Here is a 72,089-nt window from a genome sequence, read left to right as displayed (position 1 = left end):
ATTAAGTGCCCTTCTAGAATTCCATATGTACTCTGTGCAGAATTGGATTTCTAAATGCTACCTGACTGTAGCTTGTTACAAGAGTACCTCCCAGGTGTTCCAGTGATAGTGCTGATGGCACATCCCTCAATGCTGGAGGCCAGAGGTTCCCCACGGGATGTTTCATAGAAGATCATAGAAGTCAGCTCAGCTTCTTTGTGGTCAAACCACAAAATGCTAAGGTTTCCTTAAACTCTCAGAATTCCAAAGGGTGTGGGCCCACCCTGAAAAAGAATGCTGAGCTCTGTAAAACCCTCAAGGGAGGAACAAATTCTACTTATGGAAACTTGGGCATGAGTTGAACTCCTTACATGTTCATTATGGGGAATTGGAGATTTTAGGTGCAGGAGTTATCTATGCCAGTATGGGTGAGACTTTACTGTGCATAGGAATAAACTTGTTAAAATGCAGATTCTAGTTTCCTGGGTCTGGGGTGGGACCTGAGATGCTACATTTCCCAAGCTCCTTGGTGATGGTAATGGTGATGCTTCTGGTCTGTGGACCGCACTTTGAGTAGCAAGGGTCTACAGTATGGCACCTCTCCCCATCGTCCCTGTTCTCCTTCTCCAAGCTGAGCAGAGAGATTCATTTCCTTGGGGATAGTTTTATCAGGAAGAAGGGAACATGAAGAATCTTCTGAGTAAAGTATCTTAAGAAGCTTTATTGCAACATGCTTTGGATGTGAAAAAGTGTTATAAAGACAACAACAAAAAATGTGGGGAAGGTTTGTAGTCAAATACACTTTGGAAGTGTTGGGTTTAAAAATTAAATAGGCTTCTGTGTTTCATGACTTTCCAGACCTTTAATTACCTAATGTGCATTGTGACTCTCACAGGGAAACTTTTCTTAAATTCATTTGACCAAAGAATACTACTTTTTGAGGACCCTCTTAAGAGCATAATGTTCACTGAGGCTGACTGTTTCAGACATTGACTTGGGTGGGCACATGAGAGAAGGAACTCTTCCCTAACATATTGTGTAATTGTGAATTTGCTCCCATTCTAAATAGGTTAAGAGTAATTCTGAAATAAATTGAACTTTAGAAATAAGAAAGAGTTGAGCTGTGGGATGGACTGACTGTGGAGTTACATGCATGTAGAATCCTGGGCACATATGACTTTGGAGGAAGAAAACTGATATAAATGGATGAAAAATAAGTAAAGAAAATGAAACTATTGGAACAGGGATATAGGGCAGGGAGAAGTCACCTAGAACATGCTTGCATGTGGAGAGCAGTCAATTAGGGAGCTTAGTCTATGAGGCTAGCAGGTGTGGAGTGAGGAAAGACTCGGGAAATAGGAGCCAGGCCCATTCCAGGGGATGGCGGGCAATTGTCAGTGTTTTGGATGCCCAGTGACCGAATCCCTTTCCTTTTGAGGAGGAATTCCTGAGCTGATAAGGCAGAGTCTTCTCTCATAGAAAAGTTGAACGTGGCAGACCTGTGTTTCCTCAGCCTACTTTGCAGCGAGTTTATGGGCACATTAACCTGGGTGCCACCAGTCAGAAGTGCCTTTCCTAGATTTTTTTTATGTTTTATTTTTATTATTCATTTATTTAGTTTGTTGAGATGGAGTTTCACTCTTGTTGCCCAGGCTGGAGTGCAATGGCATGATCTTGGCTCACCACAACCTCTGCCTCCTGAGTTCAAGCGATTCTCTTGCCTTGGCCTCCCAAGTAGCTGGGATTACAGGCATGTGCCACCACATCCAGCTAATTTTTTGTATTTTTAGTAGAAACGGGGTTTCTCCATGTTGGCCAGGATGGTCTCGATCTTCCGATCTCAGGTGATCTGCCTGCCTCAGCCTCCCAAAGTGCTGGGATTACAGGCGTGAGCCACCACGCCCAGCCCCTTTCCTAGACTTTGAAGCAGAGCCAAAACAGACACTACAGACAGACCTCCATTCTGGTGAGGGCAAGACACCAGTGACTATGCTTAGTTTCCAGAGGCAACAAGGACTGTGGTTCCATAGCCAGCATCCAGCATCCAGGGCCGACCACACACAGTACCTGGAGCTGGCCTGTGCCCAGTAGCAATTGCAGCAGCGTCTTTTGTGGCCTAGCTCTGTGGCCTGATGTGGGGCATCATTCTTGAGGGAGAGTCCTTGTACTTGGTTCTGCATCATTCTGGAAACTCTGAGCAGTCTATTTACTTTTGAGGACTTCCATTTCATCTTAGACGAAAGAGTTGGTTCCTGTTTCTTGCAGCTTAGAACCCTTACAGACACAGAGGGTAATGAAACCTCTCAACTCAGCTTCAGAGAGCTCCAGAAAGCATTTTCAATCTTGAATTAAAATTGTAGGGCAGACTTTGGCGTTTATGAAGGAAGGTCTGAGCGGCCTGAGAGTCAAGGTTCCCTGAGAACCATGGTGAGCCAATTCAGGTAATAAAGGAAGTAAAGCAACTAATATTACTGCATGAGCACTCACAAAATGCCAACTAGATGTTCTTATCTATATGTTTCTCATAACAATCTTGTGAAATAAACATGATTATCCTCGTTTTGTAATAGGGGAAGCCGAGACACAGGGTGTGTAATCAGTTGTCCAAATAGTAGCTGTTGGAGCTGGCATTCCAACTAAGGTCTGTCTGACTCCAATTACTGCTACATCAGGCTGCCTCCCAATGGTTTGGTCTATATGTGGGGCACCTTCCATGTGTCAGACATGTGGATAATCGTCATGCATACATGCCTTTGTGGAAGTTAAGATCTGCTGCAGGAGATAGAAGCTAACATGTCGCTACAAACTATGAAGGAGTGGTATAATGGGAATATATAGTAGAGAAACCTGCCCTAAATATGAGTGTGTGTGAAAGGAATTGGTTTCTCTGAAGGGATGCTCTTTGAGCTGAGTTTTGAGGGCTGAGTAAGAGAAAACTACTTTGGATGGGAGAAAGACAGAAGAGCTTTCCTAGCAGGGAGAACTAAGTACAAGATCAGACATACCCCATGCTTGGTTTGTACCCTGAGAGCTCCCTCAAGTACAGCATGCTGGCTTTGTGATTTAAATGGTCATCTGCTCTATTAAAGACAGATACAGAAGAGTAATGAAAGGAAAAGGCTCAGAGTTCCAAAGTCACAGAAGATGGAGGATAAACCTTGTTCTTGGGTAAAATGGTTCTGGAGCCACCTGTCTGCCCCAAGTCTTATCCTATCTTGGGAAACGAGCCCCCTCCTGATTTCTTTTTCTTTCTTTTTTTTTTTTTTTTATTATACTTGTGCCATGTTGGTGTGCTGCACCCATCAACTCGTCAGCACCCATCAACTCGTCATTTACATCAGGTATAACTCTCAGTGCAATCCCTCCCCCCTCCCCCCTCCCCATGATAGGCCCTGGTGTATGATGTTCCCCTTCCCGAGTCCAAGTGATCTCATTGTTCAGTTCCCACCTATGAGTGAGAACATGCAGTGTTTGGTTTTCTGTTCTTACGATAGTTTGCTGAGAATGATGGGGGGTCAGCTGCATCCATGTCCCTGCAAAGGACACAAACTCATCCTTTTTTATGGCTGCATAGTATTCCATGGTGTATATATGCCACATTTTCTTAATCCAGTCTGTCACTGATGGACATTTGGGTTGATTCCAAGTCTTTGCTATTGTGAATAGTGCCGCAATAAACATACGTGTGCATGTGTCTTTATAGCAGCATGATTTATAATCCTTTGGGTATATACCCAGTAATGGGATGGCTGGGTCATATGGTACTTCTAGTTCTAGATCCTTGAGGAATCGCCATACTGTTTTCCATAATGGTTGAACTAGTTTACAGTCCCACCAACAGTGTAAAAGTGTTCCTATTTCTCCACATCCTCTCCAGCACCTGTTGTTTCCTGACTTTTGAATGATTGCCATTCTAACTGGTGTGAGATGGTATCTCATTGTGGTTTTGATTTGCATTTCTCTGATGGCTAGTGACGATGAGCATTTTTTCATGTGTCTGTTGTCTGTATGAATGTCTTCTTTTGAGAATTGTCTGTTCATATCCTTTGCCCACTTTTTGATGGGGTTGTTTGTTTTTTTCTTGTAAATTTGTTTGAGTTCTTTGTAGGTTCTGGATATTAGCCCTTTGTCAGATGAGTAGATTGCAAAAATTTTCTTCCATTCTGTCGGTTGCCTGTTCATTCTGATGGTAGTTTCTTTTGCTGTGCAGAAGCTCTTTAGTTTAATTAGATCCCATTTGTCAATTTTGGCTTTTGTTGCCATTGCTTTTGGCGTTTTAGACATGAAGTCCTTGCCCAAGCCTATGTCCTGAATGGTATTACCTAGGTTTTCTTCTAGGGTTTTTATGGTATTAGGTCTAACATTTAAGTCTCTAATCCATCTTGAATTAATTTTTGTATAAGGAGTAAGGAAAGGATCCAGTTTCAGCTTTCTACTTATGGCTAGCCAATTTTCCCAGCACCATTTATTAAATAGGGAATCCTTTCCCCATTTTTTGTTTTTCTCAGGTTTGTCAAAGATCAGATGGCTGTAGATGTGTGGTATTATTTCTGAGGACTCTGCTCTGTTCCATTGGTCTATATCTCTGTTTTGGTACCAGTACCATGCTGTTTTGGTTACTGTAGCCTTGTAGTATAGTTTGAAGTCAGGTAGCGTGATGCCTCCAGCTTTGTTCTTTTGACTTAGGATTGTCTTGGCAATGCGGGCTCTTTTTCAGTTCCATATGAACTTTAAAGCAGTTTTTTCCAATTCTGTGAAGAAAGTCATTGGTAGCTTAATGGGGATGGCATTGAATCTATAAATTACCTTGGGCAGTATGGCCATTTTCACAATATTGATTCTTCCTATCCATGAGCATGGTATGTTCTTCCATTTGTTTGTGTCCTCTTTTATTTCACTGAGCAGTGGTTTGTAGTTCTCCTTGAAGAGGTCCTTTACATCCCTTGTAAGTTGGATTCCTAGGTATTTTATTCTCTTTGAAGCAATTGTGAATGGAAGTTCATTCATGATTTAGCTCGCTGTTTGTCTGTTACTGGTGTATAAGAATGCTTGTGATTTTTGCACATTAATTTTGTATCCTGAGACTTTGCTGAAGTTTCTTATCAGCTTAGGGAGATTTTGGGCTGAGACAATGGGGTTTTCTAAATATACAATCATGTCATCTGCAAACAGGGACAATTTGACTTCTTCTTTTCCTGACTGAATACGCTTGATTTCTTTCTCTTGCCTGATTGCCCTAGCCAGAACTTCCAACACTATGTTGAATAGGAGTGGTGAGAGAGGGCATCCCTGTCTTGTGCCAGTTTTCAAAGGGAATTTTTCCAGTTTTTGCCCATTCAGTATGATATTGGCTGTGGGTTTGTTATAAATAGCTCTTATGATTTTGAGATACGTTCCATCAATACCAAATTTTTTGAGAGTTTTTAGCATGAAGGGCTGTTGAATTTTTCAAAGGCCTTTTCTGCATCTATTGAGATAATCATGTGGTTTTTGTCTTTGGTTCTGTTTATATGCTGGATTACATTTATTGATTTGCATATGTTGAACCAGCCTTGCATCCCAGGGATGAAGCCCACTTGATCATGGTGGATAAGCTTTTTGATGTGATGCTGGATTTGGTTTGCCAGTATTTTATTGAGGATTTTTGCATCAATGTTCATCAGGGATATTGGTCTAAAATTCTCTTTGTTTGTTTTGTCTCTGCCAGGCTTTGGTATCAGGATGATTTTGGTCTCATAAAATGAGTTAGGGAGGATTCCCTCTTTTTCTATTGATTGGAATAGTTTCAGAAGGAATGGTACCAGCTCCTCCTTGTACCTCTGGTAGAATTCAGCTGTGAATCCATCTGGTCCTGGACTGTTTTTCGTTGGTAGGCTATTAATTATTGCCTCAATTTCAGAGCCTGCTATTGGTCTATTCAGGAATTCCGCTTCTTCCTGGTTTAGTCTTGGGAGAGTGTAAGTGTCCAGGAAATTATCCATTTCTTCTAGATTTTCTAGTTTATTTGCGTAGAGGTGTTTATAGTATTCTCTGATGGTAGTTTGTATTTCTGTGGGGTCGGTGGTGATATCCCCTTTATCATTTTTTATTGCGTCTATTTGATTCTTGTCTCTTTTCTTCTTTATTAGTCTTGCTAGTGGTCTATCAATTTTGTTGATCTTTTCAAAAAACCAACTCCTGGATTCATTGATTTTTTGGAGGGTTTTTTGTGTCTCTATCTCCTTCAGTTCTGCTCTGATCTTAGTTATTTCTTGCCTTCTGCTAGCTTTTGAATGTGTTTGCTCTTGCTTTTCTAGTTCCTGTAATTGTGATGTTAGAGTGTCAATTTTAGATCTTTCCAGCTTCCTCTTGTGGGCATTTAGTGCTATAAATTTCCCTCTACACACTGCTTTAAATGTGTCCCAGAGATTCTGGTATGTTGTATCTTTGTTCTCATTGGTCAAAGAACATCTTTATTTCTGCCTTCATTTCGTTATGTACCCAGTAGTCATTCAGGAGCAGGTTATTCAGTTTCCATGTAGTTGAGCGGTTTTGATTGAGTTTCTTAGTCCTGAGTTCTAGTTTGATTGCACTGTGGTCTGAGAGACAGTTTGTTATAATTTCTGTTCTTGTATATTTGCTGAGGAGTGCTTTACTTCCAATTATGTGGTCAATTTTGGAACAAGTGTGATGTGGTGCTAAGTAGAATGTATATTTTGTTGATTTGGGGTGGAGAGTTCTGTAGATGTCTATTATGTCTGCTTGCTGCAGAGATGAGTTCAATTCCTGGATATCCTTATTAACTTTCTGTCTTGTTGATCTGTCTAATGTTGACAGTTGGGTGTTGAAGTCTCCCATTATTAGTGTATGGGAGTCTAAGTCTCTTTGTAAGTCTCTAAGGACTTGCTTTATGAATCTGGGTGCTCCTGTATTGGGTGCATATATATTTAGGATAGCTAGCTCTTCCTGTTGAATTGATCCCTTTACCATTATGTAATGGCCTTCTTTGTCTCTTTTGATCTTTGATAGTTTAAAGTCTGTTTTAACAGAGACTAGGATTGCAACCCCTGCATTTTTTTGTTTTCCATTTGCTTGGTAGATCTTCCTCCATCCCTTTATTTTGAGCCTATATGTGTCTCTGCATGTGAGATGGGTCTCCTGAATACAGCAAACTGATCGGTCTTGACTCTTTATCCAATTTGCCAGTCTGTGTCTTTTAATTGGAGCATTTAGTCCATTTACATTTAAGGTTAATATTGTTATGTGTGAACTTGATCCTGTCATTATGGTATTAGCTGGTTATTTTGCTCATTAGTTGATGCAGTGTCTTCCTAGCATCGATGGACTTTACATTTTGGCATGTTTTTGCAATGGCTGGTACCTGTTGTTCCTTTCCATGTTTAGTGCTTCCTTCAGGAGCTCTTGTAAGGCAGGCCTGGTGGTGACAAAATCTCTAAGCATTTGCTTATCTGTAAAGGATTTTATTTCTCCTTCACTTATGAAACTTAGTTTGGCTGGATATGAAATTCTGGGTTTAAAATTCTTTTCTTTAAGAATGTTGAATATTGGCCCCCACTCTCTTCTGGCTTGTAGAGTTTCTGCCGAGAGATCTGCTGTCAGTCTGATGGGCTTCCCTTTGTGGGTAACCTGACCTTTCTCTCTGGCTGCCCTTAAGATTTTTTCCTTCATTTCAACTTGGGTGAATCTGGCAATTATGTGTCTTGGAGTTGCTCTTCTCGAAGAGTATCTTTGTGGCCTTCTCTGTATTTCCTGGATTTGAATGTTGGCCTGCCCTACTAGGTTGGGGAAGTTCTCCTGGATGATATCCTGAAGAGTGTTTTCCAACTTGGTTCCATTTTCCCCCTCACTTTCAGGCACGCGAATCAGACGTAGATTTGGTCTTTTTACATAATCCCATACTTCTTGCAGGCTTTGTTCATTTCTTTTTCTTCTTTTTTCTTTAGATTTCTCTTCTCGCTTCATTTCATTCATTTGATTCTCAATCGCTGATACTCTTTCTTCCAGTTGATCAAGTCGGTTACTGATGCTTGTGCATTTGTCATGTATTTCTCGTGTCATGGTTTTCATCTCTGTCAATTCGTTTATGGCCTTCTTTGCATTAATTATTCTAGTTATCAATTCTTCCACTCTTTTTTCAAGATTTTTAGTTTCTTTGCGCTGGGTACATAATTCCTCCTTTAGCTCTGAGAAGTTTGATGGACTGGAGCCTTCTCTCATCTCGTCAAAGTCATTCTCCATCCAGCTTTGATCCGTTGCTGGCGATGAGCTGCATTCCTTTGCAGGGGGCGATGCGCTCTTATTTTTTGAATTTCCAGCTTTTCTGCCCTGCCTTTTCCCCATCTTTGTGGTTTTATCTGCCTCTGGTCTTTGATGATGGTGGTGTACTGATGGGGTTTTGGTGTGGGTGTCCTTCCTGTTTGTTAGTTTTCCTTCTAACAGTCAGGATCCTCAGCTGTAGGTCTGTTGGAGATTGCTTGAGGTCCACTCCAGACCCTGTTTGCCTGGGTATCAGCAGCAGAGGCTGCAGAAGATAGAATATTTCTGAACAGCGAGTGTACCTGTCTGATTCTTGCTTTGGAAGCTTCCTCTCAGGGGTGTACTCCACCGTGTGAGGTGTGGGGTGTCGGTCTGCCCCTAGTGGAGGATGTCTCCCAGTTAGGCTACTCAGGGGTCAGGGACCCACTTGAGCAGGCAGTCTGTCTGTTCTCAGATCTCAACCTCCATGTTGGGAGATCCACTGCTCTCTTCAAAGCTGTCAGACAGAGTCATTTGCATCTGCAGAGGTTTCAGCTGCTTTTTTTTTGTTGTTGTTGTTGTTTAGCTGTGCTCTGTCCCCAGAGGTGGAGTCTACAGAAACAGGCAGGACTCCTTGAGCTGCTGTGAGCTCCACCCAGTTCGAGCTTCCCAGCCGCTTTGTTTATCTACTTAAGCCTCAGCAATGGCAGGCGCCCCTCCCGCAGCCTCACTGCTGCCTTGCCGCGAGATCGCAGACTGCTGTGCTAGCAATGAGGGAGTCTCCATGGGCGTGGGACCCTCCTGGCCAGGTGTGGGATATAATCTCCTGGTGTGCCCGTTTGCTAAGATCCTTGGTAGAGCGCAGTATTGGGGTGGGAGTTACCTGATTTTCCAGGTGTTGTGTGTCTCAGTTCCCCTGGCTAGGAAAAGGGATTCCCTTCCCCCTTGCGCTTCCCAGGTGAGGCGATGCCTCGCCCTGCTTCAGCTCTTGCTGGTTGGGCTGCAGCAGCTGACTAGCACCGACTGTCCCGCACTCCCTAGTGAGATGAACCCAGTACCTCAGTTGAAAATGCAGAAATCACCTGTCTTCTGTGTGGTTCGCGCTGGGAGTTGGAGACTGGAGCTGTTCCTATTCGGCCATCTTGCTCCGCCCCACCTCCTGATTTCTGAATAAAGAATGAGAAATCGGCTGGGTGTGGTGGCTCACACCTGTAATCCCAGCACTTTGGGAGGCCAAGGTGAGTGGATCACCTGAGGTCAGGAATTTGAGACCAGCCTGGTCAACATGGCAAAACCCTGTCTCTACTAAAAATACAAAAATTAGCCAGGTGTGATGGTGTGCTTCTGCAATCCCAGCTACTTGGAAGCTGAGGCAGTAGACTTGGTTGAACCCAGGAGGCAAAGATTGCAGTGAGCTGAGATCCCACCACTGCACTCCAGCCTGGGTGGCAGAGAAAGACTCTGTCAAAACAAAAAAACAAACAAACAAACAAACAAAACGAGAAATTGGGCTGAGGACAGCGTCACAGCAGTGTCAAACGTTTTGCTGGCTGCTGCAGGCACATGGCTACCAGTGAGGGAAGGGGGGCGCATAGCACACATGGAAGCCTGTCATCTATTTTATATGGGCTTAAGAGAGACTCAGGTGCAGCAGTCTGCTGGGTTCTATTTCTCTGGACATTGCCCTTTTTCTTTCTTGGTCTCCTTGGAGATGCACCTCATCAAGGTACATGTAGCAGGATGATGTTGTAAATATTATTCCTATTTTTATATAGAAATTTTAGGGGTAAAAATCCAAATATAAGGTCCAAATATATAGTTTTAAAAGCCAACATCCCCAATCTTTGTCTATTAAAATCCCATGTGACATTAAGGTCAAGCCTTAGAGTCACCCCCTCCAGGAAGTCTTCCTTGATTATGCCAAATAGAAGTGATGTCTCATCCTGTGGACTTCCTGACTCTACAGGGCACCACTGTTGGGGCATAGAGCATGTCTGCTTTGTATGGTAGTTATTTGGGTCTATGTCTTCTGTGTCTGCTTTGTATGGTAGTTATTTGGGTCTATGTCTTCTTATCTTCGCAGCTCTAGTGAAAGTTTAATGAGTAGTGGCACTATGTACCATATGGCATTGTAATGATCAAAGGGTTTTGTACATAGGAAATGCTTTCTGAAAAAAAATTGCTAACAGAATGGCAGCTGAAAATCAATTTTTTCGCCAGGTACAGTGGCTCATGCCTGTAGTCTCAGCAATTTGGGAGGCTGAGGCGAGAGAATTCCTTGAGCCCAGGAGTTCAAGACCAGCTCCTGGGCAACATGATGAAACCCCATCTCTACAAAAAATACAAAAATTAGCAAAATTAGTTGAGCATGGTAGTATGCACTTATAGTCCCAACTACTCAGGAGGCTGAAGTGGGAGGATCCCTGGAGCCTGGGAGGCAGAGGTTGCAGTGAGCTGAGATTACACCACTGCGCTTCAGCCTGGGCAACAAGCAAGGTCGTGTCTCAAAAAATAAAAATAAAAAGAAGAAAGACAACTAATTTTTAGTAAAAGCCTTCTTTTTTCATGATCATTTGAATGCCTACCATATTTATTTATATTGAGAATATTGTTATTACATTTTATTATTGAGGAGCTAAACCAGGCATTGAAAAGACAGGGCTTGGTATGTGTTATGGAGTGAATTGTATCTTCCCCCTCCAAATTCATATGTCCTAATCTCTGATACCTCAGAATGTGACTGCATTTGAAGAGAGAGTCTTTAAAGAGGTAATTATGATTAAATGGAGTCACTGGAATGGTCCCGCTAGGATTACCAATGTGACTGGTGTCTTCATAAGAAGAGAGTAGGACATAGACATGTACAGAGGGAAGAGCATGTGGAGACCCAGGGAGGAGGCGACGGCCACTACAAGCCAAGGAGAGAGGCCTCAGAAGTAGCCAACCCTGCCCACTCCTTGATCTTGGCCTTCTAGCCTCCAGAATCGTGAGACAATAAACTCCTGTTGTTAGCCTCCCAGACTGTGATACTGTGTTATGGCAGCCCTGGCAAACTAATAGAGTACCTATGATTTTGTTTATTGCGTGGGATAATCAAGGAAACGAGCCCTTTAATAAAGACTTTAAATATGCCTCTGCAATATAATGTGAGATAGGAAATCTGGATTCAAATCCTGATCCTGCTGCTTGCTCACTGTGCAATCTCAGACAAGTCACTTAACCTCACTGAACTTTGATTTTCTCAGTTGCACACGTGTGGAAAATGCTATATTTAACTTGTGGGGTTGTGGAGATAACTAAACAAAACAGCAGAGAGGTGCCCTCTTCCCTCACCCTCAAGGGTTACTCCTGTGGTGGATACTCACAGAATGGAGGGAAGGACCCTGGTGTCCTGTTTCCCAGCTCAGCACATGAAATTCTCTGGTTGCAACTTGAACAGCAACCTGAGAGATGAAACGTGAGCCAGCCCAGCACCCTACAGTTTGAGGCAGTGCGATATGGGTGCTTGCTTCAGAGCAAGGGCATCTCTGGTCCTGGATGTCCATTTGTAAGTTTACAGGCAGGGCAATTTGCCCATTTCCCAGTCATTTTCACAGCAGCTGGTGTCATAAATTACCACAATCACAAGTCCTCTCAAAGTGGGGCATTCCTGACATGGAATGAAGACCTACAGCCCCCGAGCATCTGATGAGATAGGATTTGTCAATAAGGGCAGTAGTCAGGCCCACGGGGGTTTGAGTACAAACTCTGGGGTCAGCAGCTGGGGCCACACCTTGGGAAACTGCCCACTTTACTTAGGTTGTTTGGAGTAAAGTAGCTCCGCAGTGGTTCTGAGGAGGAGGCTCCCGGCGCTCTCCCTAGGCGACATTCTGCTCCATGCCTGGATCTGGGCGTCCCACCCTCTCCCTGGGGTGCTGACAGGCAGAAACCCAGGCGTGTCAGGAAGAGCTCAGAGTTGGGCAAGCTGTGAGAACCGTTTCAGCTCAGGGAGAGAGGCCGGTTAAATTTTTGGTTTCAGAGGAGATACTTTCAGGGGGGTGAGAGAAAAGGGAAGAGGCCAAGATGCAAGGTCTGGCTGCCATTGGTCAGGGTCAGCCTGGGCTGTGGTGTTAAGGGGGTTTCGGCAGCCACTGTTGTTTCTGTTGCTCTGGCAACCAGAGGAGAAATACACAACGCCCAGTGCAGGTGCACAAGTGTTGAGTGCAGGCCCATTTCCTCCAATCGGCCCCAGCCAGCCCAGAGGCAGCGACCTCAGGGCTCCTCCCAGGATGGCTAGCTGAAAGTTTTGGTGTGTGGAGGCTGAAATGTGGAAACTAAATTTGGAGGGTGTTGACTACAGGGGCGGTGGGCAGCACCTGGTGGCACCCTCCCTCTGACGCAGGAAAGCCGGGCCTGGGGCTTGGATGGGTCACCTGGATCTCTTGCCTGTCCCCATTTGGCTTTCCTGCTTCTGGTGGCTGCAGCCCCAGCAGCTACATCCTGGATCCTGCTGAGGAAGCTTGGTGCTAGGTCAAACCCGTGACTTGCAGCTCCACCCTGGAGCTCTAGTGTGAATCTGCCGCTGCCTGGGAGGGTGTGAGGGTTCCTTTACTCTGGCGCCTCCCTTTGCTGAGCTTGCAGCGACCCCTGAGCCTCTCTGCTAGGCTCTCCCTCTGTAAGGGGCTGCGATTAACAGCCCTGGGGACTGGTAGACACAGGTTCAGATCTCTGTCCCTGACTGATTGACCTTCTTTGAGATTCTGGTTTCCTTACCCATGAAGTGGAAGTAGTCAAACCTGTCTCAGATTTGTGAGGAAGAAGTTTCTGTGAAAATACCTAAGACAGCACCTGACACATAGTAGGTGCTAAATAAATGGGGTCTTTACCTCTTGCCTAAGAGCCAGAATCCAAGAGGCCTTGATTTCTGATGCATTTGCACCCTCTGAGCTGACAGCTGGGCCTATTGCCTTGCCAGGAGTTTCAGGACCAAGGCCATCCCGCAAGCCCAGTCCATCAGCACGTCCTGAAGCTCTCCTCAATATATCCAGAAACTCTCCACTCCCACCTCCCTCACTGCTACCTTATCCCAGCTCCATCACCTCTTACCTGGATTACTGCAGCTGCCTCCAAACTAGGCTCCCTGCTTCTGTCGCTGACTGCTCAACCTCTTCCTACTCAGCAGGCAAAGTGATCCTGCTATGCCAGTAGACGGTGCCTGTCCTCTGCTCAGAGCTTGCCAGAGTCTGCCTTTCTCATTCTGGGCCCCTCTCCTATTACCTCATTTCCTACTGCTCCCCTTTACTCTTTCTACTCCTGGCCTCTTTGTTGCTTCTTTAGAGTAAGAAGCATGCTCCCAAACAGGACATTTGCAAGTGCTTTTTCCTCTCCTAGGTGTCCACTCTGTTGTCCTTATGGCTCATGCTTGCTTCCTTCAGCTTTCCACTCAGCCGTCCCCTTCTGAGCAAGGGCCTCCCTGACCACCCATCTAAAACATCACCCTCAATCCCCATCACTTCCTACCTCCCTTCTTGCTTTTTCTTCATATCCCCTATCATAACCGGAAATATACATTTATGTGTTTATTTTTGTCTTACTCTACCAAATGTAGGATTACCAACATTTCCTATCAAAGTGCAGGAAATGTGGTTTGTTCCTGTTGAGTCTTCACTGCCTAGCCAGTGTTCACCTGGCTCTTTCTTCCTGTTGAGTCTTCACTACCTAGAACAGTGCTTGGCATACAGCAAACACTAAACGAATTTAAGCTGAATAAATGAATGAATGGATGGGATAGGGGAAAGAATATATATACATGTATCTACATGTATTTAAATCTACATTAAGCTAAAGTTTTCATATATTTAGTTATATACATATATTTCTCTAGGGGTACCTCCTTTGAAGAGGATATATGGATACACACACACACACACACACACACACACACACACACACACACATATCCTGAGTTGTTGCTTCTGTCAGTACAGTACAGTCACTACTGTATTTGGGTGGCCTGTCCTAGCCCTTCTCTCAGATGATGATAACATTCCTGGGGCACTGGCCCAGGTGTGGGGGTTGGTGGGTGTGGGGTCTGTGCAGGCCCTTCGTGAGAGACCTGTGGAGAGCTGTATTTGTGTTTGTTGTGGTGGGTGACTGAGGTGGGCTTGTCAGGGGAGGAATAGGGACATCGAGGCTATTGGAGGAGGCAGGAAGATGGAAGGGAAGTCACTGAAATAATCTTAAGGCCGTGGGTTTGAAATTAGTATCTGCCCACGGAGAGGTAAATCAGAGGCATCCAACGGGGAGGAGAATAACTCTGATCAGGACGCGCTCACACAGGTTAGCGGCTTCCGGTCAGGCGCTCCCGGTGACACTCGCGTCCTTTATCCTCTCCCCCGGAATTTTCTTTAAAACACAGTGTAAAGATAAGGGTAAGAGTCACTTCAAGTAACATGAGAAAACTGTAAGGAAAGAGGAAAAATGAAAATGCTGCCAATGGCAGGAAACGGCACATTTTAATCTTCTCAAACTAAATGGACTCCACGTTGCATCTGGAATTGTGTGTGCTTGATAAACCTAATATGGAAGCCTTTTGCTAAACATCTGACAGGAATCAGCCTCTTCATGAAATGTGAAAAGATGCCTCCACCCAGTTGTTAAGAGGCTACATAAGAGAACAGAAAAAGTTTGCGCAGCTAACACAACACGGGGCTTGCCAAAATCATCCTGCCCTAATTCTCTTGTCAGCAGAGCCACTTTTCTGAAGAGCTAGTGACTCGTGACTTGGTTGCTGGATTCTGCCTGCCCCTCCTGCTGTGTATCCTCCACCCCACCCAAGACCCCTGTCCAGAGCACACCCTTTCTGTGTATTTTCACTTGTTGGGTATTCTTCAGGGCTTGAAGCCTCAGAAATTCCGTTGAGAACACAATGCTCTACGTTCAGGATGTGAATGGCTACAAATGTCGTATTGCTTATCTCGCTCTGTGCAACACCCAGCAGCTGCTGGCCTTTAACGAGGAGGCGGCACAGGGCTCAGAGAATCATCCTGTGTGTGCTTTGTTCGTGCATTTTGCAGCTGATTTAAGAGCAAGAAAGGAACAAACCCCATCTGATGTCTTTACTCCAGAGATCATCTCACATCCTTCCTAGGGCAGGAAGAGCAGGTGACTGGGACACCGGACATTTGGCAAGCTGGTGGCTTTCCTGCGTTGGCATGCTTTACCGGGGTTTTCGTGAAAAGACAATGACCTTTACAAAAAACAATGACCTTTGCAGAGATCTCCAAACCCTGGCAACTCAGCAGCAAGCTCAGTTCCAAAAGCGCTCCTATTGCCTTTCCCAGCAGAGTTGAATAATTGGAAAGTAAAGAAGGACTTTTTAAAAATCACCAAAGTTTTTGGCAAACTTTAGGAGCTCTTTCCCCCACCCTGTAATTAAAGCAGAAGTAAACAGTAAAAGAATATCAAATTGCAGCTCGCTTCAGGAATAGATGCCCAAATGGAGCTGCTGCTTGTCCTAACCTGTGCTTTGAGACAGAAGGACAACCTCTCTGGGGAGCACTCTAATGGGTCCCCAGATCTGACACAGCAAGATTAAGACCTGAAGATTTGGAGCTGAGAGAGGAGAAAGGGTGAGTCATCTGGGCATTATCCAAAGAAAGAAAAAATGTCTTCCTCTTTCAAAGTTGCCTTCTCTGCACTATCCCTGAACCCTTTCTTGTTGTTGGAGTTCATCTCCTGCGTGGTACTGTCTCACCTTGAAGGGGTTCGTAGGTCCAAGGGGCTCAAAGCAGTCCTGCTCCCTGCTACACAGTGTGTGTGAAGACTCTGTGTCAGACTGACTTGGTCTGTGTCTCACCCACTCATCAGCTGGGTAACCCCAGACAAATTACTGACCGTCTCCAATCTTCAGTTTTCTCAAGTCTACAAAGAGGAGAACAATAGTATTTACCTTACAGGGAAGACATGGGACTTAAATGAAACAGTGTAAAGTTCTTGAGGCATAAGAACCACTCAACCATTGATTTACATGTATCAATAGTTAATTTCTTTTTACTGTTGTCCCATTGTATGAACATATCACGATTTGTTTATTCATTCACCTGTTGATGGATGTTTGGATTGCTTCCAGTTTTTGGCTATTACAAATAAAGCTGCTACTATTTGTCTACAAGTGTGGTATAGACACATTTTCCCTTTTTTTTTCTTTTTTTTTGGGGGGACAGAGTCTGGCTGTGTTGCCCAGGCTGGAGTGTAGTGGCACAATCTTGGCTCAATATGACCTCTGCCTCCCTGGTTCAAGTGATTCTCCTGCCTCAGCCTCCCGAGAAGCTGGAATTACAGGCGCACACCACCATGCCTGGCTAATTTTTGTATTTTTAGTAGAGACAGGGTTTCTCCACGTTGGTCAGGCTAGTCTCAAACTCCTGACCTCATGATCCACCCGCCTCGGCCTTCCAAAGTGCTGGGATTACAGGCATAAGCCACCACACCTGGCCATTTTCCCTTTTTTCTTGGGTAAGTACTTAGGGGTAGAATGGCTAGCCCAGATGGTAGCTGTATGTGTAACTTTTAAGGAAACTGTCAAGCAATTTTCCGAAGTAGTCACATCATCTGGTTGTTTCCATGAGTGGCTTATAAGAGTTCCAGTTCCTTCACATCCTTATCAGCACTTGGTATGGTCAGTCTTTTTGTTTTATCCATTCACATCGGCAAGTAGTGGTAGGTGATTCACATTTACTGTAGCTTGTAGTGAAGATATTTAGGTGAACATTCTGTGCAACTATATCATTCATTCATTGCATAGTGCACAGGCCTCAAAGCTCAAAAATTATCTGAAGACAACCTGTTGTGAACTTAAATCTTTGATGGACAGTTGGGTGCATCTGACTCTGAAGATTGAGTGAATTTCAAGTAGGAGCAGTCTAACGATTCAGGGCCATAGACTGTTACAGGTAATTAGGCATGAGCCGGGCAGGAGAGGGTCCTCCCCCCACCCAGTAGAAATGTTGGGTGATGGTTTGGCAATTATTGCATTGCCTCTCTAAAAATATGTATTTGGCAGCTCCAGGGAGAGGCCATTTCCTGATGGTCCACACCTGTTAACATCAAAATGTTAATTGAATGCAGGCCCCAGGGAGAAGCAACTTCCTGGGCATGCGTGTTAAGAGACAAAAATGGTGAAGTATGATCTTCCGGGGGCACACTCCACCAGAAAAGGGAAGAAAGCCTCAGATGGGCATGTGTATGACTTCCTAAATACATTGTGCATGCTCAATTCCAAAGGGTAGGGAAAGCACTGGGCATGTGGAAAGCCCACCCTAAGGGAAGAATCATGGGAAAGAGGCGAGCCTATAAAGTCCTAGGATCAAGGTTAAAGGCCCCTCTTTTTTGCTGTCTTCTTTTGCTCTCTTTTCTTTCTTGGACCTTCAAGCGCCTGCTTGGGTCTCCTTCAAATGAATTTTCCTCTCTTTCCTGTTCTAAAGCTTCTTAAATAAACTTCTACTCCTGCCTGGAAACTTGCCTTGGTCTCTTCTTCTGCTGTATGCCACTCAGTCAAATTCTTTCTTCTGAGGCAGCAAGGACTGAAGTTGCTCTGGATCCGTATGGATTCACTGCTGGTAACTCGGGTCTCTTCCACTGGTAACAAGACCACTTAATTTTCTTCTCATTACTTCTACTAACGCCAAATAACTGCCGTGATTTTATTGATTCACCTACAAAGCCAATAATGAGCCCTGGTTCATATCACCTTTAGCTCCTGTTACTAACAATAACAAACATCATAAGATTGGCAACGCTATTAGTTTTGCCCTATGTTTATAATAACGAGGTTAGGGAAGGTATTCTTCACTACTTTTGGGGACTCAAAAGAGAGAATCCATAGGAGAAATTTAACTCTGGTTTTAGTTCTAGAAGTAGCTTTGCTTGTCCTGAGCAAATGGTTTGTTTTTCCTGATGAACACTGGAAATTGTGCTGTTTCTTTCTTCACGCTGGTAACCAGAGACCTTTAGAGCCAAATTTGCCTTCTACTCCATAGCAAGTTTATCAGACTTTATGTTATGTGTTTAGTAAACTAACCTATGCCTGCCTCCACATTACTTTCCTATTTTAATTTTCTATTTGCTTTACTTTCCATACTAGTTAAAAGATTTTGAATTTAAATGATTTTTTTAAACTATGTGTTTATAATCAGAATCCAAAAGGCATAATTTAAACTATCTCTCACTCTTGCTCCAAAAACATCTGTTCCCCTTTCCCAGGGGAAACTGCTTTTATCAGTTTGTACTGTGTCTTTGCAGAGAATCTAGGTGACTATAAGTATCCATGAGAATAGAAGTATAATGTATGTATGGGTGTGTGTAGTACATATTTGTAAGCAGTCTATTGAACAAGTTGAAGTCGGTAGGGTATACATAGAAAGCAACTTTATTCCCGCTCATTGTTGACTCTTGAAATACACTCTGTTGTTTCCTTGCCTGCCTGTGGATCAGTTCTGTGGCAGATACCTTGGCTTTTCTAGTTACTTTCAGATATAAATAGGTAGTCTAACTTTCCCTTAAAAAGTCTAGACTGCTGGTGAGGATATGGAGAAAAGGGAACACTTATACATTGTTGGTGGGAGTGTAAATTAGTTCAACCATTGTGGAAAGCAGTATGGCAATTCCTCAAAGAGCTAAAAGCAGGACGACCATTTGACCCAGCAATCCTATACGGGGTATATACCCAGAGGAATGGAAATCATTCTACCATAAAGACATATGCATGCAAATGTTCACTGCAGCACTTTTCATAGTAGCAAAGACATGGAATCAACCTAAATGCCCATCAGTGAAAGACTGGATAAAGAAAATGTGGTACATATAAACCATGAAATTCTATGTACCCATACAAAAGATAGAAATCAGGCTAGGCAAGGTGGGTCACGCCTGTAATCCCAGCACTTTGGGAGACTGTGACGTGTGGATCACTTGAGGTCAGGAGTTTGAGACCAGCCTGACCAACATGGTGAAACACCATCTCTACTAAAAATACAAAAATTAGCTGGGTGTGGTGGCAGCTGCCTTTCTTGGAGGTTGGTGGAAGGTGAGTAGAGGGGAAAATTGGGCAGGGAATGAGGGCTCTACTGAAAAGAATAGGCCATGTTATGTATCAAAATATTTTTCCATTGGGAAAATGGGGCAAGTATTGTCTGACTGAGTTCTTGCAGAAATTTCTATAAATACCCAGAGATTTAATGTTGTGCTTGAAAGGAACTACAGAAAAGCAACACACTATTTTAACTCATTGTTTAGCGTGAGCAGACTTTAAATTGCTCTAGAATGAGTTTTGTACTTTGACAGTTTTTTGGTGCACATATCATACACAAACAAAGCCAAAATGAAAAAGTGCAGAATCTGAAAAACTATATCATTTGGGTTTCTCCAGACTAAACAAATATTTCAAGTATGGCCAGATAAAAAGATTTTTCTAACCCTCCCTGTCCCTCACCCCACCTTCCTATGGGAGGACCAAATTTGCAACACAGTTCAAGAATGTTGAATTAAGAGCTTTGAATGGTTTCTATTCATGGTAAATCTCTTGGCTTTGGGCAGAGTGCAAGAACTCAACCATACCATTGGACAGGTTTGTTGGAATTCAGTCAGTGAGTGTTTCCTCTAGATTACAATTCTTTCCACAAAAATATTTTTCTAGGCAAGTAGTTCCATAATTTATTAGCTTCAAGAACCTACAAAGTCAAATGGAGATAAACTTTGATTGGGAGAAAATAAATAGTAGATTTTAGAAGATGCAGACCACAGCCATTTGGGAAAATATCCTTTGCCATCATTGCTATCAATGCAGTGTTAGTGCTCTGAAAACCAGAACCTCTATTCTCTTTCCTTGCCACCTCACAATCTTACCTCCTGCAAGCCAGTGCACCAGTGTGACATGTAATCACAATCACGTGATCATCTACTGCTATCAAATCTTTAGTGACTTCTTTTCAGTATTGGGTCAACTGAGTCCTCAAGATCTATTTTAATGCCTTGTCTTTAAGCAGTCTGAAAAACTGATGAAAGTATCTTCACATCAGAAGCCTTGACCTTACTGAAGTTATTATCAATTTCTTCTGTGGGTCTAGAAACAACACTGCACACTCTTTGTTTCTACTCTGCAGGCTAGTTTCCTGAGGTTGGCCTTCAGTTCCCCCAAGCTTCTTGGCAATGCCTCTTCTTGTTCAGAGATTGACTTAGCCACTGAAGTTCTAGGTTTCTAGCAAGCAGGCTGGACAGAGGATCTTTGTGGAATATCACCTCTCCAGCTGATTTCTTCCTGCCTGTCTTCCTTGTTCCCACTCTGTGTTTTCTATTTTCTTGCTTTTCTCTGCTTCTACCCTCTCCTTCTTCTGCCCCTCTAGACATCAATTAAGCATTTGTAGGTGCTAAGGAAAACCCAAAGATAAACAAGACAAAGTTCCTGCCATTGAGATGCTCAATATAAAGGAGACAGTTTTATAACAGATAATGATCATATAGAATGCTTTCACCATGTGGGTGTCATTGTGCATGCCCTGTTTCTTGTTTCTAAATCCTATGAACAACCATGCCCTGTCAGACTTCAAGGGTTCCTCAAATCTCCATCTTTGTCTTTTCCTCTTCTTACTCTACATGTTCTGTCTTGGAGGCATTATTCCATCAATTACTATAGCCTTCACTACATCCTCATATCTCCTAAGTCTCCCTGTCGACCCAGATTCCACCCTTCTCTGCCTCAGATCCATAAAGTCGGTACCCAACTCAGTGACTGAGACACAGGGGACAGACATCAGCATGGCCAAAGGAATGCAAGAAGGTGGTAAAGAGAAATGCTTTTTCAATGAGTTTCATATGGATTTCCAGCAATATAGCTGGAGGAATTCAGATTCTGTGTACCTCAGTTGGCTTACAAGTACAATGGTTAGTGAATACACTTAAGATTTGAACTTTAGGACTATGGCAGGTATTTGTCAAGAATGTTTTCTTTCTTACCTTGGTCCTCACAGGTAAACCTTGGGAAGAGTGAAGCTCTTTTTTTCAGGAGCCCAAAGATGGCAAGATTGCTTGGCTTTGGCCATGATCATGGCTATTGGATGAAAGGTTGCAGTGGCCCCCACTCTATAATCCAGAAGGGAAAGTTAATGGGTATCACCTCTTTTATTGTTTCACTCTTGCCAACTTCTCTGGAAAGACAAGTAACTTTTGGCTTGCTTTGCTTTGTGGGACATAGCTTTCTGAGCTGGAGAAGGCACTGCTTTTTAAATGATATGCTTAAGAATCCCTAATACCAAAGCCACTCATATATTTGGAAACTCTTACTTGAAGTCTGACTTGTAGACAGAATACTGTAACTTGATTTTTACCCTCACTATTCAGTTTCTACAAAACAAATATCATGGCTTCAGTAATGATCTTTCACGTTTTTCTAAATGTAATATCTCAACCAGCATGGCCATGTCAGCTTTATTCTAATCATTTTTAAGGTAATATACAAAACCCACCTTTAAAATGATTAATCTCTTGTGGTGGAATAATAGATGATCATATTTTCTTCTGTGTTTTCTGAACTCTTTAATTAATTTATAGCAATTTATCAATGGGAAAAATTTACAAAATGGTTTTTAAAAAATAAAAAGGGATCATTCATATTAAAAAATAAAAAGGGATCAAGAACAATGGCATGATACACAGTATGCCCTCACCTGCAAAAGGAATGAACAACACAGTGAGATTCAGTGGGTTTTTCTTATTTTTTTATTTTATTTCACAAAAGAGTCTTGTTATCAAAAATGACTACTGTCTCCTTCAAAGGACAAGTTTGAGAGAAAAGTTTGGGAGGCTTGTCACTTGTTTTTGTAATCCTCCATCACTTGCCACACTTTTTAAAAATATCACGCTTTTGAACTGCGTGTTTTACAATTGCCTCAGTGATGGCCAGTCATCCTTGTTAAGGGTGGTTTTGATTTTGATTGTAAGCTAGGCCAACATCTTTTTTAATTAAAGACAGTTGTAATTATAAAATAATGAGTTTCATTTTATCTGTTATTGTGTTACGTGCAGCTGTGAACTAGCTCTAGGGGCAATTGCAAAAGAGGAGTTTCTGTTGGATTAAGTACCTTCCTAGGTATTATTTTAAAGGAAATGATATTCACTTAGGGTTGGTGTGTGTTTTTAATCACTTTTAAAATAAACTCTTGAGTATTCTATGTACATTTGTTTAAGATTTTACTTTGTAACTCAAAACAATTTTTTGTGTTTGCCCTGAAAGCCTTAAATAGCAAAGTACCTAATTATAAAAATGGCATAAGTAAATAATTTTTTAAAAGTTGTTGATATTTCTTGGTGTAAGGTTACAAATATTTAAGGTAAGCGAGGATAACAGCATTCTTAGAAGTTGAGGATAACGAGACAGGGTACAAGGAACAGGAGAATGGGATTCACGCAAGTTGTACACATAACATGGCTTCTCTGCATTGGAGCCTGGAATTGCAGCAAAAAAACACTGGCTGCTGTATCTTTAGAAACAATGAATGCAATTCTTGGTGAACACCAACGAGCTGTGATTGTGCCTTTAGCACCTGGGTCTTATTCCCTTTTATAGAATAGAAAATGTGGAAAATATTTAGGAGAATTTCTCTGGAGAATGTGCTACCAGATGCTCTCAGCCAGCACAGACCCTGGAAATACATCAAGCCCCCTACCCACTCCATGTTCCCATGTGCATGGGAAACCTGTTTTCCTAACCTTCCTCCCTTCCTCCAAAGCTGGCTCTGACACCGCCCTCCGTTAGTCAACTACCGTACATCATTCCTTTGGTACTCCACAGAGAAGAAATGATTCCCATCAAATTATCGCAACTCCTTTGAAGGTGATTTGTCAGCCTTTTGTCTGTCAAGGTGAGCCTCCTCCCCAGCCCCCACCACACATTCTGTCAAGCAAGTCCATGAGAAAAAGGACAAGGGATTAAGCCAAGGCAAGGCTCTCCCACCTCCCCACTCATGCTCCTGTCCCTGTGTGAGGCACCTACCCCCGAATTTCTAGTTGAACCAGGAGTTTGGTTGTATGGTTGGGAGTTAGCTCCTCCTATGTTCCACTCAGGAGCCCAGGCTGCCAGCCCTGACCCAATTGTGGGGCAGATATGCTCTAGGGATAAAGTGGTTGTCCTCCATCTGTGGCTCCACAAATTCAACTCCACTCTGTGAAGTATATGGTGGATGCCTTCCAAGCTGTTAGATAAGTGAATTATTCAGTAATCTCAACAAAGAAGGATTAGCGGATATACTTCTCCAAACAGGACATAGTAGAATGTTGAAGGTTTTCTGGTGGGGATTCAGCGGAAGTGGAGTGGGGGTTTCTATCTGACTAGAAAAAGGAATTTCTAATACTATTTTGACTTTTTCAGTGTTTATTGACATACAATTTTTATATTATACAATGCAGAATTTGAAGTATACAGCTCAAATACTTTTTATGTATTTATATATTCATGTGACCATCACCCAGATCCAGACCTAAAACGTATTTCCATCATTGCTGAAAGTTAGCTCATGACCTTCTCCAGTCAATAACACCCCACTTTCCTAGCCCAGGATAACATTTATTCTTACTTCTATCTCCGATACTAGTTTTGCCTGTTCTTGAAATTCAAATATAATTTAAAAGTTGTCCTCCATAGTGGTTGATTTCTTTCAGTTAAAGGAATTTTTAAAAATTGTATCCATATTGTTATAGGCCAATGAGTTCATTTCTTTTTATTGCTGTATTGTATACCACAAATTGTAGGTAGTTCCATTGTATATACTACAATTTGCTTATCCATTCTCCTATTGATAAACATTTGCGCTATTTCTACCTTTTTAGTATTATAAATATAGTTTTCATGAGCATTGTTATACAAGTCTTTTGTGGGCATATGTATTCATGTATCATGATTATACAGCTAATAGTAGAATTGTCAGGTCAAGGAGTTGATGCTGTTTATTTAACTCACTTAATTAGAAATCATCAGACATGTTTCCAAAGTAATTGCAACGTTCTCATTCTCACCAGCAATGTATTTGATTTCCACTTGCTTCACATCCTTGACAATAGTTGATATTGTCCTTTTTCCTTGACCATTCTGCAGTGTGTATTGTGATATCTCGTGTGGTTTTAATGTGCATTACGATGATGACTAATAATGTCAAGCATTTTTTTATACCTTTATTGGCTACTTATATACTATTTTTTGTGAAGTGCTTATTTGGGCATTTTACCTGTATTCAAGTTGGGTTGCTTGTCTTTTTATTATTAATTTAAAAAATATATTCCTGATATGTATCATGGAGAACTTAAACTACCGAATTTCAGATATCATATCTGGAATAATATGATAGATTTCAGATAGAAACGTGATCGATATAATGGAATAGATAAACCTTTGTTAGATATTTTATTGCGCATGTTTTCTTAGTCAATGGCTTATCTTTTCATTCGTATCTTTTGATAAGCAGAAGTTGTGAATTTAAGTACTATTTATCAATTTTTCTTTTGTAATTAATGTTTTAGTATCTAAGAACTCTGCCTGTTTCAAGTTAGTGAAGATATTTTCATGTTTTCTTTTACAAGTTTTATTGTTTTAGCTTTCATGTTTATGTCTATTCAAATTAATTTTTGATGTGATGTGAAAAAGAGGTCAAGGTTCATTGTTTTCCATTTGAATATCCAGCTGTTCCCACAATCATTTATTTAGGTTAGTGCAAAAGTAATTGCAATTTTTGCCATTACTTTCCATCACAAAAACCACAATTACTTTTGCACCAACCTAATATAAAGACCTTCCTTTCTTCATTGATTTTTATTAGTGACTTTGTTGAAAATCAGTATCTGTATACAGTCATGCATCACTTGACAGGGATACGTCCTGAGAAATGTATTGTTAGGTGATTTCATCCTTGTGCGAACGTCATAGAGTGTACTTACACGAACCTAGCCTACCACACACCTAGGCTATATGGAACAGCCTATTGCTCCTAGGCCACAAACCTGTACAGCATGGTACTCTACTGAATACTATAGGCAATTATAACACAATGCTAAATATTTGTGCATCTAAACATAGAAAATATACAGTAAAAATACAGTATAAAGATAAAAAATGGCACACTTGTACAGGGCACTTACAGGAATGGAGCTTGCAGAACTGAAAGTTGCTGTGAGTGAGTCAGTGAGTGAGTGGCGAGTGAATGTGCAGGCCCAGCTCATTACTGTACATTATTATAGACTTTATAAACACTGTACACTTAGGCTATGCTAAATTTCTTTAAACAATTTCTATCAATACTAAATTAACCTTAGCTTACTGTAACTTTTTACTTTATAAACTTTTGAATTTTTAGAAACTTTTTGACTCTTTTGTGAAAACCCTTAGCTTAAAACACAACACATTGTATAGCTGTACAAAAATATTTTCTTTCTTTATATCCTTATTCTATAAGCTTTTTTTTTCTATTTTAAAAAAAGCCTTTTTTTTTTTTTTTTTTTTTTTTTTTTTTTGCTTTTTAAACTTTTTTGTTACAAACTAAGATCCGAACACACACATTAGCCTAGGCCTACACAGGGTCAGGATCATCAGTATCACTGTCTTCCACCTCCACATCTTGTCCCACTGGAAGGCCTTCTGGAGCAATAACATGCATGGAATTGTCATCTCCCATTATAACAATATCTTCTGGAATACCTCCTGAAGGGCCTGCCTGAGGCTATCTTACAGTTAACTTTTTTAAATAAGTAGGAGTACACTCTGAATTAAAGATTAAAAATTTAGTATAGTAAACACTTATACCTGTAACACGGTCATTTATTATCATTATCAAGTATTATAAAGGGTACATAATTGTATGTACTATACTTTTTTTTTCTTTTTAGAGATAGGATCTCACTCTGCTGCCCAGGCTGTAGTACAGGGGTGCAATCACAGTTCACTGCATCCTCTACCTGCTGGGCTCAAGTGATTCTCCCACCTCAGCCTCCTGAATAGCTGGGACCACAGGTGTGCATCAGCACACTTGGCTACTTTAAAAAATTTTTGTAGACAGGGTCTCACTATGTTTCCCCAGTTGCATTTGAACTCCTGGACTCAAGCAGTCCTCCTGTCTCAGCCTCCCAAAGTTCTGGGATTACAGGTGTGAACCACCTTGCCTGGCCTGTGCTATACTTTTGTAGGACTGGCAGTACAGTAGGTTTGTTTACACCAGCATCCCCACAAATCGGTGAGTGCTGCACTATGATGTTGCTAGGCAATAGGAATTTTTCAACTCCATTATAAACTTACGGGATCACTATCACATATCCAGTCTGTCATTGACCAAAATGTTTTTATGAGTGCATGACTGTATATGTGTTTCTATTTCTCTTTGATTTCTCTTTCTCTTTCTCTCTTCTTTTCCTCAGATCTTTTAGTCTATCTTGGTGACAACACCACAGCACCTTGATTACTATGGATTAGTTTGCAGTAAGTTTGGAAATCTGGTAGTTTAAATTCTCCAACTTTGTTTCTTTTATAAAGATTACTGTGGCCATTCTAGTTTTTATATTTCCATATAAATTTAGAAGCATCTGATGTAGTTTGGATATTTGTCCCTGCCCAAATCTCATGTTGAATTGTAATCCCCAGTGCTAGAGGTGGGGCTTGGTGGGAGGTGTTTGGATCATGGGGGTGAATTCCTCATGGCCTGATGCTTTCTTCATGATAGTGAATTCTCATGAGATCTAGTCATTTAAGAGTGTGTGGCACCTCCCTTCACTCTCACTGTCTCTCTCTCTCTTGCTCCTGCTTTTGCCATGTGATGTGCCTGTTCCCCCTTTGCCTTATGTCATTATTGGAAGCTTCCTGAGGCCTCCTCAGAGGCAGCTCTGCTATGCTTCCTGTATAGCTTGCAGAACTATCACCCAATTAAACCTCTTTTTAAAATAAATTACCCCATCTCAGGTATTTCTTTATAGCAATGCAAGAATGAATGACCTACTACAGAAAATTGGTACTGAGGAGTGGGGCATTGCTATAAAGATATCTGAAAATGTGTAAGCAGCCTTGGAACTGAGGTCGAAGAATTTGGATGTCTCAGCAGAAGACAGGAAGATGAGGAAAAGTTTGGAACTTCTTAGAGACTGGTTAAACAGTTGTGACCAAACTTCTGATAGTTATATCGACAGTGAAGTCCAGGGTGAGGAGGTCTCAGATGGAAATGAGGAACTTATTGGGAACTGGAGCAAAGGTCACACCTGTTATGCTTGAGTAAAGGGTTTGGCTGCATTCTGTTCATGCCCTAGGGGCCTATGGAAGTTTGAGCTTGAAAATGATGACCTAGGGTATCAGGTAGAGTAAATTTCTTGGTAGCAAGTGTTCAATATGTGGCCTGGCTGCTTCTTACAGCCTATGCCCGGATGTGGGAGTAAAGGAATGACTTAAAGTTGGAACTTATATTTAAATAGGAAACAGAGTGTATAAGGTTGGAAAATTTGTAGACTGGCCATATGGCAGAAAAAGAAAAAGCTTTTTTGAGGAGAGGGATTCAAGTAGGCTGTAGAACAACCACTTGCTAGAGAAATCTGCATTACTAAAAGAGAGCCAAGTGCTTCTAGCCAAGACAATGTGGAAAATAACCTCGAAAGCATTTCAGAGACCATGTGTCAGCCCCTCCCATCACAAGTCTGAAGGTGTAGGAGGGAAGAATGGTTTTGTGGTCCAGACCCAGGACCCCACTGCCCTGTGCAGCCTCAGGATATTGCTCCCTACATCCCAGCCACTCCAGCTTGAGCCTTGGCTCCAAGGGCCCCAGACACAGCTCAGGCTGCTGCTTCAGAGGGTGCAACCATACATTTTGGTGGCTTCCATGTGGTGTTAAGCCTGCAGGTGCACAGAATGCAAAAGTGAAGGAGGCTTGGGAGCTTCTGTCCAGATGTCAGAGGATGTATGGAAAAGCCTGGGTGTTCTGATCAGAAGCCTGTTGCAGGGGCAGAGCCCTCATAGAAAATCTCTACTAGGGCAATGCCAAGGGGGAATATGGGATTGGAGCCCCCACACAGGGTCCCCTCTGGGGTACTGCCTGGTGGAGCTGTGGGAAAGGGGCCACTGTCCTCTAGAACCAAGAATGATAAATCCACCAGTAACTTGCACACTCTACCTGGAAAAGCTGCAAACACTCAAGAACTGTGAGAACAGCTACCAGAGCTGAACCCTGCAGAGCCACAGGGATGGAGCTTCCCAAGGACTTGGGAGCTGACTTCTTGCACCAGTGTGCCCTGTACGTGAGACATGGAGTCAAAGGAGATTATTTTGGAGCTTTGAAATGTAACAACTCTCCCACTGGGTTTTGAACTTGCGTGGGGCCTGTAGCCCCTTTCTTTTGGCCAATTTCTCCCTTTTGGAATGAGAATGTTTACCCAATGCCTATATCCCATTGTATCTTGGAAGTAACTCACTTGCTTTTGATTTTAAAGGCTCATAGGTAGAAGGAATTTCCCTTGTCTCAGATGAGACTTTGGACTCTTGAGTTAATGCTGGAATGTGTTAAGATTTGCAGGGACTGTTGAGAAGGCATGATTGTATTTTGCAATGTGAGAAGGGCATGAGATTTGGGGCCAGGAATGGAATGATATAGTTAGGATATTTGTCCCTTCCCAAATCTCACATTGAAATATAATTCGCAGTGCTGGAGTTGGGGCCTGGTGGGAGGTGTTTGGATCATGAGTGTGAATTCCTCATGACTCAGGTACTGTCTTTATGATAGTGAGTTCTCGTGAGATATGGTCATTTAAAAGTGTGTGGTACCCCGTGACACACACCTCTCTTTCTCTCTTGCTCCTGCTTTTGCTATGTGATATACCTACTCCCCCTTTTCCTTCTGCCATGACTGGAAGCTTCCTGAGGCTTCCCCAGAAGCAGATGCTACTATGCCTACAGAACTGTGAGCCAATTAAAGTTTTTAAAATAAATTACCCAGACTCAGGTATTTCTTTATAGCAATTCAAGAATGGCCTACTACATTATGTTACCAACTTGTAGTTTTAAAAAGCTTGCAGGAATTTAGATTTGCACTGCACTGAATCTAATAAATCAATTAGGAGAGAAATTATCTGTTTTTTCACTCCATGAACACTTTTAATTTAGGTCATTGGAAAGGAAGAATAATATTTAATATTAAGTAGAATTTGTATGATTAGAAACAACATCACACAATTTTTAAAGCTGACTGCTTCTCTCAGAGTATGGAAGAATTTCTTTTAGGGAGAGATTTGCTTTCTTTCTTTTTTTTTTTTGGTAGTATAAGGTGTGATCTGGAAAGAGAATTGAGAGACTCAGGAAGAATCAAATTGCTTTCTAAAATCAAGTAACAGAAAGTCTCTCTGGTACTTTGATGAGCGAAGAAAATAGGGGTACTCAAAACCTGGAGTGAATTGAAGATAAAACAGCCCTGGGACATTTAGGAACCAGAAGACAGTTAGAGACCAACTATGCCTTGGATGGACCCTACATGTGGGGTTACATTTCTTTGTGCTAAGAGGAAGGTGACTCTGAGAGCTTGATGGCATCTAATTCCTTCAAGAGTTGGCTGAGACATGTATTCAAGGGCACAGAGTTGGATTATATTTGGAAAACAAATGAAAACCCCTATTGCTTTTGTAATATAAGTACCAGACAAGATTTCTATAGCAGCAATCCCCAACATTTTTGGCGCCAGGGACAGGGTTTCATGGATGACAGTTTTTCCACGGACTAGAGTGGGGGATGGTTTCGGGATGATTCAAGTGTATTACATTTATTGAGCACTTTATTTATATTGTTATTACACTGTAATATATAATGAAATAATTATACAATTCACCATAATGTAGAATCAGTGGGAGCCCTGAGCTTGTTTTCCCGCAACTAGACAATCCCATCCGGGGGCAATGGGAGACAGTGACAGATGTTCAGGCATTGGTTTCTCATAAGGAGCATGCACCCTAGATCCCTTGCATGCACAGTTCACAATATGGTTCACACTCTTATGAGAATTCAGTGCCACTACTGATCTGATAGGAGGTGGAACTCAGGCAGTAATGTGAGTGGTCATCTTGTGAGTGACCAGTACCAGTCCATGGCCTGGGGCTTGGGGACCCCTATTCTATAGCACCCACTCTTTTGCTTACTGGGAGTTTCTCTGTGAACTACTTATCACCATATTGACATACATAATAATTCAGATAAAATGACCCATTAACTCCAACTGGACACTTTGCAATTTGTTGAAAAGTCTATAAAATCATGTAACATAGTTCTCAAAATTTAGTATTTTCCTGTAAAACTTGGACAATGATGTGGTAGGGCATTTCTAAAATGGGTCCTGATGATTCCTACCCTCTTGGGTTCACTCCCTTGTGTAATCCCTTCCCATTATGTGTAGTCTGGGCTCAGTTACTTATTTCTAAGGAGTCAGATATGGCAAGTGTGATGTGTAGCCACATCCAAGATTTGGTTATGAAAGCTGTAATTTCTACTTTGTTTTTGTGCTCTTAACTCCTGGCTCACTTTGATGAAGCAGGCTTCCAAGGTGTGAGCTGCCATGTGGAGAGGCCCACAAGGCAAGGAACTGAGACCTCAGTCCAGCAGCCCAAAACGAACTGAGTCTTGCCAACTCCTCTTGACTGAGCTTGGAAGTTACCCATGATATGACTAGTCTAAGCTGATACCTTGATTGCAGCCTTGTGAGTGAACCAGAGCCAGAACATCCAGCTAAACCACCCCCAGATTCCTGACCTACAGAAACTAGAATAATTACACAATGGGTAATTAAAACAAATGATAATATTAATGAGTAGCATTCTTCAGAGTCAACTAAGTGTCAGGCACTGCGCTAAGTGCTTTACGTATGATTTCTCTTGTGATCTTCACAATAATCCTATGAAGAAGACAGTATATGCTCATTTTATAGATGGGGAAACTGAGGCTTAAAGTAATTGGCTAAAGTTAACATTGCAAGTTAACTGGTAAGTAAAATCAGAATTTAAATCCATGCAGTCTTGCTCTAGAACCTAGATGCTTCAACAGTATGCTCTGTTTTCTCTGCTATATTAAGTAATCTCTGTAGGACTGAACAGATTTTTTACTGAATTGACTGATTTTTTAAAAATTAGTAGACTGATTTTTTTAAAACAGCAGTTTTTCAAAAACTGCTGTTTTTGAACAAGGTGACCCCAGGCCTGGACCCTTGGTTGCTTCAGAGAAAGGCAGGCAAAAGCTAGAGAAGAGACTAGCAGCCTTGTGCAAAAAGCCTATTCCATGCAGTTAGGGTATTTGATTTAGAGCTGAAATTTGTCCTAGCAGTAGAAAAGTATTTGAAAAGGAAGCAAAAATTCCTAGGGAAGGATTAGGGGGAGGATGATTCATTAAGTTTTTGTTTCAGCTTTTATGTCAGCACGTCAGACTGTGAGGATGAAAACAAATCAAGCTCTCCCCAAGAGAATATTGTGTTGGAACAGTCTTGAATATGTCTCAGTTGGAATCTACTGAGAAAAAAAGAAGTCATACTTAAAATGTTGTGATGTAAAACAATCTTTGTGAGAAACAATATTGCTTTAAAAAAACAATTTTAGAAATACATTTTATTTCTTTTAATGTAAAAGTAGTTATTATGATATACTTGCTATAATCAAAGCTTTAATAAACCAATTGAGAAAATTACAGAGAATAGCACCCCAAATCCCACCCACTAGCAATAACCAGATTGATATTTTTTACTGTATAGTGATTTTTGTTTTGTTTTCTAATTAAGGATATCTCTTCGTGTCAGTAACTACGTCTACATCATTGTTTTTAATGTCTCACTGTGTGTACCTTCTATCACTTATGCAATTAATCCCCTGGATATTTAAGGTGTTTGCAATTTCCTGTCATAAACCACTTCATAAGAAATAAGTTCGTAGAGACATCTTGCACATTTGTCTCATTTCTTTAGAATAAATTTCTAAATTGGGGTGGTTGGGTCAAAGGGTTTGCATATTTTAGATTTTTGTAGGTCTTGCCAAATTGCCCTCCAGAAAGGTTGTACGAAAATTAATTCCCACCACAGTTTATGAGAGTGCCCACTTCCTACAGCCTTGCCAACAATGGGTATTAGCATTCTTTTAAACCTTTGCCCATCTGATAAATGAAAAATAGCATCTTATTTTAGTTTGCTCTCCTTTAATCACTGGGGAGATTAGGTATTCTTTTCTTATTGGTCACTTGTGTTTCTTCTCTGATAAATTATCTTTATACATGATTTTTTTCCATTGGATTGTTCATAATTTTTTATTTAAAAAATTATAAATTAAGGAATGTAACACTTTCTCTTTCCCATATGCTACATTTTGTCGCAGTTTGTAATCTGTCTTTCTACTCTGCTTTAATTTATTTGCTTGGTTCTTGCTCTGTTGACATTCAGAATTTTCATGTCATCAAATCTATCCATCTTTATATTTATAGTTTCTAATCTTGTTATGCCCTAAAAGGCCTTTTTTTTTGGCTAGATGATTTTACCAAGTCTAGATGGCCATTATTAAACACCCAACATTTTGAGGCAGCGTTTGGAAAGCAAAATGTGAAAGACAATAAATTATAAAAAAATGTGATTTATAGGTTTCCCCCTGGGACTTCTGTATTTGCCTTAACTCTGATGCATGACATTAAAGAAAACCCTTTAACAATTTTTATATATGTTGATTAGAATGCACATCCCTGTATAAAGTTCAGTGCGTTGAACTTGACTACATTTTTTAGTAATAACAATACAGTAAATAAGTTATAAACATATTGCTGATTCCATTGTGGTTCTAATAACAGAAATGTATTATTAAATTACTTCTATTCATGTCATGTTCTATACAAAGTTATTTCACATATTTCATTTCATTTAATTCTCGCAGCAACATTGCAAGTCAGCTATCATTATCTGCCTTTTAAGTGAGGATATTGAGGTTCAGAGTGGTGAAGTGACTTGCCAGTCACACAATCAAATGATGGCACAGCCAGGGACTCACACTTGTGTTTTTTAAACAAAAACATAGTGTTCCTTTCGGTTATCAAACTAGTAATTATGATCTTTCGGCTGCTGCATGAAGTCAGGGGGAAGTTCGAAGTTTAGTTGCCTTTTTGAAAGTTCAACAGGTTTGGTCTTACTCAAGGAACTTCTTTGGTTTTAATTTAAATTTGGTCATAAGAAGCAATCGATTACCATTTGTTACACTATAATAGCTTTCTTTTTCCTGAGCAAAGACTGCAATGCAGGACAGCTCCTTTATTTAACATATCTCATTCGATGGAAGCACGTGTCCTTTAGTGGGTGATTATCCACCTGCAGGTGGCTGTTCACCTCTGCTTTCTCTGTGTCTTCCTCATTGCTAGAGCACCCCTCCCAGCAATGCTCGCCTCAGGAGAGCAGAAACTGTGCTCCTTTTACCAATTCACTTTAAGCAGGAACATAACTGTCACACAAACCCAGATGCATGATTGCTTCCTGGGTCAGCTTCCTGCCTAATCGCAGTGGCCAGAGTCAATTCAGCTCGATCCAGACATGCCTGAGTGTCTAGCCAATGTCTCCCAGCCCCTAGCATTCCCTTTCCCACTCTGGTGTGCTCCTTCCTCCCCCAGAAGTTACCTACTCTCCGATGAATGACACTAGGAGCGTTTATTCCCTTCGGAGTGGCCTACCTCTTCTACCACAGGGGTGTGATATCCCCTTGACCTTAACAAAAAGCCTTTTTTAGGAAGGATACATTTTTACCCAAGTCTTCATTATTTATTCTTATCCAGAGTCACCTGTCTATACTTCAATGCAGTGCGACACACGTCAGCAGAAATACCGTACATCCTTCACAGAGGAGATACTATTTAAGCTGACTCTTTAAGGACGAGTGGGTGTTTCCTCAGGCATACAAGGCAGAAAATGTCACTCTAGGCAGAAGAATGAGCACATTCCAGGAAGGGAGGAATAACACATTCGGGGAAGATGTATAATTCACTGTGATGGGAGCCTCAGGTGTACTTGGAAGCAGCAGGCAAGGAAAGCGGGGAGGCACACAAGAGCCGTGCAGGGCAAGGAGGGACCTGCAGCCAGTCAGGTACAGATATGATGTCTTTCTGTTGTCTCTCTACATCCTAACAGTGGGAACTGGCCCTTCTGAAAAGAGGAGGCAGAGAAAAGGATATTGGATCACAGAACGCTCTTGGTCTTGCAGTCATACCTGAGCTTTGATCATTGGAATTGTGGTCATTATGACTTGTCATACTCTGCTCTGGTGGTCTCTTCTCCAGTTTGAACTTTGGCTCTCAGTCTTATTCTGTGGGTAGGACCACTGATAGTCACAAAGTTTTGCAATAGAGATGATATCTCGGCCATGCTCAAATGGCTTCCCATCCTCCTAGAATAAAATGCAAAGTCCATACCAGAGTCCCACATGATCAGGCACTTGCCTACTTCTCTGATACTATCTTTTATTATTTTCCCCATGGCTTCTCATGAGGACTGGTCTTGCTGTTCCTCCTGAATGCCAAGCATGTTCCCACCTGTTAGCCTTTGCATGTGCTATTTCCATTACCTGGGACATTCTTCTCCCAGGTGTCCACATGGCTTGCTCACATCATTAAGTCTGGGTTCTAATGTCATCTCCTTAGAGGGATTATCTCAGACCAATTTATCTAACAATAACTCTCTGTCCCTTCAGCTTGCTTTATTTTTCTGCATGCACTTATCACTGCCCAATATTAAACTATGCACTTCCTTATTTGTCTTTGTCCTTCTCTCTTGTTAGAATGTAAGCTTCATGAAGGGAACAGTTTTGTCTGTCTCGTGCATTGCACCTAAATCAGTGCCTAACACGTAGCAAATAAAAATATTTGCTGAGTGAATGAGTGAATGAATGGTCTAGCCCCTAATCCCTTGAAGAAAAGAGCAGGGTGCAGGGCAGAGTGATCTTGGCAGAAGGAAGTGAAACCCAAGAGAATACATATTTGCAGCACCATCCCTCAGCCACAGAGTCAGAAATGATCATTTTGCTGGCTCTGAGACCTTTCCAACCACTATTACCAGGGCTCCAGGGAGCAGGTCATTGCACAGACCTTTGCTTTCTACAAAGTAGCCTTGGGTGTGCTCCACATAGTTTAAAGCCTAAGCATCAGTTTTTGCACTGTGTTTGTCAAGGAAGAAGACCTGAGTGGAAAGATTCAACCTGAAGTCATGGTGAGAAAAAAAAATGAGAGGAAAGGATTTAGATGTCTAGACCTTTTCCATTTGGAAGTGGGGCTTTTCTCTTGCTAGGTCTTTTCATCATAGAGTCAGAACTTCCTGAGCTATGCAGATTCCCCACTCAGGCCTCGCTGCTCCTCACTGGCGCTGCAAAGCTCCTAGGAGTCTGCCTGTCGCTCATTTATAGGAAAAGACCTGAGGCCATGCTTGCAGTTCATTACACACTAGCTGCGCTCTCTGAACTTGGGTTTCCCTGCAAGCCCTTTGCACAGCTCCACTCAGCTTTCCATGATTAGAAGTCCTGTTTGCTGCTTACACCCTTTCACTGTTTACAATAAATAGACAGAGGCACTTAAGGCTTCTCATGCTTCATTAGCTATGCGGATTTGACACAAGGATGGGTGAGACTGGTTGCATAGCATGGAGTTGGGTAATAGGAGAAAATGCACCCCTTCTCCTCCCCTGAGATGCAATTTCAGTTGTTCCCACAGTATGTTTTCATTGTACAGTAGATGCAAGAGCTCCAGCTAGTGTGAGAACCGAGCTCAGATAAGAGAAACACAGTGATGGCACGGTTCCTGCAGGGCTCCCATGCTATTTTCTCAGCATTACAGAAACCCAACAATGTCTAAACAGCTGACCTTGTGGTGTGTTGGTAGGTTTGCACAATTCCCAGGGGTCATATTAGCATATGCATTTCAAGGGAGAGATCAAGTCAACTCTGGAAAAAGCAAGACGTCGGTACATTTAAAACTCAACTTCCATCTACATTCCCCCTGAACCACAAGAGAGCAGTTACTAAAGTCTCCCCAGCCATAAGGCACGACTGGGTCACAGTGATGCAAGCAACTCAATTCACAGTAGCCCATAGAAGTCTTTTTTTTTTTTTTTTTTTTTACTGTCATTAGTCTATTTGCTTTTGTATCTCCCAGAATTTGTTTGGAAATACCCCCTGGATGCTTCACTGTCTTGCATCAGCCTCTTTATTACCCTGGAAAATTTTAGTTAGAGTGGCTCAGTTGCTTGTCAGCAGGGAGCAACCATTCCTCATTAGCTGGGGTGGAGTTCCCTGGTGGTCTTTTTTACTTTTTTCCTGTTCATGCACTATCCCCACATCTCCCATCTCATGTTGTAATCTCTCTGGTTACATTAAGCTTGTAGACATTTCCTAAGTTATTGCTTATAAAGACAGTATTCAGAAATTGTTTATACAATTTTTAGTGGAACGTCATGCAATTAGCTCTAATTGTCACCTTTCCAAAATTCCCGGAGACTCAAAGGACATTCTGCTAAAATTCTAGAGACCAGAGCCAGGGCAACTCTTCTCTAGAGTGCCAGCACTACTGTCGGCACCATCACTAAGGCTGTTGACCACCACTATTATGGCTGTCAGCCACCACCAAGATCCCTGAGTAGTCTTCTTCTACTCTCTAAGCCACCTATTAGTTGATAAACTGGACCAAGTCTTAAGAGCATTATAGAGGAGGAGCTCTGTCTGTTTTAACCAATGTTGAATAGCCAGTGCGTAGCACAATGCTTGTCACAGAGTAGATGCTCAATGAATATGTATCAAATGAATGAGTAGTTCTCTAGTCTACAGATTGCCTGTTTTTACTACTGATTTATTTGAGACCACCAAACGTGTTTGTTTCTTCTCTTGATTATAAGAATGTGATCTTCTAATACTGTCTTCAGGGATCTACAACATAGTGGTTAAAGTATAAGTTCTGCTAACCTATGGTGTTAGCAATCAGCATAGTGGTTATCCTTAGTTGGGATGGGGTGTCCAGTAACTGAATAGGGTCCTAATGAGGGCTTCTGGGATGCTGGTAATATTCTGGAAATGGTATGGGCACATTTACTCTATGAAAAGTAATCAAGCTGCACATTTTTGACTTGAACACTGCTCTGTATGTGTCCTTTTATTCATTAAGATTTTTACAAAATAAGATATGGAGTTCATTGTCTACGTTCATATCCTGGCTCATCCACTTTCTAGCTGGATGGCCTGAGACAAGTTATTTAACATTTCCTTTCCTCACTTTCTTCATCCATAAATCAAGAATAATAATATACTTATGTTATTTGGTTTTTGTGAAATAAGTCAGTTAATCTAGAGTAAGTACTCAAAAAATGTCGGTTTTTATTAGCTATTATTTTTCAGAAGTTGAGATAGTTCAAACCTCATTCATGTAAAGACTTAAAAAATACCACTGAAGGTCATTAGAGTACTCATCAGCCTCCAGGTAGCACACTCCTAGTTCCTCAAGATCCATGTTCTTCTTAAGGGTCTCTACAAATGTGCTTTTAGTTGTCTTCCAAAGTACACAGATCCTAAAGATCAGATAAGCTCTTAAGATCCATTGTAACAATACTGGTTTTCCTAGAGAAGTTCTGTCAAGCACAGAATGCTAGAATCAGAAAAGATCTTAGAAAATACTGTCTGTGCTGGGCCGGGCCCAGTGGCTCAAGCCTGTAATCCCAGCACTTTGGGAGGCCGAGGTAGGCGGAGCACAAAGTCAGTAGATCCAGACCATCCTGGCTAACATGGTGAAACCCTGACTCTACTAACAAAAAAAAAAATTAGCCGAGCGTGGTGGCAAGCACCTGTAGTCCCAGCTGCTCCGGAGGCTGAGGCAGGAGAATGGTGTGAACCCGGGAGGCGGAGCTTGCAGTGAGCCAAGATCGCGCCACTGCACTCCTCCACCTGGGTGACAGAGCAAGACTGTCTCAAAAAAGAAAATACTGTCTGTACCGTCCCAATATAGCAGCCACTTGTTACATGTGGCTATGTAAGTTTACATCTAAATCAGTTAAAAATAAAAATTAAATTAAAAATGCAGTTCCTCAGTTGTATTCATCACACTTTAAGTGCTCGTATATCCCCATGTGGCTAGTGGCTGCCATACCCAACAGTGCAGAGACAGAACATTTTCATCACAGTAGAAAATCCTATTGGATAGCACTGCTAGATCAATCTGCTCACTCTATGTATGAAAACATTGAGGTCCAGAAGTCCAGAGAGGTAAAATGATTATACCAAAATTGCATAGCTAGTTAAGGAAAGGACTAGACTACAGTTTAGGTGTTTTGATTTCTACGTCAAGATATTTTCCACTTGGTGACAAAGACACCTATGGATCCACAGGCTCTCCCCTGTCGTCATTAGTATGCCACATCTACAATGTATATTAGCTTGGAGAAATAATTTTGATGGCTCCATATTATCTATGCTCTAATACCATTTTACTAACTGGAAACCGCATTTCCATTTCCATTCTAGGGTCCTTTTTTCTCAAAATCAGAGCGCCATTTTGTCACTCACACACATAGGGTAGCCAAGTTAGCCAAGTTGCAGTTAGTTAACAGTAATTGCCAATGTTTATTAAGCATTTACTATGCACCAGTCATCTCCTTTAAGTGATTTATTAGTTTGGTGCCAAAGTGATTGCCACTTTCAGTGGCAAAAACTGTGCTCACTTTGGCACCAACCTAATACATTCAACTGATGAATGTGAGGCACAGAAATGTTCTGGGGTGTGCTGAAGGAGATGGGGGGTTGGGATTTGAACTCACTCAGTCTTCTCCAGGGCCCTTGCTCTTATTCACTATTCTATAACGTGTAGAGCATTATACAAAGTTTGGTGAAAGCTAGAGCGTGAGAGCAATGAATGAGAATGCAATGTCCTCACTCAGGAAATAAATAATCCAGTTATGGGCTAAGAAGAAAGTAGCAGATCCATGTGGACAGTTTCTGTATACTTTTTAGTGTTTATAATCATACAAATACTTACGAATTTGGCAGTCTGCATCTCTAAATCTACTCTCTTTCTTCTCTTTCTTTCTTTTTGCTAAAAAACAAAACGGAAAAAGCAAAATCCTTTAATAACAAATGCCCTTCAAACAGTTGGTGATTATCCCTAAGCAGTCTACCTTTACACAGGTCTCCTGTCAGGGCCCTGGATTCATCTGGGTGTGCTCCTGAGAATCCATTTGTTGACTGGCTAGGGCTGTCGATGAATGGAGGAAGCGGAGTGGAGAGATCACTTACTGCTTTGATTATAGGTCTGAGCCCCCCCAACAGAGGTTTCTCACTAAGACCATGGAGTTAAGTGTGTTTGTGACAAGATTTTTGCACAGATTCACTAAGTATAAATAGAGGATTTTTAAAAAAAAAAAAAAGTAGATAGATTTAGCAGTTGATTTCATGCTTTGGAAGCAATCCTTTTCAGTTTTAAAAAAATATCCTTGCCTACACTTGCTGGTGAAACCACATTGGCACCCAGCTAGCAACAGTGATGTTTAAACATGCTGTGGCTGGCACCATTCAAACAACAACAGAAATGGCTTTAGGCTCTCAAAGCCTCTTACTGTGCTATGTAGAGTCCCTTCCAAGATTTCAAATAGATGAACAAATAATGTACCAAGATGCAATTATCACTCTGAATTGGTTCAATCATAAGATGCTATTATTGAATTATTAGTAGACTATGATTTCTATTATTCATGTTTCATCTGCTTTGGGATTTGAATTTGAGTTTTTGTGCTTAACATCTTCTGCATTTCACAAAAAGCCTCAGCCAAGGGCACTGATCATTTTTATAAGGTGTTCTGGGTCATGATCGAGTGGAATACAGCTTCTGAAGAGGCCACTTACCTGAACTTACCATTCTAGAGAATGTCACAATGTTAAGTTTACTGCTTAACACTAATCTTACTTTTTTTCTTTTCTGTTTTGGGCTAGACAGTAAATTTTGCTGAGTGTTATAAAGAAACTGAGGATTAGAATAGAGGCTTCATTAATTGACTTCCACTTTACCAACTCACCAGCTTAAGTGGTAGTACCCCATGCACAGGGTACTATCTCTCACCTTCATGCTTGTTGCAAGAAAACTGCTCTCTGGTGGGTTCAGTACTTCAGCTCCCTCTGAGTTTTAATTAGCTGACCAATTACCTGATCCTGATTGCACTAAAGAAGAGAGCTCCAGCTGTTCTTTTATAAGTTCATAATCTTTTACTCTGAGTTTCATTTGTGAGGTCAGGAAGAAATCTGTTGAGTGTGGAAGATGGCACTGACCTAATAAGATCTTAAGCTACCAGGAGATGCAAGACAGGCATTACTTAAGCAGTATGGCTATGGAAGAACCAGCCTAATTGACGGGCTGAACCAATGTGACACCCAGAAAGATGGTGCTGTGCATCAATTCTAAACAGTAGACAGAGGATGGGAACAGAGCATAGGTAGAAAAGATAAGAGTTGCAAGAATCAAGAGATGATGAAATTGAGTATCAAAACGTAGTCAAGGCAAGTGATTTAGAGCTGGACTATCTGAGTTGGAATGCCATTTGGAAGCCATGTTCCACATAGGAAAGCCTAAACAGAGTGAACTAGTACATTGGTCAAAAGGCCCATGTCAGACTGCCCTTCACGGCGTGCTGGTCAAGATGCCTCCATTACATGAATAAGTAGGCCTGAAGTAGCAGGCTGATGGTTTGGGGTTGTGTTCACTGTTTCTGGAATTAGGCTACAGAAAGTTCCATGGTGGGATATAGTGTTATAGTCCCACAGATGTTCAGGGGAGAGAGAATCTTGAAGAACATGGAGAATAGGAGTCATTGTTTCCAGAGAAGGAAACGGAGGGCAAGGAAAATGATTATGCAGAGATAAAGGGAATCAAAGTTGGGTCCTTCATCTTTGCTAAGGTTTTAGATTTCATAATAAAACAGGAAGCCCAACACATAACTGAGAAATTGCCTCAGGAAGAAAATCTGCACGAGGGTCTTGAAAAGACATAAGTTGAAATCCCATAGATAAGTCCCCAGGAGATCAGAAAGCCAGAGGTACCTCTGGAAAGAGCATAAAGGAGACATCAGAAGGAATCCAAACCAGGAGTATTTGCTACTTCTTTAGCTTCTCCAGATGAGATAAGGAGAATTAAAAAATTGGTACTGCATGGTGATTACAGCTTCCTTATAATCAGTTCCTCATGTTAGAATTACTAACTAGACATTGAGAGGACCATATTAGTTGTATAGTTTTGTGATTCCTCATAATTTTGGAAATAGATGACTATGCTAGAAAAATCACTATTGTTTAGAACTAAATATCCAGGAAATGTACAGAAGAAAGGAGTGATACCCATATAAATCCATATTCCCTTCTGATCAAATTCTGCACTAGCCACTACCAAACTGACAAACCAGTCTCATTTGTATTTCTTTTGCTAAAGTTAAGCATTAAATAATCAAGTTTTATTACAATCACTAGTTTCTCAAGTAAATATTAGGGTGTGAATTTCTACCTGAAAATATCTGAATTCATTTCTACTTCTAACACAATTCCCTGAATATGAGAAGAGTTGGGTATAATTTTATTGATGATAATTTCACACTAGGGACTCAGGTTCAAACAATGCTTTTTCCCTACTGATATCGGTAATAAAGTGTAATTTAAGTCAGTGATTAGTTTTTTTCAATAGAAATTGGAATCGAATTATTCTTATTTTATGAACTGTTTTTCTTTGAGATATTAATTGGATTTAAATGGTTTTACTGGAAGCCTAGAAAATATTAAAAACTCACTTTAGACTTAACCATTAAAAATGTAATTTAAAAATGTTGAAAACCTATGTGTATAAGTGATTCCAGTTCTTTGCTAGTTTCTTCTGATAGCATCCAAAACGTTTTTGCAAACCATGTGCTTCTATGTACTTATCACCTTATCTCATATCTTATGAAAGGGCAACCTGTGGGAACTATTAGGGACTCATGTTTTGCCTTCCAGTCCTCATTGAGATAATGGAATTTTTCTGGGGAAGAGAGCCCTATAGGACATTAAGCACTTATCTTTCTCCAGAGAGTAGAAAGCAGGCCTTCAAGATTGCAAGGGTAACTCATCATAGAAAAGAACAGTCTTAACTGCAGTTAGAATGGAAGAAACTGGAGAGAAAGATCAAACAGCCATGGAGGAGAATGGACATGCTTTCCTTGCCCAGCTGGAAGGTGTGATAAGGAAAAGCCACAGGTGAAGGAAGAAGGCATGGGAGGGGGATCCTGGGCCAGAAGTAAAACTCATATAAAGCTGTTACAGAGGGTGACACCCGTGCTGGTTCCCTGGCGGGATGGGAAAATCTCTGGCCCCTTCTGCTTTAGAGTGATGCTCAAGTGTGATTGCTTCTATATGCACAATGCGGGCTCATGCTTGGCTCAGTGGGGCTTTCTGTTCATTAAACCCCCTTCCACAATGCTGTTAGCTCCTGGGCTGACCAGGTAGCGGTGCTTTGGCAAATGAAGCCCCACCTAAAGATAAGGTCTGGAGGAAGGAGAGAGTAGCTTCAGCTCCTATGGCTTGATGGCTTTCTGAGAACTGTGGCTTCATCAAACACTCCATTAAGTTCTTTGGAGTCTTTCACATGACCTTTCTAAGGGGATGATTTTAACTAGACATGAGACTAAAACTAATTGGACTGTTTTAAAGTAATTACTCTGCAGTATCACTAAGGTTTATCTGGCAATTATGTCATTCAGACAACATGGCTGGTGAGCAACTGCTCAGAGTCCTGAGAAACCGAAGAGAGACTGTGCCTTCACAGAGGCTATTTTATGAGCTCAGACCACCCAGATACTCAAACACTCAGAGAATTAAAATATTTAGGGCAGATTTTGACTTAGTGAACCATGTTCAAGCATCACAATCTTACTTGTGTTTATACTGACCAAAGACCTCATTTTACTCCATTTTCCCCCTATTTCCTAAAATGCATCATTAAAACAACGAAATTTGGCTTAGCTTGAAACCAAGACTAGACCATTAGAATCTGATTTTGAATCAAACTTGAATAAAGCATTTTTAACTTCCACTTAATGTAAACATGATGTTTTGCCTCTGCTCAAACTCAGATCTGTCTTCTCTTTCAAAAGTCTTCACGGACTAACTCTCACTAGCCCTATTCACAAATATTTAACACTTGAGCATCTGAGAACACCAAGTCCTACCATGTGTATGGATACAAGTTTACTATAAGGCTTTATTACACAAATTTAGATTTGTCTTATTACAATGCCAATTCATTAAGAGACTGGAGTCTTTCCTTTCCTTTGTGTCTACCCTAAAAATTACTTAAAGGGGAAGGAGGGAGCAAGTGAGAAAATAAGGCAAGTCAGTGTGACACTCTGAGTTTTTGACAGCTATCATCATTCTTCCCCTACTCCCTAGAAAGATAAAAACCAGCACTCCTGAAACACCTTCATTATTCCCAAGGCTAAAGACTGTCCAGGAACAGAGTGTCAGGGTTTCAAGGTAGGGGGAGAGTTGGTTGGAATAGCCTTCTGGTTCCTCCTCACAGAGCCAACTTGTAATTTTTTAAAAAAAATCAAGACTCCATCATTCCTTGATATGTTTTACAGACTAACCTCTTCAGTAAGAACTTTCTTGAACAAAAAGTGTCCAAACGAACCAGGGCTCCAATCCTGGCTCAGAAACTATTACCATCTCCATGTTCCAGATAGGAATACACAGCAGCAAAAGAAAAAATGACTCAGCAGAACCCTTGTCTTTGTCTCCTTGTTCCTGAAGTGGTGAAACATTAAGTAATGATAATGAGGTCAGTTCTCATTCTTATTAAACTAAATCTGAAGCGGATATAGGTAAATATTTAGGTAAAGTACATTTTTTAGAACCTAGAAAGATGTCATAAAAATATCATAGAACACTGTAAAATAAAAATATTCTCATGGGTGCAGAATATTACAGTATCCATGGATTGGACAAAAATATTTCCCTGCATAAAATGAATCTTTTTTTTTTTTTTTTTTGGCAGAGTCTCGCTCTGTCACCCAGGCTGGAGTGCAATGGCGTGATCTCAGCTCACTGCAACCTCAGCCACCCAAGTAGCTGGGATTACAGGCAAGCACCTCCACACCCAGCTAATTTTTGTATTTTTAGTAGAGATGGAGTTTCTCCATGTTGGCCAGCCTGGTCTTGAACTCCTGACCTCAAGTGATCCACCCGTAGAGATGGGGTTTCTCCACGTTACCAGGCTGGTCTCGAACTCCTGACCTCAAGTGATCCACCCGCCTCTGCCTCCCAAAGTGCTGGGATTATAGGTGTGAGCCACCGTGCCCAAAAAAGTGAATTGTTTTTGTCTACATATCTAGACACAAACAAAAAACACCTCCTCTAAGGGTTTCTGATTTCATTGCTAACTTTTCTGCACTCCCACATTATCTCCCCAGTCCCTTCACCAGCATCCTTAGCACACCTATGTTGAATTACGGTTGCACATGTAGCTCTGTCTCAGCTACAGAATCAATATTCCTTAAGGGCTAGCATCTCATCTGTGAAAAGTGAGTGTTTACTCACTTCTATAGTCTCAATAGCAGCTAGTGCAGTCTAACGTACGCATAGTGGATGATGTCAAATTTTACTGACCTAAAGCAATAACTTCCTTGATAATGCTGTGGCTCATTGGCTAACAACTTCCTTGTTAATGCTGTGGCTCATTGGCAGCGTGGTCTCCTTCTGATGATGGACAATCAGATTGTCTATTCTAGGCATGTAGGTAGTTGCCATCACTGTATATGAAAAATACCCTATTTGTTGACAACTTCTATAATCCCCTGAGGACAGCTTCAAGTGAATTCTGAAGATTAAGCACACATATTCTTTCACTCATACATTTATTTATCCGTTCACTAAAATAAATGCAGAATCAAAAAGAAGTAATAGCTGTAACTTACCTTTGTGTATTTTTATCATTCAAGCTTACTATTTTCTTTGATCATTTAACCTAAAGTTTTTTTTTTTTTTCATAGAAGTAGTATATACTCTGATGAAGTATATACTCTGATGAAAAGGATATTTTACAAACATAGAAAATTGTAAAAATAGATACTAAAGGAATGATACCAAAGATAAATATTGCTTACAGTTCATTATATTTCTTTCCTTAGAGTATCTTTATGTGGACATGCAACATTTGAATGTCATACACACACATAAACACACACACACACAATTTTTACATCCTAATCTTTTTTTTCTTTTCTTTGTTTTTTTGGTTTTTTTTTGAGAGAGTCTTGCACTGTCGCCCAGGCTGGAGTGCAATAGCAAGATCTTGGCTCACTGCAACCTCTGCCTCCCAGGTTCAAGTGATTCTCCTGCCTCAGCCTCCTGAGTACCTGGGATTACAGGTGTGCATCGCCACGCCTGGCTAATTTTTTGTATTTTTAGTAGAGACAGGGTTTCACTATGTTGGCCAGGCTGGTCTTGAACTCCTGACCTCGTGATCCATCTGCCTCAGTCTCCCAAAGTGCTGGGATTACAGGCATGAGCCACCATGCCCGGCCCCTAATCTTTTTACTTAATGTTTCATCAGAAATATTTTTACATGTCATTAAAAATCTTATAAACATCACATTTAGTGCTGACCACTAAACATTTGTACCATAATTTGTTAGCTTTCTTCTTTGAGTGGACATTGAGATTGTTTCTAACTTCTGCCTACTATTAATTATATGCCAATAATATCTTTGGGCTTAAAACTTTGTTCAAATTTTGCTTAATTTCCTAAGATGGGATTCTCAGAAAGTGAAATTGCTGAATCAAGTTGCCTGAATTTTTTAGGGCTCTTGATATCTACTTCTAAATTGTTTTCTAAAATATATGTCAATTTATAGTGTTGTTAAGCAGAATATACTCTAAAACTACCCTCATAATATCAAACTTAGAAATTTTTTAAAGGTTACACTTGACTCCCATTATGGAACTGTGGGGTTCAATTTCACATGTAGGAACTGTGTCCTGAATTCTTTCAATAAGAGTCATTCCTGAAGCCCATTAGTTAGCTATTTAGTTAATCGATCTACTTGTTTTCATCCGTTATGTTAAACTGAAAAGGGAGGAATTTCCATGTTGATTGACAGGTTCACCAAATACCCAAGTTTACAAGAAAAACAATTCTTAGTAAAGATGTGTTTGGACCACTGTACAGAACTAGGCACATTGTAGGCATGTTTGTTTGTTCCCCTCCGATCATGGTAGAGATGCTGTTAACTCCCAGATTAAAAGCACAGAAAAAAAATTCTCTCTTAATAACATTCCACTTTGAGATCCTTGGAAGAACAATCCATCTTTACAAGTAATGAGTTTTATTTATTGTTGTTTTGATCCAATGAAGTCTTGAAACTATCCCTCAGGGCATGGAAGAGGGCCTAGAATTTTTTTCACTTCCACATTTTTGCCAAAGTAGTTAAGTTCATCAAAGGTGAATAGCCATTTCCAAGCACTCTCTCTGGAACATTATTCAAGTTCCTTTGAGAAAGACTTCAGTGTCTAAAAGATGAGGGTGATGGACCAACTGAATATTTAGCTTCTTCCTAACTATAGTAATATTCTGGGTCTTTGAAATTTTTTCTGAAGAGAGAGTTTCTGGAGGTTTAAGATTTGAGATTTAGATATGTGATTTTTGAGAGAACAAAGCAACCCAATTCTGGAAGACTCTTTGTTTACCTGCATCTTGATCTTCAAGAAAAACCTGGGCTCTGAGCACGGACCAAGTATTAAAATAGGTAGAAGAACTAGACTATCTTCTCTGGAGTTATAAAGGTGAATTCATCTCCTGAATCTAGTTGGAGTTGGAGGATAGCCATGCCAAAACCAAATGACAAGACAAGACATCGTGTGGTCAATGGCAGTTGGAATAGGACTGCAAAACCATCAACATTTATTTCTATGCAATGTAGAGGCAGCTAAGAATACTTTCAGGATGTGTAGAAGGGGCTCAGTGTCAATGGTTTCATCAGGGTCGTTGAACAAAAATCAGCCTTTGATACTCAAAATGTCAGTCAGAGAAAAGAGCACACCCTGGGATACCTGGCGACAGAACCAAATGTGAAAATCTGATGGCTTCTGACAGTGTGTACACAGACAACTTCACCAAGGCACTCTTTTGAAACTTGAAAGAGAATGGACTTCGAACGATTAAAGACAGTGCTGCTTTATCTGTGAAACTCCCTATTGCTGAGATGCAGCAGGGCAAAATTACTAGAATCAAAACAGGACAATAAAAGCATGGGCTATTCTAGGGAGGAATTAAGACATTGTGGTTTACAGCTTTTCCTTTGAGAATGATGTCTTTAGGGTCATCCTGCACTGCCTCCCTTTTCAAGCCCCACTCTTCCCCACCTGTGTTCTTTGTCCCTTTGAGGGACAAAGCATTAAAAACAGAGCCCTGATAAAGACAAACAGTCAGATCCAAAAGGATATATTCTTGTTTTCAAAACTCTTAAGCAAAAGGCCTCACACATAGTAAGTGCCTAACTGATATAATCTGGGGAAGAAAAACACAAGGAAGGTAATCTATCATGGCTGAGATTCAACATACAACAAAACTACTTATCAAAAATGAATGTAAGTACAAGCTTCTGCAAGAACTTAAAGTCTACTATTTAAAGACTTTAGTCTCAGATCCAAAATAATCAGACTTCTCTTGAAGTTATGAAAATTCCATTAACTAAAAGAACCACCTCCTTCCATTCAAGATATAGCTCTTTCTTATCCACCAAAGGACCCCACTGTGGAAGAAGAACATGATTTGCACAAACTGACTTTTCACCGCATGATTCTGAGTGGACCCTAGAAAGATTTGATGGGTGAGTATGCTGTAATTGGATACCAAGACATAAAGTTCACAAGTGAAGGATTGATTTAAGGTCAATGCCAACTTTACTGGGTGTGTTATGGATCTTGCAACATGAATGGATTCATACTGCAAAGTTTGACAGCTGTGGCGCCAGAAGATAAACAAAATTACAAGATCATTCATGAAGGCTGATCTTGCTGGAAAAATAGAACATGTGGCTGGCCAAGATCTTTCAAGATCAGGCAGGTACTGACAATGGCTTCATCTTGGAGGCTCTAAGATCCCCATCCCAAGTCACAGCAGCCTGCCACAGTCACAGCAGCAGCTTGGGCCAGCCAACTCTGTGACTGCAGGCTTGGCTTGCAGGTGTCCCAGGTCCAGTTCGCCAGAAGGCTGATGGTTCAAGGCACCACACTCCTGAGAAAAAAACACCATTAAGGAGAGTGAGGACCTACTATTAGTCCACTCCTCAAGAGAAGGGAGTGTTGGCCATGAACTAGCTTGAGAAATATGTTAGCTAATAGAAGGAAATTTTTTAGAGTAAGTCTCACAAAGGATTGGCATGGGTTACCAAGGAAGGCTACTCTGGGACAACCTGAAATAGATTTAAATTGGACAGAATTTCATAATGAAAAGATTTAAGTATTTGAAGTTTAAGGAAAGGAATCTTTCTTTTCTTCTGAATAATCTATACAGCTCTTGCTTTTTCAGGTCCATGAAGTTATTAATTTCAGATTTTCACATGAGTAACTCATATGAAACTCATGGTCCTCTTTTTTTCTTTTCTTGCTATCAAGCTGTAAAGAAGACTAATTATATATGTGTGGTCATCATAAATGTCTTTTTCTGATTAATTTGAGAAGGCCGGAATTTGAAAACTACTAATTTCACTCTAGATTTGTTTATATGAAAATGGGAGGGCTCTAATTTATCAAAATTTGGATTCTTAGGTTTTCTTGATAGCTTACTGCATCCTTAGAGTAGCTAATAAAGCCAAGGTCATGTAATCACAACCACCTGTTTGAAATTTCAGTGACCAGTTGAATGGCGTTTGACCTGACTTCCCTTGTGCGAGGAAAATCATAGCCCTAAGAGAGTCAGACTGGATCAACTTGTGGAGCTTCCTTGACAAGCCTGCACTTGGCTTCCAGGTCTACACTGCCCTTGGTCAGCACCTTGATTCTTCCCAGCACTGCACACTAGTGTGTAGTCTCTTCCCTTACTCACTATGTAAAGGGACAGCCTAGAAAGGTCAACAGAGCAAAGGATTGGGAGCCAGGAACCAGGGCTCAAGTTCTCGCCCTGGCACTAGTTGATTGTGTAACCATGAGCACATCAATTCTTGACGTGCCGTCTTCATTCACTTGCCTGTGAAATCAGGACGCTTGAATGCATCATTTCCAAGGACTTTTCAAGTGTAAATTTTCTTCAACCCAATGATTTCAAGTTTGTCTATATTGGTGGATTGTAGCCTGCTTCCTCCTTCTTCCCATCACTTTCACTATTGTAGAACTGACTTAACCTCACGGAAGAATTGCAGGAGCAGCAAAAAAGAAGGTGGAGGATCTGCTAGGGGGTTTTCTAGGTGTGCTAAAGAGACTGGACGTTTGGATGTGGAATCAATACAAATATCTTTCATCTAACTCAGAGGCTGGGAGGGCCGCTCTACATTTTCATGGTCATACTTCATGTGTCATTTTGTGACTTCTTTTCCTTTTCTTGTCTGCCCTGAATGACCAATCTAATTTGATTCCACATGGATAAAAATTTGAGGGAAGGCCAAGTTCACAGCAGGATATTAACCAAGCCTTGAACCCTTCCCAGGGATGACCCAAATTTCTGCTGAGGCTTGTGGGACAGTGCAAGAAGTATTATGTATGACTCCATTCTCAGGGGCTTACAGTTGAGTTGGGGCCATAAGACAGGTGCACATGTAAGTTTTACCTTCATGTTTTACATAAAATTATAAATCATGATGTCTGGCTTTTTCAAGTTGATTTTGTTTTTAATGTATAGCAACCTTGGAGAGACCCTGCTGCTCCTCAGTTAGATTTATTCCAGATTGGCTCAGAAGAAATTGGTAAGGACAAATGTGGATTATAAGGATAGTATAGATGCTGACTTTCAGTTCTTTCACTTTTCTTCTGAAACAACAACAACAACAACAACTTCCTTCATTCATCAAATATTGGTGCATACTACACACCAGGTTTTTCTTTTTTCTTTTTCTGTTTTTTACAATAAAGCATTGAATATCTCATGTAATTTATTGAATACCATACTGAAAGTGAAAAACAGAATGGTTGTATGAGTACCCAAAGTAGTTTTTACTTAATATGTATTACTTTTGTGCTACTATAATGTTAATTTTTTGTAACTTTTTGGGCAATTTTTAAATTTTTTTTTATTTCCATGGGTTATTTGGAAACAGGTGGTGTCAGGTTTTTCTTTTTAAGGCCTGAGATATAAAATCTTTAGAGCCAGACACAAGCCTGGGCTCAAACCTGACCATTCTCATGGTCTATGTGGACTTGAGCAAGTTATTTGTGTTCCTAAGCCTTAGGTATCATCTCTTCACAGTGTGGGGAATAGCAGTGCCTTCCTTAAACGTTGTGAATTTTAAATGAGATAAATTACATATATGCATGGCACTTGGAAAGCATTTACTAAAAGGGCTGTTGTAAGGAAGCATGTCCTTGGCTCCCAGGCAGCCTACGGTATAGTGACGGAGGCAGACATAGAAATTTATAATCTCATGGAAAGACTGGCCTGTTGACAGGTAATGTCAGGTGAACATTGGTCCTTGTTTTTCTGTATCTTTCATGTTAGGGGTCAACACTATTGGTGTTTACTGCCTGTGGGCGTTTGTGACAGGCTGGCCAGTGTCCACAGCAGGGCGTGGTAGCCTTTTCATCATCTTCCTGTATGCCTGCCAACAGGGAGAAGAGATGGAGAAGTACTTTTCCCCCCCTTAATGTGGAATCCACTCTAACAGACTCATTTTAAGTGGCTATTTCAGGACACTTGCTTTCTTCCAGGAATGTACAAGTTCAGTTGACAGGCAAGATAAGAGAAAGTGGCACCTCCTCTTTCTAATGAATTTCCCAGCCCTCCACTGCACCTGCCAGTTCTTTCTGTCACTACAAACCTCACTTTGCAGGGGAATGGAGTGAACAGTCCCATGCAGAGGGTTTGGACTTGACATGAGCTAGTGAGTTCCAGGCTCATTTCTTTATATGCATCATATCATTTAATCTGTCATACGATTGTAATCCCCAGTCTGCAGACATGGAAACTGAAGCATAGAAAGAAAATACCATGTCCACGGTTGTATAGTTTAGAAGCTGGGAAGCCACGAATTAATACTGGGCCTAATTCAGTAAATTCTCACCCCTAGACTCAGCTGGAAAGCTTAGAAGACTCATATACACACAGACAAATATCTACCTATTTACATATGATTAGACCCAATCCCAGAGATTCTGATTTAATTGGTAGCCTGGGGTAGCCTGGTGTCAGCACTTTACACAAACTTCTTGTATGATTCTAAAGTATAGCCGGGGTGAGAACCTTTGGCTTCACTCCAAAGTCACACTCTACCACATTGCTACACAAATGGCTGATTTCGCTCCCCATCCCATCCCCATTAAAGTACCAGGAAGTGCTTCACAAACCACATGTTAGAAACAGGAAGTTTCTGGACAGGTTTGAACTCTTGGGAAATTTTTAATCATTTCCCTTACTTCTTTCAATGTACAAGCATTTCTATGCATCTGTGGCCCAAAGAGCTCAGAGAGAATAGTTACTACAAATTCCAGGGGAAGAAAAATATCTGTAAAGACTTTCCTGAATCCTCACGTTTTTGGATCTTGTTCATCAGTCAGAAACACTCTGACTGCCCATAATTTCTGGAGGAAACTTTAGCTGATAATTGGCCTTTCTTTTCATCCCTGGTTGCTGATTTCCTCTTGGATCACCTGAACTTTGGTTGAATTTCTGTGGTTCACTTGGTTACCACAGGGAATAGTGCGTGGTCCTTAGAGACCAGAACTGCAGCCTAAGTCCTAATGGTCATTTGATTTAGCGTTACATACCTTTGGAAACAGATCAAGTGTTTGCCACTGTCCCATACAGTGAATGCCACTCTGCTTCTGTAGATACTGTAAAATTTAGTTCCAACAAAAATGTTGTATTGAGGTGGTCAGGCCCTGTCTCTCTTAGGAACTAGCCCTTAATGTGCATTAGGGCAGTCTATGTTCGTTATTTATGTCCTTTAACATTTCTTAGCACTTTTTTCTACATTTAAAAGCAGAATTTTGAAAATCCAAATGTTTCAATTGGAAGGCAACATTTTCAAATCTTTGGAAGATTATTAAGTGGTACACACTCTCGGGAATTAGAGGTAATTTCCAACTAGCTTGGCAAGTTACCATGGGCATCAACATTTCTATTAGGAAACATCTTGGAATTGAAAAACAATGTGTATAGTATTCTACTTCTATTTTAAAAAATTGATATAATGTGACCAAGACATTGTTAAAAGTTTTTGTCAATAAAGAATAGGATATGTGATTTTTTTGGCATATTTTCTCCTATAATAATAATAACAACCACAACACTATTGACAGCTACTATTTATTGAAGAGTTTCTTTATGCTTGATTGTGTACTATTTCTCTTACTGCATTTATCATTTACTATTCACAATAACTTATATAGTAAGTACTACTGTACCACTTTGGTTGCATTCAGGTTTAAGGAGCTTAAGATTGGCTTAAACAGCAAATAAGTTTATTGCCTTACATTATGAGACATTCTACAGTAACATGGCTACAGGGATGCCCAATTCAGTGGCATCAGGATCTGATATTTCTATATTTTTTCTCTGCCGTCATCAAAATGGTAGGTGGTTCTTAACCAAGCTCCCATCATGACCTCAAGCTCGCTGCTAAATCACATCCACAGGGGGCAACATCCAATCTCTTCCCTGATATGTCTCTCTTTATAAACCTTTCCTAGAAGTCCCTTACTCCCCCAAACAGTACACACAATTGCCTCACATGCCCACGCCCCAAGCAGACATCACAAGAAGAAAGGAACCAACACGGTTGACTTCCAGACGAATCAAGGTTCATGGCCTCCCTGAGGCATACAGAGGAAGAAGGTTTTGAAAAAAATCAGAGCCAGAGGGAAAACATTTTCAATCCCCTATCTAGTCAGGGCTATCAGTTAAAAGTATTTATAGGGAATTTGTACTAATATACATCAAAATTTCTCTAGGCTGCCTTAAGGACCATAGGCCAGGTAATCTGTCCCCTCATCCTTGTCACTAGGATCAGAGTTCTGTTACAAATAAGGAAGGAGAGGTTAGATTACTGTCTGCTGTATTATTATCATCCACATGTCTACAGATGAGGAAAGTGAGGGCCAGAGTGGTCTAAACAAAGGGCATATGGTTAATAGGTGGTAGAGCTGAGCCTTGAACTCAAGTCAGCTTGTCCTAAAGCTTATACTTTAGGACTATATTATCCTATTGCATGCTCTATACCACCTTTCTCTCTCTCTGTCTCTGTATTTCTACCTGTCTCTCTCTCAAGAAGTATTGTTTTACTAATAATTAAATAATGTGGATTTTTTGTTGTTGTCATTCTTCTTAAAGAACTGTCTTGCAGGATTCAATTTGTTCTAACCGTGGCTTGTCTACTCTGAGAGCCTGGGGAAAACACTTAACCTTTTTGGACTTTGTTTTCCTTATCATTAAAATGGAAGCCTCAATTAGATGAGAGCTGAGATCTTTTTCAACCCTAAAATTCCATTAGTGCATGGTTTTCATGTGAATGACTATTTAAAGCAGATATTTTTAAAAAGCTTTAAGCATACAAATAATAACTTCCTCCACGAAAACAAATGTTACTCTTTCTGTAAAATGCACCTGCTTACTTACTTCTGGTGCAGACGGTGGTGTGCAAGCCTTCCCCATTGGGGCTTTGGCCCTAATATCCTAGGGTGGTGTGTGTTCTCTCTTCTCTCCATCCTTGTACTATCTGTCCCAAGGACTCAGCTCACCCAAGCGTGAATATGCCAAGAGGCCCATCTGCTAAGGGCTGAGACCTAACAGCTGCTTCACAAGGCTCACCAGTACCTTGGTTTCCACAGTGTGGAAGGAAGGACAACCCAGGTGAGCAGAGGAAGGAACTATTATCTAGGAAATTTGCCCTCTAGAACCAGTACAGAGTGCTTACCTTCCTGTGACCTCCCACTGTGATCAACTTTCTCGAACCTAAGGGTTCGAAATCATGAGAGTGAGGACAACTTGGCCACCAGCACTAATGGGACTAGTGAAGGCCCAGGCGGTAGGAGAGGCAAAGGGAAGAGGGGTGAGATATGTGTATGTGGGTGTTTTATTTTTTCTTGTTTCTAGAGAAATAAAAGGACTATTTAGATAAAAGGAGGGAAAGTTTTCACAATTTTATTCAGACCAATATGAGAATGAGAAATTAAAATGGCAAACATCAGCAAGGCAATATTACCATTCACTTTCTTGTTGAAGTATCTGCAGACTTTACCATTAGACAAATATAATATTGTCCAACCTGTCTCCTCAAGTTCTAAGGAAGCTGAAGCGTGTTAATTGACAGCAAAGATGTCTGCAGAATCATTTACCCCCGAGTTAGATACACATTAACTCTATGCTAAAAGTAATTATAATATTAAATAGTTCATAACAAAAAATGAGTAAGACTTGATGAAACCTTATTGAATTTATTTGCCTCCCTCATATTAGGGCTAATAGGAGGCATGCATATGGCCCCAGAGTTAAACAAGAAAATTATCGATGCTTGTCCATTCTGCCAGGTATTATTGTGACCTGAGAGATGGAGACCTTATCCCTGGAGAGAACATTTTTTACAACATATAAACATTAGCAGACTACAATAAAATCAATACTGAAAATGCAACTTAAGGAGATGGCTTGCGCTCTCTCTCCCTCTCTCTCCCTTTCTCTCCCTCTCTCTCTCTCTCTCTCTGACAAAGAAGGAACTAGGGGTCCTTTATTCGGGGTGACTGGGAAGGTTCTGGTCACTTTGGATAAGAGTTGCAATTAGGCTTCCAACCCGATACCCTGAGCCAGGCACAGCTCTCCATGAGGTTTCTGGGGATAAGAGACAACACTTGCATCTGGAACCATACATGAATAGTCAGTACAGGAAACTAAAGCAAATGTGTGCTTTTGGAGAAAATTATCCAGGTAATTGCTCTGATTTCCATTTTTCTTCCCAATACAAATTAAAACAACATTTCTGAGGCCATGGAAGAAACAAGGTCTGCACCGCATTGTCACCAAATCCTGTTTAAAAGTTGTCCCCATCCTGATGGATGGATCGAGACTTTGGATTCTGGCAGTCTTTGAAACTCACGCTGCATGATGCATGCAAAGTCTTCCTTCAGTCGAAGGATGATTCTTCAAAGGGTGATCCTTCAAAGACTCTGAGAAGGCAGCTGCCCCCCACAGAAGGCCCTTTTGGATTGCAGAATTCCAGGCGCTCACACCTCTGAATACAGCACGCAAGACAGCTTGGCTGCCTCCCCGCCTCTCCTGTGCTGGTACAGCTGCAGAAGGGCTAACTTTGGCAGCCATAGATCACCAAGGCTTTGTCTCAGCTTCTCTCAGAATAGCTTTTCATCAGGAGACTCACAGCATCTCTCAAAACACATGTAGGAAGAAGAAGTAAAGCAAAGACCAATGGTTTCTTTCAAGAAAGAGACTACTTGGAAGTTTTGGGTTTTGGTTTATGATTACAGTGTGTGGAACGGATCATTTCTGGTTTATGAGCAGCTTGCTGTGGTAGAAAGAGCTATGAATTTGGACTTGGAGCAATTTGGATTCTTGTTCCAGCTTTTTTCCAGCTACAGTTCGCGGGTAACTTAGTTTAGCTTCTTTGACCTTGGTTTCCTCATCTGTAAAATGAGAGGGTTTGCTCAGATGATCTTTGACCTAATGAGTCTATGAAAAGTGAATGTTGGAAGCACATGTTCACCTTCTCCAATTACCAGCTGTGATTATGTGACTGGACCAAATGGCACTAACTGTCGAAACCTTTTAGGCTGAAGGGGAAGCACTAACTGTTGAAACCTTTTAGGCTGAAGGGGAAGCATTCTGAAATGGGACAAGGGGCACCTCATGTTGAAACCTGGAGCTGGTCAACCCTCTGAGGCCGATGCCGACCTTTGCGTCTGCCTCCCATGCCCTGCTTGTTTTAGCTGGACTGGGAGAAACTAATATCAAGACAAAAAAATTCTGAAATCCATAACATTTTGATAGGTAGCTTTATGAACAGTTACAAATCAGATGTTTGCCCCCAAAATTTTAACTTTATTCTCTGAAACAGATCTAAAATTCCTATCTAGCTCACAGTTTCACAGGTAACCCAGTCTCTTCCAGTTTATAACTGCCTCTTTGGGGTAAGTATTGGGTTAAGTATTTCAATATCAGGGCCATATCTCTGTTCTCAAAGAAAATCATTTCTACCTTCTCCTCCTCGAAATGGCTTCTAGGAGGGGAAAGTTTACTCTTCTGGAACAAGGAAGCTGGGAGGGGGGTCTTTGGTGTGAGCTGTCCCGTGGATCTTCTGTGACCTCTTCCGGGATGTCCCTTGTCCTACCTTGTCCTTGGATAAGTGGCATCAGTTTCCACCAGATGTGGCTGATTCCACCTGGCCTTTGGGACCTCATGTTTGCATCTGACACTTTAATTCTGCCCCTCAATTCTGGATTTAAGATTCTGGCACTTTCTGAGTTTATTTGTTTGGACTCCAGGCCTTGTTGGGTCTACAAATCTTTCAGCCCATGTTCCCCAGCTTGGATAACAGGAAATTCTTAATCTCCGACAGGCCCCCGAAGACCGTGGGGAATTAGTGACACTATCTATATCAGGCTCTCACTTTCTGCCAAATTCTCCACATTGCAATTTCTAAATCTACTTCAGCCTTTCCCCACCCAACTCCACATTAGTGCAGGACACCTGGTGAGGTTTTCTCCTGCTAGACGGCCAAAGGCGCTGCTACCCTGACTCATTTTGAAAGATTGCAGTGATGGATTAGTGGCGACAGGCATGTATAGGGAAGATGGAAGTGGTTGCATTCCTGCCCTATATTTGCCATCATAACTTCTGCCCTTACAAGACAGTAGCTCTTGTCTTGGAATAGGCATCATTTCCCAAGTGAGGCTGGTGTGTGTGTGTGTGTGTGTGTGTGTGTGTGTGTGTGTGTGTATCATGACCTAGAGTAGTAGTTCTCAAATGTTAATATACAAATAATTACCTGGAGGGCTTGTTAAAACAGACTTGTGGGCCCCACACCCAGTTTCTGATTCTGTAATCCTAGGGTGGAGCGTAAGAGTTTGTGTTTCTACCAAGTTCTCAGGAAATGCTGATGTTACTGGTCCTGGGATCACACTGACCCAGAATCTCCAGGCTCTGGTGCTGTATGCAGATTGTGGTAAAAGCAATGCAATGTCTGAACACAATTTTGTGCCTGGAAACCTAAGGATGTATAGTTTTTCAATGTAAGAGATATTACTGGGGTCTGAATAAAGAATAGGCATGTAAAAATTCATGCATGAGTCACCTATTCAGATGATTACACTATTATTTTCTGATGATTCATTCTTTTCCCCTCATGCCTTTCCAGATTGCTAACCTGACCAATCCTGCATTGGAGGCAGTTATACCCAAGGTGTGATTTGGGATCACTAAAAGGAATTTCTCTAACTACTGAGTGTCTGAAATACCTAGGTTAGCTCTGAACTCAGATCCCAGTCCCTCATACTTGCTGTTTTCAAGAGCAGGAAGCAAGGGAGAACAAATCTAGTCTGTCGATGGCACAGGCTTAACAGATGAATTTCTTCTTGTATTGTTTTCTTTCTGTAATCTCCTGTTTCAAACACAAACTTGTATTGAATCTTTTTTAAAATTAACAATTTTATTTACCATAAAATTAACTTATTATAAATATACAATTCAACTATTTTTAGTATGTTTATAAAATTGTATAACAATCCCCATAATCTAATCTCAGAACATTTTTCTCACCCCCTAAAAAACATCATGCCCACACACAATCACTTCTCTTTACACTCTCTATCCTAAGCAACCACTCATCTGCTTACTGACTCAATATTTTTGCCTTTTGCCTCTTCTGGACATTTCATATAAGCAGAACCATACACTATGTGTTCTTTTGTGCCTGGCTTCTTTCACTGAGCATATGTTTTGGAGGTTCACCTTCATCCACGTTGCAGGATGTCTCAGTACTTCATCAAAGGCTAACTTCTACTGGGTCTTCCTTTGATGTATGCACCTCTGTCTCTCCATTTCTGCTGTAACTCTTAGTCTTGGTCCTTGTTACTCTAGTCCCCGATCAGTAGCATCAGCATCACCTGGGAGATACTCCTGGCAGAGACTCAATCAGGATCTGCATTTCAGCAAGGTCTCAGGGGATTTGTGTGCACCCTGCAGTGTGAGAAGCACTTCCCTAGAGAAGCTCTTCACCTCTGTCAGAAGCATTGTAGAGCAGCCTCTGCACCGGCCTCTCTGTCTCCTGCGGTCTCTCCACTAGGCCACCCAGCCTACGTACCATTGCCCATGTGGATGAGGAAACTGAGACTCAAAAAAGTTGTTCAGATTACCCATGAATAGCCCTCAAGTGACAATCTCCACATGCCCTCCATTTCTTAAAGAATCTATGTGACTTCTTATTAGCTGTTCTGAGTGCCAAGTCCCCATCACTCAAGTGTGATGCTCAAAGCTTGATAAAATAGCATTTTCTCTACTGATATGAGCTTCTCACCTGCAGTGTTCTAACACAAACTTTCAGTTCCTAACATGCCAGACCTTTAAATCCTGACCACACTTTAGTCAGCCTCAAATTCAAGTATCCTGTTGAGCTGTCCTTCCATGCATCTAGCGAATTCCACCCACCCTTCCATGGCTTCAGCCCCATTGCTGCCTGCCCACCCCACACAGGATCTTTCCCAACCTACAAGTTAACATTGAACTTTGCTTATTCTAAAGTCTAAAAATGTGTTTTTGTTTGTTTGTTTGTTTGTTTTTGAGATGGAGTCTCGTTCTTGTTGCCCAGATTGGAGTGCAGCGGTGTGATCTCAGCTCACTGTAACCTCAGCCTTCCAGGTTCAAGCAATTCTCCTGCTTCAGCCTCCTGAGTAGCTAGGATTACAGGTGCCCACCACCATACCCGGCTAATTTTTTTGTACTTTTAGTAGAGAAGGGGTTTCCGCGTGTTGGCCAGTTGGCCAGGCTGGTTTTGAACTCATGATCTCAGGTGATCCGCCTGCCTCAGCCTCCCAAAGTGCTGGGATTACAGGTGTGAGCCACCACACCCAGCCGAGAATGTACTTTTTTAAGAGACAGGGTGTCTCTCTGTCACCCAGGCTGGAGAACAGTGGCTTGATCACAGTTCACTGCAGCCTTGACCTCCTGGGCTCAGGCAATTCTCCCATCTCAGCCTCTCCAGTGGCAGGGACTACAGGCACATGCCACCATGCCTGGCTAATATTTTGTAGAGATAGGATCTCACTTTGTTGCCCAGGCTCATCTCAATCTCCTGGCTTCAAGTGATCCTCCTGCCTCGACTTTCCAAAGTACTGGGATTGCAGGCGCGATTCACTGCACCTGGCCTAAGAATGCATATTAAACACTGAATCCTGTGGTTATTCTTCAGCTACTTATAGTAATAATAATAATTATGATGATGATAAATGATACCAAAGATTGCTGCAGCAATTTATGGTTGATTGATACTTTAACTTATTCCATTTTGATTATATAATTGGCATATCTTTTTAATATGAAAATATAAGCTCCTAGAGAAGACGGGTTATTTCTTATAGGTCATTTATAATATTTTAATTACCAGGAGAGCCCTGGCTATCCCAGTAGACACTCTGTAAATTCTTCAGGAATGAAGACCAGGTCAGAGGCAGAATGATAAAGTTCCCCTAGAATGGAAGAACTGCTTCCAATACGGAAACTGTTAAAGGTCAAATATGATAAAAATATAACTTCTACTACTATGATTGACATTTGTTGAATACTGTCTGAGATCTTTTATGCATGTGATCTTAGGCAATTTTCACTAGATCTCTATGAAGTGAGCACTATTATTCTTATTTAGGAAGGCATTCTTAGTCATCCCTGTGGATGAGGAAACTGAGGCTCAAAGAAGTTATACAACTAACCTAAGGCATACAGCTAATGAGTGGCAGGGATAAGATGCAAATCCAAGTTTCTAACTATTATGCTCTCTTTCCCTACTCTGAAGTAGTTCCACCAAGGAGTGTTGGGACCTGCCTGGGATAATTAGGGTCTTGAATAATTAGGGTCTTGGTCTTAATGATTTTTCTGAGTCAGGAAGTGTTTCCATAGGCAATATTCCTGTTTTCATTGAAACACTGGTGGCATTTAAAGTCACCATGAATTTCCTCCTTTGCATCAGAGGACACTCAAAGAGAACAACACAATGAATGCAGACGGACTCCACCAGGTTCCTTGGCCAAATTCTTCTCATTCTTTGCTTGGTGTAAGTGGCCTAGGTGGGCTGACTATTCTCTGAACATAATGCTTTGCTGTAATTTCATCTTGGGGTGGCCAGAACAAAGGAGACTCTGACATTCTGAGATTAGAGCTTTAGTTAGAAGGTAAACTGCCTCATTCAGTCAGCTGCCTACCCAAGGGTGACATGTAACTTGGTTCTACTGACTACCAATACATTTTCCATATTCTCTGACCAACCAAACCCTGAAAAATGTTTATTACCCTGTTCCATGTTATACAATTATTACTTAGCAATTCACACTTCTTTCTAATGGCCCACAGGTCACTAGGCAAGAAAACAAACAAAAAGTGGAGACTTTCTACAGCTCACATCTTCAAATATGATTTCCATCAAGCTATTCTCAGAACGACATGAAATGTTGGGGGGAATGTAGAAACTTGCAGCCATGAAAGATGGCAGAGGCAATCCAGTTCAAGAGTCTTTATGGGGATCCTCAGAGGTTGGCATTTTGTGGAGGTCCTTGCCAGCCACCATGGTATATGGGGAGTATATTGATGTTCTGTGGCTGTGAAACATATTATCATAAGTTTAGCAGCTTAAAACAGCCTCCATTTAGTGTCTCACTGTCCTATAGGTCAGAAGTCTGGCACAGCATGGTTGAGTTCTCTGTTCAGGGTCTCACAAGGCTGAGTTCTTGCCTAGAGGCTCTGGGGAAAAGCTGACTTCTGAGTTTCTTCTGTTGCACCCACAGGACTGAGGTCCTTGTTCTGGCTGGCTGCTGTGGGATGGGGGCTGCTCTCAGCTCCTCGAAACTACCACATTCCTTGCCACTTGGGCCCCTAGATCTTCAAGCCATCAATGATGTGTCAAATCCTTCTTGTGCTTCCAATCTCTGCCTTTCTGTTTGTTCATCAGCCAGAGTAAACTCTCTACTGTAAAAGGATTTGTATAATCAGGTCAGACCCACCTGGAAAAATATCCCCATCTTAAGCCCAATGAATTTGGACTTTTAAATACACCTCCAAAATTCCCGAATAGCAGTACTTAGATTAGTGTTTGAATAAGTGAGAGGAAGGAGGTATGCAGTGGGGCCGGGGCTCTTAGGGGCCATCTGAGGATTCCGCCTGTCATGGGAGAAATCACAGTGGGGCCCCAGACACCCCCACTTTGCCTCATTTTGATGGGTTTTTGTACCTTCTGGTCAATTTTTCAATGAACAGTTATTTGGCTTAAATAATTATCTGGCCACACCCTCTTCCTTCTCCACCCCATGACCTATACTGACTCCTTCATTTCACAGATGAGGACACTGAAGCCCAGAGAGGCTATGCTGTGTCCAGGAGGCCAGTTGGTTAGTGGTAGACTTTCTCCTGCACACCAGGCCTTCTGGCTCCCAGTCTATTGCTCTTTCCACATCGTCTCGCCAGGAAGGCTGCCTTCATCCTTTCTCATCATCAAATGGCTCCGAATTTCACATTAATTACTCCTTTTTATGGTCCCTGAAAGATGAGCATTATTTATTATCCCCGTAGATTCTGTCTAATTCAAATCAGTATGAATACTGATCTCTGAGTGGAGGTGCTGTGAGGAATCACCATTGGCGCCATTGGGAGAGCCCATTGCTTTTCTGCCAGGAGGGGAAGTCACAGGATGCTGCATGCTCCTGTGCTCCACAGGGTTCTTTTCCTACCCTGAGTCTTTCCTTCTATAGAGGAAGCGCTCAACACACAGCTCAGAAATGACAGAGACTGAACGGAGATGTGGTTTGCAGGGCAAGGAGTAAGCGGACGTTGTGTTCCGTGATATTTCTCTGAAGTCCAGCCTGCACCATACGTCTGGGCAGCGGAAGCACCCACAAGCAGTCACTGACATACCCCCACCAATGTAAACTCCCAAGCATCACTCACTCAATGGCTCTATTGCTTAAAATGTACCATTAACTCTGCTCCCTGAAGAAACAGGGGTTGACCTAGGCAGGCAGCTTGAGAACATGAGTCTTCCCCAAATCCTAGATTCTCATATTCACTCTCAGTGTTGCTCTGTTAAAACACACAGTCCAAAAATAGTCACAAGGTGGACAATCAACAGTAATTATTGTTCTATGAAAATTGGGCAAAGGCAATGTCTATACCAAGAACAGCGTCTTTGAAAATTTTTGGATTATAACCCAAAGTAGGAAATATATAGTACATTAAATTCAGTATGCTATACTCATGTATACATATAAATACCCAAACATAAATACAAATAAGTATAAATAAAATAATACATATAAATATTTATGTTTGTGTATTTATATGTGTACATGAGTACAGCACAGTGAATTTAATTTACTATAAATTAATTCACATATATTTATAGTAAATTACATTTTACTATATTTTAATTTAATATAAAAAAGCTTAAAAAAATACCCTTACTATTGGTATTTTCTATTCTAGCCTATCTTTTTTTTTTAATGCTGTTTGAGACCTGTTAATGGTTGTAGCCTGGTCAGGAAAAGGACTCCTGGAACCTCCTGGAGGCTTCATGATTTGTTACTGCTAATTCACATTCACCCACAATGAGCATCCATACACGGGTTCTGAAGATTGAAGTCATCCCTGAGAAGGGAGAGTAGAATGCCAAAACTTTACTTGGATTCCAGAGCTCTGGTTCACGTCTGCAACATTGATGCAATGACATATCCTTATTTTCTGTATAATCCATTCAATTGTTGATCAAAGACTGTATTCAAGATGGCAGGCACAGTGAGCTCAATGATAACTCTAGTTTATTGAGAAACTACTCGGAATCATACATTATCTTAATTATTCCTCTTTACAATCCCAGAAAGGTGGGTATTCTTATTAATTCAGTTGTACAGATGAGAATATTAAGGCTCCAGAAGTTTGTGACCTGGCCAAGACAGTATGGGGGTTAGAGACCATTGGTCAGAGAGCAGAGCCCACGTTCTCCTCTAAGATTTGGTCATTAGAAATAAACAAATAAGCAATAAAACATGCATACATAACACTGGGCTATTGGCCTGAACCTAAAACTTTATATTCTGGTGCCCCTGCAAATGTTTTAGGAAGATCTGTCCATTGAAAACTCTGGAAGAAGTGCCTCTGTTCCTGCCCTCCAACTTCTGGCATTCCAAGAATGACCTGGGCAAAGTTAATCAACTACTTGTAGAAGGGCTATGAGGGTGGGTGGGGCACAGAGAGGAGATGGTTTCTGGCTCCCTTCTTCCCTTCCCATCTGCCATTGGCCTCAGCTGCTGTCTCCTGACATCTGGGCCAGAGTGTGGAGTTGGAGGGAGAAGCAGAAAAATTGCAGGAAAAGGGATGAAGAGTGCAGGGTACATATGGGCTGAAAGGAGCAGTTCAGGCAGGCTAGGGTTCCCCAGAAGTAGCTCTCACCCTCTGGTCTCGCCAAGCTGAACTCTACAGTGGTATATCATATATCATATATATGATTGTGTCCAGTTTTTTATTAGCAGCCAATTTGTGCTGCTTATCATTTTGCAGACTTCTCTGTTGCTTTGTCTTTTCACAAGGTACCTTATCCTTTATCTTCAAGTACCCTAAGGTGCAAAGCACAGAAGGAGGGTTGGTTTAGAAAGACTGGGCTGTAGTCTTGGAACTTATCATTTAAAAGTTGTTTGTCTTCCTTTTTCTGAGACTGTCTCCCCATCTGTAGAGTAAGGATAATATTAACCATCCTCCTTGCCACACAAGGAGCAATTTTGCAAAATATATTAGCCCTTGAAGGAAGAAGTCATTCTAATAGTCCCTAGCTAGAACTTGAGTGACTTAAAGGTATTGGTTTAGTCAGTTTAAAGCTTTTTTTGTTGTGAGCTTTAAAAAAATCCATAAGGAGGTTAGGTTGCTTAGATAACATTTCTGTTTTCAAAGACAGCCTAAGCATTGTGGAAAGCAAGACTAACATATGTGGATTCATTAAGCCACTGCACATATGTCTTCTCAGCAAGCAGTACCAGAACAAAACAATGGCTGGTTCTGCTGAAATTGTGAGCATTCTCTTGTGTGCTGAAATTGTGAGCATGCTTGTGTGGCTAGAACATAGGGAGGAAGAAGGCATTGGCATGGGTCAAGGTGGGAAATGTGGCCAGGAGGCTCATCTTGCAGGGCCTTGTGAAGACCATGGGAGGAAACCGGCCATGTTTCAAATGCAATGGGACACAAAATACATACGTAAAGCAAATAGGTGCTCTTTTTTCTGGCCATTGTAGGGGGGCAGTTTATAGGAAATAGGGGCCTCCTCCATATGAGAAAGGAGGTTGAAAAAGCTAATGTATCAGCCCCTAGGCCGCTGACCTCTCACTCTCCTGCCTCCACCCACACAGAAAAGAAGAGTGCACAGGAGCAAGGAGCGGCATGGGTGCATGTGCCCAGCGCCTCTGTGTGGGGTCTTCTCCTTCTACCATCTCATGACCCCTGGGTCTCTGCAGACCTGCTTTCCACCCAAGGGGAAGAGAAAAGGACTGAGCAGAGGTAAAGGAGGTAACTCAAATGCATTTTCAACAACTATTTCTGTTTCTCAAGGTGAATGAGAAATCCCCTGTGGGAGGCTGAATAAATGCCTTCCAAAGGTATCCATTCCCTAATCCCCAGAACCTGTAACTATGTTACCTTATATGGCAAAAGGGCCTTTGGAGACATGACTAAGGAATGCAGACAGCCTGTAGAAGATAGAAAGGCGAGAAAATGGATTCTCCCCTAGAACCTCCAGAAGGAATGAGCCCTGCCGGCACCTTGACTTTAGCCCACTGAAATTTATTTTGAACTTCCAGCCTCCAAAACTCTAAAAGAATAAATCTGTGTTATTTAAAGCCACTAAATTTGTGGCAAATTCTTACAGCAGCAATAGGAAACAAATACATTTCCCTTCCTAGACTTTTCTTCAAACTTAATGGCTGAACCTTAAACTTATTTATTCTGAGGACTCCAGTCTTCACAGAACCAGAGTATGGGTACCAAAGCCTCCCAGAGCTAGTTCTGGTCCCAGCTCAGCCATCTGTCTGCTTGGGTGACTATAATGGGGAGTCATGATCCCCACTCTTCTCATTGGTAAAGTAGGAAAGATAATAATACCTACCTTGTGGGGTGACCATGAGGCTCAGAGACAATGTGGTGAGGCATGAAATGGCCCCTGACACATGACTAGCCCTCATGCATGGTATTGGAAAACTCCAGGTTCAGGCAGGCAGGGTGAACAGTTTCTATTGCCAGGGGCTGGGGCATCTCGGTCTTAACTTAAGAGAGGCTAGCATCCCCCAGTTGTGGAGGGCGGGGGCGCAGGCAGAAGGTCCTGTGTTCAGTCGGTGAGCAGAGTGAGCTACACTCACTGTACAGGGTCATGCTGACCCAATCTCCCGTCTGGGAATATGACTGTACCCTCATTGTCCTTGTCCAGCCAGCATGGACACACCAAGCCTTTCTGCACTGCAGCAGCCCATGTGCCATAAGAAGAGAGAGAAGGAAGGGATGACCATATGCAGGGCATCTCCAAACCACCCTGGCAGAGCCACTGGCTACAGCAGGGCTCCAGTTATCTAGGCTCCTACCCTCATGGGGCCCTCTTCTCAGAGAACATGGGACTATTTGTGGGAGGAAGCAGGGCACACTATGCCCCTTGCTTTGGGCCCTGAATCTGAACTATTTCTGTGGCAGCTGAACATGTCCAGGGGGAAACTTCCTGGTGAAAAGGCTGTTAGCCTTGAGACAACATTTTGTGAAACAAAACACAGCAAATGTTCTCTGAATGTCACCTGAAGACCTGACTTAAGCTTCATTTCCAAGAACATATTGCCTGTCAGAAAAACAAGTGCCATATAAGGAATTCCATTAATCAGCCGAGGCAGGCAGGCGCCCGGACACACCTTTTCTGCTGAGTGACTCATCTGCAGGAGGGAGCTTGATTAGAAACAAGGGCAGCTTGCACTGTACTACCTAGTCTCGGGCTTTGGGAAGGGGAATACCCCTGTTCTATGAGACCTTCCTCATCACTCTAGAGATAATCTTGCTAATCCCTTCATGGCCAACGCAAACTGGCCAGTGCAATGGAAAACCTAATGCTACAATCTAGATTCTTGGAGTTGGGGATGACCTTGAAGTCCTTAGACTTATATAATGTTACATATGAAGAAATTGTGCCCCAGCAGGTGACTTATCCAAAGTTACCAGCTGCATGGTGACAGGTCAAAGTCTAGCTCTGACCTCTGCTAAATCCTGCCTTGTGCTTTTGCCCTGCAGCATGCTAAGCTATAATTTGAACTCTTTGGGCATCAACACTAAAATGTAGTGGTACTTAGTTGATCAGTTTAGCCAACTAGCAGAGAGTAGGCTGGAAGAGCTGAATATATTTTTTGAGGCTGGGGAAGGGTTTGGGAGGTGGGGTATAAGTGCAGGGGTAGGGAGAGACAAGATATGACTTTAATACAGTCAGAGCCTGCAAAGCACTAGGTCAAAGCAAACTTCTCCCCTTTCTCCAACTGTTCCACCAAGCTTGTTGCTAAACTTCTGTTGTCATTATTCTCTGGCCATTTGCTATTCTAATTATTCATCAACCAGTCATATTCTAGTGCTTTGAAGGGAATAGGTATGGATTCCAGACTTCCCAAAATTTTCAGAGAAAAGAACCTTGGGTACCATCTAATCCAAATGACAAATGAGTAAACTGAGACTTCAAAGATGCTAAGTGATTTGTCTGTGGCAGTGCTTGTCCAATAGAACTTTCAGCAATGTTGGAAATGTTCTATATCTGTGCTGTCCAGTGTGGAAGCAATTAGCCTTATGTGGCCATTGAGCACTGAAAATGTGGTTAGTGCTACTGAGGAACGAGGCTTCTAATTGTATCTAATTTTATTTGATTTAGATTTAAATAGCCACATGTGGCTCGTGGCTACCATATTGGACAGCATAAGTCTAAGGTCATAGAGCTTAGATGCAACACAAGGTCTCTGATTTTAAAGCATTTTTTCTTTCCCCCACTACCCCCATGCAGAACTCCAGGTCCAGGTGGGCTTTTTCCATGGAGCCTGAGACTTATGATGCCAGGTGCCTGGACAAAGCTTCCAGGTAAGCAATAGTGGTTGCTGGTGTCCTGTGAGCTGTCCCAGAAGGCCAGGTAAGAAGGCACTTCATCCTAATATTTGGAAGTACGAGCTCCCCCATGGTGGGAGGGGAATAGAGAAGCCCATGCATTTATTCTTTCTTTAATGAAACACTGAGTGTCCACTATGGGTCGGGTGTGTGCTAGCCACTGGGGACTAAAATGGTTACTTGATATGTTTACTGATTTGGCTTCCTAAAGATGAGTGGTAAAAAGTGCCACATGAGCTCAGAGATGAGAAAGCCATTTGTCACTGGTTAAGAAGTCCCCAACTTCCTTTGGCAAATACTCTCTGTTGTGCCGCAGAAACAGATGCCTGTGACAGGCTCACGGTGATCAGTACTGACAGAGCCTGTGCTCACTCAGCCCCTGCATGCAGCCTCTCAGACAACAGCTTGATTTCCTCTAGGTCCAGACTGGTTTCTTTCCATGAGGGAGTGTAGTGAAATCATTGCTGGGAGGATGATTACATGGGTTGTTTTCATTTAATTTAGAGGTCCAAGCTCCACAGAGAGTAAGCCACAACATTATTCTGACATCTGTGTAATGTAAACTTGCTCCATCCTTTCATGGCTGTCAATGAGTTCTCCGTAGAGTGCCTTGAGGAAAATTTCTTACAGTCCTTGTTAAAGACTTTTAACCTTGTAATTAAGTGTGCGTGTGTATGTGTCTGCACATATGCACACACGTGGGCATGGGGGCATTCATGCATTGAAGGAGTAACAATGGTTATGACATAGTTTTAAAAAAAAAATCCTCATAGAACTTGAATATGGTCTAAAAGAGACACAAGTATAGAAATAACTGAAATTCAAAGAAAAGTGAGATGAAAGATAGGCATGGCATTCAGTCATTCATGTTGGACAGAATCAAGGAAAAATGTATGAAACAGGGAGCCTTGGGAGTTCTTGATATATTGTCAGACAAAGATGGAGGAGGGCATTTCAGATGAAGAAAATGGCAGAAGCAAAGAATCAGAGGTAGGAAGGCTCAGAGGGGAATGACGAATATTGGATTAGAACATGGAGACTACAGATGGGGCAATAATAGAGGGCCAACCAGAAAGGTAACTTGGGGCCTGATTGTTAGGCTAAGGAATTTGGACTTTACTTTGTTGCCAAGAGGGAGCCACTATAGGTGTTTGAGCATTAGAAGAATACAATTAATCTGAGTAATGTCAACTAATATAGTGACAGAAGGATGGAGCATGGTGGGGAGAAGCTGAGGTCAGGAAATCAGTTAAGCGGCTATTTGTGTAATCCAGGAAAGAGGGGCTATGGTTCTGAAGAAGACCTGTGGCAGAGGATAATGCATAGCTAATATGTAGCTTTTTACCTGATTGAATGAAGGAAGAGGATTGGAGTAAAAAATGGTGCCGAGATTCCAAGCCTAAATGACTGAAGAAAGATACCATCAAGAGAAATATGGAAATCAGGAGGAAAAGCTGGCTTAGGGGAAAATGACCTTCCTGATGGAAATGTCCAGCAAGCACAATAAAATAGAAGATGGGCATTGAAGGTTGGATGTTGGGCCCTAGGGAGTAGGTGGGTAGAGATGTAGCTCTCAGCCTTCAACAGGAGGCTGCTGAGTTCACAGGAGTTCATGAACAAACCAAACAAGAAGAGGTGGGGTCAAGGTAAACCTTAAGAAATGGTGGAGGAGGCCAGTGAAGGAAAGAAGAAGTGGGGAAGAGCAGAAGAGCAAAACACTGCAGAGCCAAGGGAGGAGAACTTATATGGGGGGCCAGTCAATTCAGTCTATGTATTCGGCTCCTGTCGCTGAAGATTCATTGATGAACAGACAAATCTGGTCCTTCTCTCTGAGAAGCTTGCTGTCCAGTGGAAAAGACAGATGAGTCAAGTAAGAAACTAACAAATAATTGCAAATGACAATAATGGTTATGAAGGAAATAAGCTGGCTGCTGCGATAGAGGGTATTAAGAATGGGTGACACGTCATTTTAGAGAGGTGGCCAGGGGAGACCTCTTTCAGCAGGTGCTGTTCCAGCTCAGATGTGCAGGTGAAGAAGCACCTGGCCAAGGAAGAAGAGTGGATGGGTTTTCCAGCAGAGGGAAAAGCAGGGCAAAGCCGCTGAGACAGGAAAGAGCTTGACACATGAGAGGGCAGCAGATGGCCAGGGTGATAGGCGCACAGAGACCAGAGAGGAAGGGGACACGTGATAGAACTGGAAGGGTAAGATGGGGGCAGATGACATAGTCCATAGTAATAAAATTTGGACTTTATATTAAGAGTGAATTTCACAATTTCAGTATGAAACTGAAAACAGAACTTATGGAGAGTGAGGACAGGGAGAATACCATTGGATTCAGCCTTGAGGTGATCTTCAAGAAAGCACAGGAGAGAGATGGTGGCTGAAGTTAGTTTGCAGTGTTGAGAGACTTAAAGCATCTCTACAACCCTTCCTGGAGAAGTTTGGCAGTCAGAGAGGGCAGGGAGATAGATATTCTTGGGAATCCCACCAAAGATCATACTCGTCTGGGACACCTAGGTGACCAGGCTGATAGGCACATGCCAGGGCTTGTTTGTATTGCTGTAGCTGAAATCGTAAAGGAAAATGGGACACCCAGCCACTGCTCAAAGCCATTCCTTAAGTCCCTGGAAAGGCCTAGTAGAAAACCAGCATTCTGCATTGTACAAAGATAAGGCCAGAAGCCACCAGTAGGGTTGGCCCCTGTCTGGCTGAGTGGCTGGCTTTTGCCCTTCACAGCTGATGGCAAGGACCAGGCCATGGAGATGGATTAGGAAAGCCCCAGGCCTGGACAGCCAGTGGGGGAAGAAACTGTGCCATCCTGACTGTCACTTCACACAGTATGCTTGACTCATGGGTGTCGACAATTGCACTGTAATTGTAATTATACTAGGCAGTGTTTCATAATACCTCCTGTCAACTGATATTTCGTAAAAGGCCATGAAGTTTTAATAGTTGGCTCTCTCTTCAAGAGAGCGCTTAGCTTTTAAACCCGAGCTGAAGGAGGCTGAGTGGGATCCAGGTTATAATTATAAGGGTTGAGAAGTGGCTGGGAATACTATAAATGCCAAATAAAAAGGAAACTCACTAATATCCAGGGCCTGTTTGGGGAGAAGGGCTGATTCAACCCTCTGCCTGCTGCCCTAGCTCCATGAACTCCTGGGACAAAAAGCAGAACCAGGTCCCTAGTTGCAATGGCCTCCCAAGCAGGCAGAAAGACCAACATTTGCCTCCTTGACTCTCTTGGAAGGCCTCAGTTTGTGTGCTCGGGTTTTGAGTGGAAGTCCAGGGAGGAATCAGTGGAAGGGGCGGAGGGAGACCCTGTGCCAGTGTGCTCTGGCCTAGGGGGAGCAGCGTCTCTCAAGCCCCCTGTGCATAGTGCTGTCCTCAGCCCAGAGCCTCTGATAATACCTGGGCCTGGCCTTGCCCTAGACCAAACACACCGGGGTCTTTACCAAGGAACCTGAGTTTCAGAATTAAAAAAAAAAAAATTTCTCTGGTAGGCTGAAGAATGCATCCACCCCCAACAAAAATGTTCTAATTCCTGGAGCCTGTGATTTTTTTTTCTAATTTCCATAGGTTTGGGGGGAACAGGTGGTGTTTGGTCACATGAGTAGGTTCTTTGGTGGTGATTTGTGAGATTTTGGTGCATCCATCACTCAAGCAGTATACACTGAATCCAGTTTGTAGCCTTTTACCCCTCACCCGCTTCCCAACCTTTCTCCCCAAGTCACCAAAGTCCATTGTGTCATTCTTATGCCTTTGCATCCTCATAGCTTAGCTCCCACTTATGAGTGAGAACATACACTGTTTGGTTTTCCATTCCTGTGTCACTTCACTTAGAATAATAGTCTCCACTTCCATCCAGGTTGCTGCAAATGCCATTAATTCGCTCCTTTTTATGGCTGAGTAGTATTCCATCATATATCTATCTCTATATATATGAATTATGATGTATTCCATCATATATATCTATATGAATATATGATGAAGAAATTGTGGTATACGTATATACACTATATATATACAAAAATACAAAAATATAATTATATATATATATATACACCACAATTTCTTCATCCACATATTGATAGACATTTGGGCTGGTTCCATATTTTCTCAATAGCGAATCTTGCTGCTATAAACATGCTGTTATATGGTGAGAGGGACTTTGCAGGTGTGATTAAATTAAGGGTGTTGAGATGAGGGGATCACCCTGGATTATCTAGGTGAGCCTGATGTAACCCTTACTGGGGAGGAGTCAGAGGCCAGGGACAAGGGAAGCAGAGATGGGAGTGATGATGCCCTTTGCAA

The 72,089-nt window shown here is 41.7% G+C and overlaps 1 long non-coding RNA gene across 1 annotated transcript; it reads left to right on the top strand.

Moving 5' to 3' along the window:
• The first annotated feature begins 15,685 nt into the window (after positions 1 to 15,685).
• Positions 15,686 to 69,403, top strand: LOC102122545 (uncharacterized). The gene is made up of 3 exons (XR_277895.5): positions 15,686 to 15,824; positions 65,020 to 65,176; positions 67,680 to 69,403. It is a non-coding gene; the product is annotated as an uncharacterized lncRNA (long non-coding RNA).
• Positions 69,404 to 72,089: the final 2,686 nt, after the last annotated feature.

This window comes from Macaca fascicularis, chromosome 6 (assembly GCF_037993035.2).
Source record: "Macaca fascicularis isolate 582-1 chromosome 6, T2T-MFA8v1.1".
Classification (NCBI taxonomy): domain Eukaryota; kingdom Metazoa; phylum Chordata; class Mammalia; order Primates; family Cercopithecidae; genus Macaca; species Macaca fascicularis.
This window is presented reverse-complemented; position numbering and strand designations above follow the sequence as displayed.